The 57523-nt window shown below is 36.0% G+C and overlaps 1 protein-coding gene, 1 long non-coding RNA gene and 1 other non-coding gene across 10 annotated transcripts; 1 reads left to right on the top strand and 2 right to left on the bottom strand.

Moving 5' to 3' along the window:
• The first annotated feature begins 24341 nt into the window (after positions 1 to 24341).
• Positions 24342 to 50203, top strand: LOC148869811 (protein-S-isoprenylcysteine O-methyltransferase A-like). 8 transcript variants are annotated; one of them, XR_016107855.1, is made up of 5 exons: positions 24342 to 24948; positions 29623 to 29866; positions 40715 to 40814; positions 47740 to 47868; positions 49770 to 50203. XR_016107855.1 is itself a non-coding variant. In XM_088972594.1 (5 exons), exons 1-5 carry the CDS (start codon positions 24693 to 24695, stop codon positions 49858 to 49860), a joined length of 789 nt encoding a protein of 262 aa, XP_088828720.1. In that variant the 5' UTR covers positions 24342 to 24692; the 3' UTR covers positions 49861 to 50203. The 8 variants fall into 8 exon arrangements, 6 of the variants coding, with proteins under 6 accessions (XP_088828720.1, XP_088828719.1, XP_088828718.1 ...); XM_088972594.1 differs by having other exon boundaries at positions 40715 to 40800; positions 47757 to 47868; XM_088972593.1 differs by having other exon boundaries at positions 40715 to 40818; positions 47757 to 47868.
• A 1951-nt stretch (positions 50204 to 52154) lies between these two features.
• TRNAK-CUU (transfer RNA lysine (anticodon CUU)) lies at positions 52155 to 52227 on the bottom strand. The gene has a single exon. It is a non-coding gene; the product is annotated as a tRNA-Lys (tRNA).
• Positions 52228 to 52407: 180 nt separating this feature from the next.
• Positions 52408 to 53706, bottom strand: LOC148869809 (uncharacterized). Its single transcript, XR_016107914.1, has 2 exons — positions 53356 to 53706; positions 52408 to 53177 (listed from the first exon to the last, which is right to left on the bottom strand). It is a non-coding gene; the product is annotated as an uncharacterized LOC148869809 (long non-coding RNA).
• Positions 53707 to 57523: the final 3817 nt, after the last annotated feature.

Raw genomic sequence — 57523 nt, 5'->3', positions numbered from 1 at the left:
TCAGACCAATAGACAAGTTTTGATCGGCATCCAACCCCACCCATTCTAGTGTTGGACCGTGTAAGCACTTCAGCAATCATCGTGCACAGAGAGGAGTCTACCTTACAGCATCGAGACACTCCCACAATGGCCCTAATCTCTCATGGATCAAGGAACCACCTGTGGCCGAGGCCCTTTAGGGGGACCATGATAGAAGGACCGATGACTTAGCGGCATAACTCACTGTTATTCAAGCTAAGATCAAGGAAGTAAAGGAGGGTAAGGTAGGTGCCTCCTCTATTCACTACAACTTGGTGAACAAGATGGAAGTCTTCGCTGATGAGATCATTTCAAAGCCTCTCTCTCCCCAAACTTCAAGTTCCCAACTTGGAGACTTATGATGGCACCACTGACTTAGAGTACCATTTCAAGAATTTTCACCCAAACAGGAAGGACCTTATAGGGTATCTAAGGCATTAGGACCCATGACATATCAACTTGAGTACCTCATTGGTATAAGACACAAAGAAATATTTACTCTTACAATGATGCACAGAAGATGGGGACCTATGCAAGATCTTCATCCTAGTCCGATCCATGAAATACTTCCACCCTTTGCCCGATAGGTGGGCTCTAAGGAAAAGAAACTTATAAATAGGTCCAAAGTAAGTTGGATGCCTCGTTGGCAAGCAGTAGAAATGGCTCTAATCATAAGCCTAACAACATTTGGGACCAATTGACTGACGAATCCTTCAGTAGTTAAATATCTTGGGAATCAGGGATGCAAAGGCAAATGGAGCTCAACCTAAAGCTAACGTTCATGAACACAAATATCCTCCTCATCGGTTGTCCATGGCCTTTCATCGACCTTAGGAACCGTGGTCACAATGTGATCCAAAATAACACACTACCAATGCAACCTTTCTACATCGGCAAGACTGGTGATGCATACCAACTCAAACCTTATCCCCTTCCAAGGAACAGGCGTGGTTGTCACAAGAACGGCCTCTAGCTCCTTAATCACCTCTAGTTCTTCTAAATCCTGGCTAGAAGCTCCATCACACTCAGTCATTGTCTCCTTGCCTACCTCTACGACATCAATTGAACTAGAAGATTCATTCTATTCAGGCTAAGTTATCTTAGACCTACTTCACAAGACCTTGACCTCCAAAGCCCAAGCTAAGCTCTCGATATCGAACCCAGTCTCACGAGAGGTGGACCAGGTGACACTAAGGATATCCCAGTCTAGGATTTTGTAGACCTCCGAGTCTAAATTTGAAGACATAATGACAAGGATGGAGACCTACCAAAGATTGAAGAAAACGGATATTTTAGAAAGAAAGCATTGAGATCAAGCCAAGGTATATTTGACGAGCACTTGACTAATGCACAATAGCAAATGGTGAGACTTTCAACCTCTTAGCCTCCCCTTTTATAGAAAATCAATAGCTAGGATTGATTTTTCTCAATGGCCATGATTGCACCAGTTCGGCTTCCCGCACCGACGTGCACTACATGGTGCATGTATCGGGAGCCAAAACGATGCCTTGCTAGAGACTATGCATGGTTCCTGAGTTAGCATTTCACTTGGTGAACTCAACACCTTCATCAATGGACAAAACCACATAGAACTTCACACTAAAGCGATGAGGCCTAATCAAATAAACCACAACTACTTCCTTTGTCCAAAATCGAACTCAGGCCATGTTAACGACTTTCATCTCGTGCCTCGTCCTTACAAGCGAGGGACATGTGATATTATTATAAGTCCTATCCCAAGGGACATGTGGCACACTGGGAGGGCAAGCTCGTCACTTCGTAGACCTCAAGGGGCATCCCTGATATTTTGTCCCCAACCTTGGAGATGTTATGACCTCGATCAAGCTCTTAAGCTCGTTAATGCCAGAGTAACACTCGGTCACGTGGTCACCATCTTGATAATGTGGAACCATTATAAGGAGCTAAAACATAGCCAATAATAAAGGGATCCTCACCCCGAGACATATGATGATGTCTTTTTGCGTTGACAAGTTTGATTATCTAATTTGAATTGAGGTTTAAAGTATCACAAAATTAGGTGCATACATTATGTATATGATGCATATATCAATTTTCATGGTCACTGATACATTCAATACTTTGAGATTGGGTGTTTGGCACCGGTACGTTTTACAAGGGGTTCATTTCTTAGAAAATAACCTAATGGTCGAACATGAAACACACATTTGGTTATGTTTCATGCCACATTAACAAGAAAAAATGTTTTTCCCAAATATGCATTTGGCAATGTGGCATTTCTCCTTGGTGATTTATTGTCTCTGACATTATCCCATGCAACGCATGTGGATTTGATGCACAATATTATTCTAACCCAACAACATAGATTTAAGGCATAGAATAGAAAATTAGAAAAAAGGCACAATTTGTTTACCCATGTTTTGTACTATGTTTTCCTATAAAGTACTTCACTGGTGCGGTACTTGTAATCAACTTCAAAACAGATCATTGCTTCAAAATGAGAGATGTTTTTTCAAAGCATAGGAATCGATCAATTTGGTGATAAAAGGGTTTGGGCATGTGTTACTGCACCAGTAATGCAATTTGATTGGTTTAAAAGCTAGGAGACCAGAAATTAGTTCTCTTTTAGAGTACAAATTTGATCAAGGCACATCGGCTCTACCCAGAAATATGTTTTCTGTAAATTTCTAACCACCAAAACTCCTTTAACCTATGTTTGGTTTGAAGGAAAAGGTAAGGAAACTTTTACAAACCTTAATACATAGAGACAACATTCTTGGATAAAAATGGTAACACGCAACTCAAAGGGATAAATATCAAAGTGGGTAGTCTCTGAATACCCACAAACATTTTAAATCATCACAAAAAGGAAGGACCAATGCCCACAAACATTTGGAATTTTCCCAAATGCCTCATGTACAAAAATCAAAACATTTCAATTTTTACCGTTTATGAAACAGTTGTTTCATTTTGTTTCATGTACGATAAACGCCAATACTTATGTGGCGCTGATGTAACATCATTTTTTCAATAAACTCCAATAAAACCAAACACATACAAGAGAACCATGTGCGTTTTTTGGCCTGAATTAATTCCATAACAAAGAAAATGTCTCGACAATGAAACAAGCAATCTGGTTTACAGATAAAACTTACAATGTGATGCTGAAGAAATAAGTGCCTTAAGATTGTTTTACATGTTCGAGAATAATTGTTTGACGGGAATGATCCATGATCATAGATTATACAAGAGAATCAACTCAAAATAATTTCTATTTATTACCCAATAATCTAATTTTTGATAAATCACTTATATCTTCTCTTAGGTTCGAGTCAAATACTAACATATTCTGGGGTTAATTACTTCCACCCCTCCACTAACATCCGGTCAGTGTTCTGGGGTTAAGTTTATCCTATAAACTATTCAAAAGTCCATGCACCGTTTATTTTGTATAAGATAAATCTATTATGCAAAGACATAATACAAGAAGAGCTTTAATCAATGAAAACGCTGTAAATTTTGATGAATATCATTAGAGGTTGAGGTTATCGTTTTTGTGATACTAATTGATTGGTTACAAGTTTTTTTTGATAATATAATCAAACCCTTGTGTATATTATGTGAAAAAAATATCACCATTTCTAATTAGACCTGTTCATTACTTGGGCTTAGGTTTGGCTTTTTCCAAAATTTGAATGGGCTCCGTTTGAAGACCGAGCCTGAAGTAAAGTTAGGCCCAAAACCTGGCCCATAAATAGGTCTATTTCTAATTCTTACTACTTTTCAAAGGAACAAACTTCTTCACCATAGCAATTGTTATGTTTGTGCCTTGAATTCTTTGTAACGACCCATTTCATGAATCCGCTTCAAATTAATTAAGAAAAATCCGAAGGCAAAATTTCATAGTGGTTTGTGGTGATTGCGTAGGGCAGTATAGACCCAATTCATATTCATCTTATAGGTCCGAACTGAATATGAAGAGTTATGTATTTCATGGGTTTTTTCTCTTGTATACAGAAGTCTGAGTCTTATAAGAGAGGAGTGAGACATTGGGTGTATTTGGGGCTTAGGGTTTTTTTTTTTTGTGAGAGCACAACTCTGTATTTCTTCTCCATTACCTATGACATAGTGGATTTCTGTTTCCCCTTAGCCCATGGACATAGGCTATAAGCCGAATCACATAAATCTATGTGTTTTTTGTGCTTGTTTTCTCTTTATCTCTGTTTTATTTTCGCTTCAGTGCCATTTCAAATCTGTTTTCTTAGGGTTTTTTCTGCAACAGCAATAAATTGGAAATGAAAATTTTTAACACAGGTTTGAAAATATAAAATAAAAATTGCAATGGAAAAATCATAATGAGGGTCCTTTTATCAACTTTGGATTAAAATATTTTGTGGTCAAAACTAATACTTTTATTTTAAGAGCACCTTGGTAAAATACCTATTTCCATCTTCGTTCCATCTGTTTGTTAGCGATCCCTTATTGTTTCATGGCCGTCAAGGGGCAAATGACTCAGTAGCCGAGATGCTCACTCAGCGTTCCTCAAATGGAGGATCAAATCCACATAAGTGCAGGCTCTCCCTAACAGCACTGCAACTCACATGCATGCACCCCCTGCTCTGTCCCCACACTCCACCCCTTAATCCCATTGTGATGTGATGGTCAAGAGAGTATAACAATTTACCATTCTATCTTCTGGCTGTTTCTTTATGTTTCTACTTCATTGAAGGACAATTTTACCAGAGGATGAATACAAGAGACAGACAGTCTAAAAGAGAAAAAGCCATTACCCAATGTTTGGTCCCAACTAAGAGTCTTGGGAGAGGTGGACAAAATAACCTCACCTTTTCATAAGATTACAGTGGCCGAGATTTCGATACCCCTTTCAAGTATTAGAATTAACTGTGGATCTTTTGTTTTTTTTTAATTGATGTTAGCATGGTCTGTTAGTGCACGGTAGGTGTGGCTGTGTTGGGAGGGAAAGGACGAGACAAAGCAGGTACATTGGATTCACTCACATCAGCGCTCTATATGCACATCTCATTGAAAACATTTTCCGTACTTGTCATTAAAAGATATTACCAATATATGGTTGGGATGTGCTATGGGGCACTGATGTAAAGTTGCAAATTACACAGAGAGCCTGGAATTCAGTGGACTGAACCGTGTTTCTGCTCGGAGATAGATATTTGACAGTAGCTGGATTGGACCTAGGTTCAATTACTAATCTCTTTTCTTTTTTTTTTTTTTCTGGTCTAAATTACTTTAGAACAGCAAGAGCCGGTTCTGGTCCAATTATTAATCAGGACAAAACCACATAACTAGAACTAAAATAACTGGTTCGGTTTGGTCGGATGGATCCAACCCATTGACATCCCTAATGCTGGAGAGTCAATTTGGCAACGGAGCTAGCCAAGTTAAAGGCTGTCCTTTGGTTGATACATAAAAACAAATGATTTTGTTAGAAAATGATGTTCAATAGGAAAGTTATGAATGTAGAGGACCAACCTCTGTTACAGAAAATGATTTATGAAAAGAAGAAATGTCACTCTCCAGTAACTTTTACTTTCTTTTCTGGGATAACGTTTGTTTCTTACAGCCATTTATTCATATGCAATAATACACTGTAAAATGTTTGAGAAATCATTTATTTTTCTTCATTTTACATGCAACCAAACTAATAAGTTTAAGTGAGCTGCTAACATAGACTCTTTTTGGATAAGCCTTTTCTTAGCTTTGAGCTATGGGAAAAAAAAAAAAAAAAAGCCAAAAATCATTTTGAAGGTTTCTAAGCAACTTTAAAACATTATAATCCGAAGCTAAAACATTTTTAAGCCCCAAAACTGGACTTTTAGGCTTTAAAAGTACAAATACTGAAGCTTATGCAAAGGCAACTATAGTTGCTCAATTTTGTAACTAACTTTTTCATGGAAGTCAGTGTTGCAAGATTAATGAATGAATTTTTATATATATGCCCATACAAGGCATGGTTTTTAAAATCGAACCGGTCAGGGGTCTGATTATTGGTTTGAACGGTCAGATCGTTCGGTGTTCTGACAAAAAAAATTAAAATTTTGAAAATTGGTCAAAATCATTCGAACGATTAACTGGCCAGGGGGGAAAATGAAACCGATCAAATGACCAATTCCTGGTTTTTTCAATCCAATCATTCGGTCCAATCCAATCCGATTTTGAAAACCATGATACAAGGTGTGACTGTGAATGAAATTCCATATTTATTTTTTGGGAGTTTAAATGAAAACATTTCTCATTTTATATTATACTTTACTCAACAAATATTAGTAGAGTTCAGTTGCCAGTGTGGGCTCTTATAATGATTGCTTTCATGGGCATTATTTAAGCTCATTTGGCCAAGAACCAAGCTATATGTTAGCCCCATTATAACCCCCATCTCAAAGAGCAGATCAATCAAATCTAGGGTTAGCCCGCTTACAATGGTGGATCTATGTAAAAGTTAATGTAGGCAATTGGCCTCACTGAGGTTTGGAAAAGTTCTCTATAGTTATGAAGAAATTTAATTTTCTTTCTTTTTAGCATTGCCCAATCCCCATAAAATAGTGAGGACTTAAATAAAATTTGACTTGTTAAATAGGGTCCTTTTTTAAAGGTGAATAAATAAAAAGTTATACAATAATGACACCATGTCTCTATTACATTTTTCAGTTTTTTCGCTTAATAGATCAATCTTGCCCATCCACTTCATCTCCTCGTACCTCACCACCATTCCACACCAATCGGTGGTAATAGGCTAATATCTGCTAGAGCAGTGGTGGCCAATGACCAAAATAGCAGCCATCAGGCTAGTGACCACCAACTGAGCGGAGATTTGAAATCGATAACCAAAATGCTAAAAACAATAAGGCTTTCTATGATTCTACTCTTTTCTTATTTTTCTTTCTTTCATGGTTTTCATTGATCAATTTTTATGTGGTTAGATACTTATATTCATTATTTTATTGTTATTATTAATTTTGTTTAAGAAAACAAAATAATTTCCTTCTACAAATTATCATTCTTATATAATATTGCTCACCTTTATTTCTCACCCTTGATCGGAACTTGTTAGGATTAATATTATTCGTGTAAGTTCTTATTTGTTACGGCTTTTTTCTCATATGATTGTACATGTATTTTACTATATTTATTTAATATTTTATCTAATTTTTAATTTTCTTTCTCAAATAAGTTAATCATAGAGATGATATGCGAAATTGTTCAAAACAATATCAAGCTGAAATTAATTTACAAAAGAAAACTTGTCATTATAATTTTCTACAAAGAATATTTGGAAAAGTGTTAAGAAGATTCCGTTTTTCTTGGTTTAATGAATTTGGCAATTAGTTGGAGTGTATGGCAAATGAAGCCATATTTTGCTTGTTTTGCTATATTTTTAAGTTAAACTTTGGAAGACATGGGGAGGGGAATTCATTTATTACCGATATATTTATCTCAATTATATTTTTTTTTATATACTCAAAATGTTATAACTAAGTTGATGTTATGATAATGCGTGTCCCCATTGATTAAGGTCATAGATCCACCACTACCTACACAAATCTATTTACTAGCAGCTCTAGCTGAGGTATGGTTCTTTAATGGGAAATAGAAAGCGAACAATTCCGCGAGTTTAAAGTTGTGCCATTGGCTACATGCTACTAATCTCAAAACCCAATACATATTGAAGTGTATTAACCAATTTACATTCATTCTTTAGACTAAGGGTGTCAATTGGACTAGATTTGGTCCAATCTGATCGAGTCCAATGTGAGTCCATTACAAATGGAGTAAGTCCAATCCAATCTAATGAATATTTTGGACTATTTTGAACCAGTCCAAATCAATGTCTAGGCCATCCAATCTATTCAAATTCATTTTAATTTAAAGAGTTTTCAACCCGAACCCGGTCCATTGACACCTATGTTCTTATGGATCAGATATTGGCTTGATCCAATCCAATCCAATATAACTTTATCACAGATGGACCAGGTCCAATCCAATATGTCATGTTGGTCCATCCAATTCGTCCAAATTAATTTTAGACTGGACAGGGTCCAGTCCAAAACCGCTCCATGACACCCATACTGTAGAGTGTAGACCTTGCCTTTATACCCTATCTTCTGTGGTGCCAAATTTTTTGCATAAATTGTTAGTGGACACTACTACCATTGCCCCCCTCGTGTCCAAGGATCATTAGGATTTGAGGCAGTTTATTACATGATCATGGGATCTCATCTTCTGCAACTGCAAATTGATCACATAGAACAGTTTAAAGCTTTGTTTTTTCAATGAAATTACAAGTGAAAACTATTAGATCAAACCCTATTTTGCCATGAGAGAGATGCCAACCTCTTGACTCCTACTAAAATAAATTAAAGGACAACTTCAGGACTACTATTGTCCTCGGTCCTGGCTTCACCAAACATTCTTTCTGAGAAGACAAAGATTCTCCCATGCATGCTTGTATAACATAAAAATAAAAAGTTACCAAGAAAGGCTACATTTGTCCTTCCAAATAGGCCTTTTTTTAACTATTAGCAAGAAAAGTGAGAGAGATGAAATATCATGTGGGACCCAAAGAATGGTCAGGTCCCATCTCCTCCTGTAGACGAGACACTGGTGTATTTTGGGTGTGACCCAACTAGTGAAAACCAGATTTCTATGGACCCGTGAATAACAGTGGCTTCTTGGACATTGCAGGTGCTATCAACAAAAATAATTGTCCTTGAGAGGCCCGAACAACCTCAAGAAGCTCTATTATTATGGGCACTGTCTTAATCTTGTTGAGGTTTGCCAAGTCAGACAAGTTCAAGTTGCCCATCTACATGCAAAAAGCTTCCCACTGTTTCTTGAACCAGTTCCCCGTTAGACCCACCTAGCCTCATACATCCACTTTCCACCCACCAAAAGCAAAAAGGTTTTCACAAGTTCAAGAAAAGAACAAACTAATAGAGCAATTACCTAACTAATTAACTAATTGTTTTCTCTTCTTAATCTAGTGCAGCCAGTGAATGAGAAGATACTACAAAACTTAATTAGCAAAACCCAGATGCAAATCCACAAATTTTTATGATAAATATATAAATTATTCAACAAAAGAATAAGCAAAACAGAAAGAAGACTTTTTAACTTTTTTTTCTTCACTTTTCGGCTTCCCTCAAAGGCCAAATGTGAAATGCTTTTAGTAAGTGTCTGAAGACTGAACACTGAAGTACCAGCTTAACAAAATATTCAGAAAGAAATGTTTTATTACTAACCGTGCTGAATCAGTCTTTCACATGGCTTCCTTCTAAAAACTAAGGTGGTAACCCTAATTTAAACTCAATGAATTCTACAGATCTGTCTTTGTTTTTAAGGGTATGTATATGGCCGGTTTATTTGGTCTTCCCCAATTAAGATGAGTCTTCTTTAATTTGTTCCCCCTTTTAACTCTCCTCCTCAACAACTCGGTTCATCTCAAAAATAGTTTTAACAAATAATTAAACACAAGATTCGAGCATAACAAAAGACCAAGTCAGTCTAAAAAAAAAAAAAATTTGAAGGATGAAGAATGGGCCAACTCTCTTGGAGAAGGCTACCTGCTATTGTATAAATCCACATGCCCATTAGCTACAAGAATAGAAAAACAAAAAGAAACAAAGAAAAGATTGAGCCGGTCCCGCCAATATCACACCAGATTCTACCTTAACATAACCACCATTACAATTTCAAGAAACAGAAGATGAACAAGAAGAAGAGCTGGATGATATTTACAGGGTGAATGGGATATCTGCCACCAACCCACCTCTGAGAAAAGCCAAAGAAAAGCATTTGCTTCAAAACCACTTCCATATCAAACCTTGATGCAGTAGGAGTAGCACTGGGAGCAGCAGCAGTAACAGCTTCAGCCTCCTCCATGTTTCTCTCCACTTCTGGCGTCTCTCCCTCTGCTACAACATCACATATTCACAAACCCAATACACAGACAATGCATGAGAGAATGTCTGAGGTCTCCTCAATTTTCCCTCTCTACAGCTCGTGATGAAAAGAAAGCCAAACAACTCTCTCTCTCTCTCTCTATCTCAAGTGGCCGGGTGTAGGTGGTTTTATTGGGGCGATGGTCAAATTTTTTATTAACCAAACAAGAAACAAGGGAAGATATGTTTTACTTCTTCTTTGTTGGTTTGTTTTTTGCTTTGATTGCCTTTTTGCTGGGTGTTTTTGTCCTGTTTTGAACCAAAAAAAGTGATTGAGGAAAAAAAAAAAAATGAACCTTTTGTGTGCAGCACACTGGGAAAGTGACTCAGGCAAAAAGAGAGTTTGCCGTGCAGTTCCCGCATGGAAGGCCTTCTCCCTACCGTACCGAGCCAGAGTCCAGAGTCCAGAGTCCAGTGCATCGTTTAGCTAGATTTTTTCAAGCAACCCCATCTTTTTCCTAACGTAGCCTTCAAAATTATTATCAACTTTTTGCTTTCTTTACTGCTTTGTTGTTTGACGTATTAATTAGAAAACCAGCTACTGATTATTGACTGAAAGTTGGGTGGGTTTCAAAATAACCCAATGGTTTATCATAAACTCGCCAAGGTTTTAAAAATTGATTCGGAACCGAAACCGTTTTGGCCATCGGTTTTTGGGTCAATGGTTCAATCATTCGGTTTGAATGAATGGTCTGTTCTAATTTAAAAAAAATTAAAAATAATTAAAATAAAAAACCACCAAAATCCATTGTCTAAGTCAAATAAATTGATAAATTGACTGATTGAATCAACAGATCACTAATTAAGTCAATGGTTTTTAGTCAAAACCAGGTTAAGGGTGAAAGAGAACTCATTGCCTAGATAGTTCCCAGGCCTAACAGTCTAATCGTCCAAATCAACGACAATTTGAAAACACTGTAAAAACCCATTTAAGAATTGTGACTTGACAGAAAGAAACAAATTGAAAGGTTCAGTTTCTCATAATTTCTAAGAATCATTTTTCATTGCCAATTCACCAAAATCGTGTTTGGATAGGAGAATAAATGAGATTTATTCCATTTACAAAAGTTTTCTTGGAAAGCTATTAAGTGGGGTTGACGATAGGCGGGGCTGGGCTTAGCACCCCTAGCCTGAGTTTAGGGCCTGATTTCAAGTTAGAATGGCAATGGATCAGGTTTGGGGCAAGGACCATATCCCCCAGTACCCAATAACTTCTCACCCCCAATCTAGATCCTTATTGGGGATGAAAATGAAGCCCTATTCCCAATCCTAATCCCTAATGGAGATGGGTTCTCCATCAAGGACATAATTCCCCTAATAAAAGTTCCCTTTAGAAAAAAAAAATATTTAAAAAAGGAAAAAATAATAATTAATTAAAAAATTATTTAATTATGCATATGTGTTTTCAAATTTAAAATATAAATAATATCTTAAAAGTATTTAAAGCTAGGACTTCACTCCCCACCCCATTCCCATCCCTGATCAGGTATCTGAATTAACTCCCATCCCCATCCCTACCAAAGTAGCCTCTCATCTCCATGTCCAACCCAATCAGGTTCGGAGACCAAGGCCCTATTTGCTTTTTGGTAAGCTATTTAATCGAGCAAATGATGTTACCTAGGTAACTTTTTTCTGGGAAATACTTATCCAGGTAAGTGTATTTACCCATGTTCTTTTATTTCTCATGTAAATAAGGCAATGACCATTTTAGCCATAAAAAGTTATTATTAAAAAGGGCATTTTTGTTACATTGAAGTGTTGGTAACTTCCCCCCTAGATGGGAAAGTTATTGGGATAATAGCAACTTTTGGGGTTTAATATCAATAAAAGTAATATTTAAAAAAAATTCAAAAATAGGTTAACTTTTTAAAAATAATATCAATAAAGGGCAAAAATATTGTTCATTATCTTCTTGCCATTTGTTCACCAACACCCGCCACCGCCGCTTACTGCCGCCCGCCTCTGCCTTCGGCAACATTACCGGAGGTGGCCAGAGGCAAAGGTGGTGGCGATGACGCTAGTGGTCATTTGTTTGCCCAATGCCACCACCCCCGCCCACCTCTGCCTCTGCCTCCGGAAACGTGTCCGGAGGTGTGTGGAGACAGAGGTGGCGGCAGTGGCGCTAGGCAGAGGAATGACCACCAGTGCTGCTGCCGCCACCTCTACCTCCGACCATCTCTAGCAATGTTGTCAGAGGTGAAGGAAGAGATGGGCGGAGGCGGCGACAAACGGCGGTGCTGATGAACAAATGGCAAGAAGAAGATGATGAACATTGTTTTTACCCTTTATTGATATTATTTTTAAAAAGTTAATCTATTTTTTATTTTTTTTAAATATTACTTTTATTGATATTAAACTTCAAAAGTTTCCCTTATATGCTATTACCCCAAAGTTATTTACCCATCTTGGAGATGGGTATAAGTGATACCTAGGAAAATAAACTTTCCTTGGTCCCCACATAAATCTGAAAAAAGAACATAGGATTCTTGGTCATTGGGATTTTTCCCATTGACCAACTTTCTCCCCTCTCAAAATTCGAAAAAAGAATACCCCCCAAGTATCAAACAGGGATAGGGAAAATTATCATCCCTAATTATAGTCCTATATTTTTATCTTATATGTCATATAATATATGTACAATATTTATTTTATATTATATATCAAATAATATGTCACATTTTCTTGGCTGGACCGGACTAGGCTTCCTAAGCGGATTGAAAATGATCACCCCTAGCCGATTCCCTAGTGTGTAAAAAATCCCATTTGGTAAGAGGCGTAAGACTAGACCTAGCAATTGGGTTGGGTGGGTTGGGTTCGGGTTGGGTCAAGACACTTCGGGTTGACTTTCAAGTCGGGTTGAATTTTGGGTTGGGTCAAAAAACTGTTGGACCCTAACCCTAAATGTTTAGGTTAGGGTTGACCCATGAGTCAATTCGGGTCATCCTAAAAAAAGTAACTAACATTTTAAAAAATAAAGAAAAAATACATGAAGAATGTCAAAACTAAAGGAATTAACCTTATGATTCCAAAAATAAAATAAAAAACTTGAACATTTAACATTTCAAAGAATAAACAATAAAGAGTAAAGACTAAATAGTAAAGATTAAAGAGAGGGAAACTTCTAGCAATACATAAATAGTCCCAATTAGACCTGACAATTAGGTTAATAGGTTGACCCATGACCCAACCCAATCTAACCCAATTTTTCTTGGTTGGGTCGGGTCGGGTCATTCTGTGCCTCATTCTCTTAATTCTTGTTCATTCTAGGCAAAAATGGGCAAGAATGAATAGCATTAGAGTGTTTGGTTACAAAATTCTTGCCCAGGGCCACATTCTTTTTAGAATGAAAAATCAGCCCCATAACACAAAATTTGACTAGCCTGCAACATGAAAACTAATCATGCCCCATCTTGTTCATTTCATTCTCTGGGAAACTCTACCTACACAACTTTTGCAATAGATGTTTACTTTTCCAAAAGCACTTTTACAAAAGTACTTTTATGAAAGCACTTTTGTAAAAGTACTTTTATGAAAACACTTTTATGGAAGTACTTTTATAGAAGTACTTTTATGAAAGCACTATTATGGAAGTACTTTTAAGAAAGCATTTTTATAAAATCACTTTTACAAAAGTATTTTTATAAAAGCACTTCCATGGAAGCACTTTTACAGAATTACTTTTATAAAAGCACTTTTATGAAAGCACTTTTACAATGGTACTTTTATGAATGTGCTTTCACGAAAGTACAAAAGCACTTTTAGGAAAGTACTTTTACAAAACATCTATGCCAATTGGTAAATATTGACTATTGGAGACCTAGGCTAGTGGTTTGTGAATAATGGTTCAATTTTTTTTGTAAGAATGAAAATGAGCAACATAAAACACTTGTGAATCTGAAAAGAATTCATTTTTAGGGAAAAAGTGTTTGGTTCATAGCAATTTTTTCTCATTCTGCCTATTTTTACCCATTCTTTTCCATTTTAGAATCTCATCTTAGATAAGAATGAGAAAGAATGAAAGTTGAACCAAACATGGCCTAAATATGAGATCCTAATCCTTTCATGGGTCATGTAGCCCGATGGCCCAACCCGCACCCCAGTCGGGCTTGGTCATGTAATTAGGCCCGCGGGCCTGACCTCGGGCCTAACACAGTAAGCTCGACTGTGTTTCGGGCCAGGCTTGGGATTTGTCAAAAAAGCCCAGCCCGGCCCGACTTAGCATTATATATTTTATAAAATATATAATATGTATTTTATATATTATATAATATTTATTAAAATATATATTTATAATTTAATATATAAATTTTTTATTCTTTTCTTTATAATCTCTCTCTCTCTCTCTCTCTCTCTCTCTCTCTCTCTCTCTCTCTCTCTCTCTCTCTCTCATTCATTCGCTAACAATATGGGCTAAATTTTGGGCTCGGGCCCAAGCCTGGGCTTCGGGCTTTTTATGAGGGTCGGGCTCGGGCCCAAGTTGTAGGCTCGATGGTTGGGTTGGGCTCAGGCTCGGGCCTTAGAAATTTCTATTAATAAAGAGCGAAGCCCGACCGGACCCATGAACAGGTCTAGTTGGGTCAGGTTTGCGAGTTTGGTCAACTTTTTGCCATGTTTGCATAAGATTGATTCCTCAACAATCAATACATGAATCAATCAGTCCTTTCCATGGGTGATTTTCAAGTGATTTCTAATATGTCCATGACAATAATGTTGTCATAGTTGCATTTTCTTTTTGAGAAATTGTCTCATCAACATTATTTTTACCAAATATGTTTCCTCGGAGAAATCAATAATACCCTAAACCCCTCAAAACTAGTGACTCTTGAGGAATTTTGAGAAACAAGATTCCTCCAATGCTACATGAGTTTGGATCTGCTTCTCATCCTCACAGGGACATTACAGCACGTCCCAACTGCACATTGAGAACATCTCCTATATTTATATGTTATTATTCATGGGAAGATGTTTGCCATACACATGGTGAAATGCACTATGAAGTCGGTATTATTCACAAAACACCTACATAAAGCTTTGTCGATATTTATATACCCTCTACACCAAACAGTCTTCCATCCTACTAATATATTTAACTTTTGCATATAGAAACCATCCAAATTAAAGACAACATTTGATCCAAGAGAAGTATTTCTGACCACATACATGATCTTTTTCTTTCTTCAATTTTCTTTCACCATCGGCTCAACATATGAATTGTTGTATTTCCATGAGCTTGTGCTTCCTCCAACTCTTGAATGATCACTTAGAGTTCGGCATCTCAACTTCTAATTGCTTTGCAATGCTGCTTTCTTGCTACAAGAAATTTGTTGTAGCTTGTAAATATCAATATACCCATGCCTGCATTGTGTTGGGATCATAGGATCCGTTGACAGATATATGTTTGAATACGTTTCAACCTCTTGGTTCTCTTTTATGCCCTCCCATGTTCTAATTAATTATATTGAATGTCTTCTTTTGGCATATTATGAGATTTTCCCCCATCATAATGTAGGGTCCATGTTGTTTGCTCTCACGTATGTTTTGCTATTTAGTACCACAAAAATAAATGTATGATGACAATGAAATTAAGCCCACATGAAAATTGTCTCTATTTGTGTATTGATGTGCTAACCCTTTCCTCTGTAACTGAATATATGGCGACCATACTCAATCTACCCCTCCCAAGACCTTAGATAATTGGAACCAATATTGAATAATGGCCTTTTTAAATATATGAGGACTGAGTTGATTCATTCAGAACTCAAAGTCCAAATCCACCTGAGCTTGAATACCTTCAATAAACATGCAGTGGAAGAATAAATATAGCAAAAAACTTTGGGTGCTTGATTGCATAGAATTAACACACATTTGTTCTTTATTTTGGATAGTTTTCATCTTGGCCATCATTAGAATCCCATCCCCAAATGCTTTCTATGTAAACAGTTGGAATCTACATGAGAAACTCAGTTTTACAGGGTGCAACTTGGGTGGGTCCAACCCAACCTACAATTTTACATAGGTTGGGTTTGGATTTTCTGTCCCCAAGATGGGCCCAAAAGTTCAGGTTTTTTTAATTTTTTCAAATTGGACTATGGCCTAGTCCTTAGGTTGTTTGAGCCCAGCCCAACCTTATCCCAAATTGAGCCCAACCCAATTATATATTCACATATTTGCATACAGACATGCATATATGTAAAATTTTTCTTAATAAACCAACCCAAGTAAATCAAATTAAGTGCATGTTGGGCTCAGGTTGGGTAGTCCAAGCTTGACCTTGGGCTCAGGCCAAGCTCAAGCTTTAGGTCCAATTCATAGGGTTGGCTTGTGTTGAGCTAAAACCTGGTATGGCCTGCCTAACTTGCACAGTTGCACCCCCCTACTTGCTTTCAAATTCAAGATCATTTTATATTGGTGTTTGAGATGTAGTTTCAAGAAATTAGAGGTGAAGCTATGGGCCATATCTAAAAACATTGCATTTAAAATACTATCTACCCCCACTCAAGTAGTTGAGTTTGTTGTTAGGTTGCAAAAAAATTGTTTGCAATATACAATAAAGTTTCTAGTGAGAAACTACAATCAACAAGGTTGAAAAATCTTCAAAGAAACCTTATGTGGGACATTAGTAATTTGGATTGAGAAAGACAACAAATTCTGTGTTGTGAATTGTATTTAAAATGACTTACATCTAATTTACAGATTCTGGAGTGTCACCATGAAAAGTTTCCAAGTTTGTATGAAGAGACCTTCTATACAATCACAAATTTGAATTAAGTGGTCATTTATAGTTAGTTTAATTAATAGTTAATAATTGTTAATCTTTTAAATGGTGTCTTTTGACCACACCCGATCAAGTCATGACCATTGGATTAAAATCAAAACATCAATGAGCATTGTTATAAGACTTTTATAGAAACAGCTAGAGCATAAAACCATTGCTATAAGACTTTTATAGAACTTTTACAGAAACAGTTGAAGTATAAAACCATTGTAATAAGACTTTTATAGAATTTTTATAGAAATAGTTAGAGCATAAAATCATTGTTATAGGAATTTTTTGTGTCAACTATTGTTATAGGAGTTTTATAGAAATAGTTAAGAGTATGAAACCATTGCTATAGGACTTTTATAGCAACGTACAGGAGCATCTTCAAGGGGTTGAGTCCATTACTATAGGATTCTTATAACAATGATTAAACCATTATCACAATTTTATAAAAATGTTGCTAAAAGTTTGCCCTTTAATTTAAGAATCCCTATGTATTATTCCTTTAGCAATGGATTTTTAAATAAATGTCACTACAATGTTAGAGAAGGTTTGCTTTCACAGGTACCTATATGATGAAAAAAAGAGATTTTTAAATAATTAATATTTTTTTCAAATTAAAATCATCTTATATTAAATACAAAATATCCATATTTAGTCTTGGTTCAATAATCATCATTATACAACTCTTTTCATTACAAAAAATATAAAAGAGAATTAATAAAAATATTCTCATTGCATCTGATTGTCCACTCATATACAACATGTACATCATGCATAAGACCTTCACTTTGAATCATAAACTTCAATTTATCAAGTTCAACAAAAATGAATACATAATATCGATACCAATAACTAGTCATATTAATTAATTAATGTAAGGGTTCATTTGATTCGTAAGAATAGGGGTTAAGAATTGGAATCAGAATGGTCCATTTTGATTCCAAGCATTTGGTTGGGTAAAATCAGATTCTGATTCCCATTTCAGGCAGAATGGCAATCCCCCATTTGAGGGAATGGCCATTCTCAGCCCCCTCCTGAGGAATTAGAATCTCATTCCTGCTCATTAAAATAAAGAAAAAAAATGAAATGACACAAAACCCCTCGAACCCTTCTCTCTGCCCAATTCCAACTTTCTAACCCTTCCTCCCTCATCTCTTGTCACCCCCTCCTTTGATAGTTAAAGTTTGAAGAACCAATCTAAACTAAAACTCCGGCAATGGCGAGGTAAGTCACCGTTGATTTCTCTCTCCCCTTTCCTCTTCTCTCTCTCTCTCTCTCTCTCTCTCTCTCACACACACACACACACACACACACAATTTTTCATTCCTCTCTTGTTTTTTCGTTACAACAAACCAGAACACATAGGAACCATTTTCGAGTGTACAATACCATCCTTGCAATCAAGATATGATTTGATTAGATCATTTGTATAAAGCAAGACCTAACCAAAATTTCTCTTATCTGTAGACTTGGACTTCTAATTGGGAAGGGGACAATTTTCCTTGATTTTCCTTTTGGAAAAAGGCATTTCTTATATACATAAGTACAAGGTGTCTCTACCATGCGAAAAATCAGTGAAACCATTCTTTGTATCATTTCTTTTCTTTATCCATACTTGGACATCACTATAAGCCTAGCCACTTGGATGCTGATTTTATACTAAAATTCTATCTGTTGTGTTGTATATATGTGTTCTTTCAATTTCTAAGCATGCCTTTCTTCAATCACTTAGGCAATATAGAGCCAGTTTCTATCTCTCTAGTATTTTATTTTGGTGGGTTATAGGTTGATTTTTGTAATGTTAGATGATTCTAATAGATGATTGTCTTTAATCATGTTGTTCCTTAGGGAATAATATGCGAGAAAGAAAAAAATGGTTATAGGGTTCCACAAAGCCTTCCTTTTATCATTTATTTGTAAGGAACCAAATTGAATCATTAGGAAGTATATTAATCTTTTTTTAATCAAGTTATGCTATTTTCTAAGTATAAATTATCTGACACTCTACAATTTTTTATTGGTAATTGTTCATTTTACCACTAATAGATACTTTCATGGTTGTTAGTAGGTTGTTGTTCTTCGCCATGGTAAGACCTGCTTTACAAGATTATGGTCATCAAAGTGTTTATTTTTCAACTTCATAGAAGAAAAAGAAAAGTAGTGGGAAATGGGAGAAGTAAGACATATCTTCAATTTTTATCCAAATAAAAATATAACAAGAAGGATTCAATATAAAGGGTAACAACCTACTTTACTTTTAGCTAGGTGCATTTTAAAATATTTAATCACTCACAAACAAACCAAATAGCCAATTGCTGTAAATATAATAGCAGGGATTATTGACAAAGAATCTTTTCCTCATAATGAAATGCATCTAGTCAAGGAACTAAACCTAAGTTCTGGAATTGAATCAAAATTTCAGTGTGTGTGTGTCCATTAACTAGCTTAGTTTGCCATTAGAAATTCCATATTCTGAAAAATTAGTCACTTATTTTATCTCCTAAACTACCTCCCCTACTTTAACTAAATTATTTCTAATTCCTATTTATCTCGTAAATTATCATAAATTCCTATTTATTCTCTCCCTCATTTTTATCTATATCTATTTAAAGAAAGTTAGAATTAAAAAGTTTAAGAATTATTTAAATATCCTAATGAAATTATATAATAACTTTAAAATATTTATTAAAAATACAAAAATAATTATAATAGATGTAATAATATTCATATTATTAATAATTTTATATTTTTACAAAAATCATCACGAAATTATGTAGTAACAACATATATTATTATTTTATGATTTTCCAAATTATTCAATTTAAATGCTATTCGAATAATAAAAAATTAACATTAAAAAATAAAATATTATTTTAATATTTTAATAAATAAATATCTTAAATAATAAAATATTAAAATTTGCTAAATAATTATATAAAAATATTTAATATTATGTAATAACTTTAAAATCAATAAAATTCAAATAATGAAAATTAATTATGACATAATAATCAAATTAATAATAGTTTAATATTTTTCAAAATTAATAACAATATTATGTAATAATAGTATAAATTTCAATTTTATGGATTATTAAATTCAATAAATAATTAATATTTTAAATTAAAATATTATTATTATTTAAATAACTAAATAATATTGTAAATAAAAAATTTCACTTAAATCAATTAATAATTCTAGAAATTAACTTTCAAAAAAATAATATTGATTAATAATAATTTTAAAATCTTAATCTTTATTATTATATTTATATATACTAAAATTAATATTTATTGTATTTTTAGTAATTATTTATTGTTTTTGTGATAAATATAATAATAATAATAACATAAATCTACTTTTTTTTGTTGTTTAATAGAAATTTTTCAATAATTATTGGAGATTAAATTACTGTTATTTAACTTTTTAAATTTAATTTATTGTGCTTATTGTATTTGTTGTATTTTTGTTATAATTTATTGATCAATATTTATTAGAGATTAAACTATTTATTAACTAATTTAATATTTTTAGCATTTATTATGTTTTTGTAATTATTGTATTTTTATTAGTTATTTATTATATTTTCATTATCAATATATTTTCAATAATTGTGTATTTTTGCTATAAATTTTCAATAGTTATTTGAGATTAAAATATTGTTATTTATTAGAGAATAGACTATTAATTTAGCTAAAATTATGAGTATTCACGAGTTGGTTCGGTTTGGTTTTAGGTTGTTTAGCCAACCAAATCAACCTAGTTAGGTTGGGATGTTGGTCACCCGAAACCGACTGACCATTAGTGAAAGCCAATCAACTCGGGTTATACCGGTTTGGGTCGATTTTCTGTTTGGTTGGTTGGTTCAAAAGATTTAAATTCAAATTAAAATTTTATAGTGGCATTATTAAAAAATAAATAACCTTATCCTCCACCAATTCTCATACTCTCTTATACTATCTCAAATCTCAATCCCTTCCCATACATCATACTTTCACATATACTCTCATACTCTCTACTCTCCAATTCTCAACTTGATTCAAGTTCCAACAAGAAGAAGGCTTGCTTGGGTATCTCAAGTTAGCAATTTGGGAGACTTGGAGTCTTCAACTATTGAAATCAAGTTGAAATTCTGAACCAGCAATTCGGGTAAGTGCAATTAAATTAATTTTTGTTTTTATAATTAAAAAATGGTTGGCTCCTCCTCTTGCTCTCGACACTAGTTCCTCAATGTAGTCAATGTCAACGATGTCGATGCTCAATCACAATATGATAGTGTTAGTGCTGATATGGATGTTGTTGATATTGTTGACATTCCCACCCTAGTACTGTTACTAGAGGTAGGGGAAAGAAAATGGAAAACACTATGTTGATTAACTCAGTTTGGATAATATTTAAAATAGAGGAGATTGAGAGGAAGGGAAAGAGAGCTGTTTGTCAAAAATGTAGGAGTGACTTTAGCTATAATAGTAGTGGTGGTACTAGCCACTTGGGCAGACATTTGAAACACTATTTGATGAAAGAATAAGAAAAAATAAGGGAGAGAAACATCACAAGCACAAATAGAAAGTGAGATATTTGGTACTTTTAAATATTCACAAGAAAAAATGAGGCAAGAATTAGGAAAATATATTGTGCATGCTAAACATCCATTTTTATTAATTGAATATACTAAACTTGAAAATTTTTACGTAGATCTGTACATCCACAATTTAAAAAACTTTCTAGAAATATTATTAGAATGATAAATGCTTTAAAATTTTTTTATTCATATAAACAAAACTTAATTTCTATGTTATCAAATCTTAATTCTAAAATTTCAATTACTTCTCATATTTGGACATCTAGATTTAACATAAGTTATATTTGTATTACCAATCATTTTATTAATGAAAAATGGCTTTTACATAAAAGAATTTTGAGTTTTACTAGGCTTGAATGGCCACATACTGGCCCAATTATTACTACAAGTATTTTAAATACTTCATATATTTATGGAATTGAAAATAAACTTTTTTCTATTAGTTTTGATAATGCTAGTAATAATGATTTAGCAATAAATATTTTAAAATCTCAATTAAAACCATATTTAGATGATAAATTATTTCATATTAGATGTTCATGTCACATTTTAAATTTATGTATTCAAGGTGCTTTAAATATTATTTTCATCATATTTCTAAAATTAGAAATTGTATAATATATATTAAAATTTCTTGCAAGAAAATAAGAATTTAAATATTTGTGTCAAAATTATGGTTTAAAATATAAACATTTTGCATTAGATGTTCAACATATAGGAATTATACCTATTCTATGTTAGAAAACTGTATTTCTTACAAACAAATTCTTAATGATTTTTATAATGCAAAAATGCCACGCAATCCTATACTTGAGGAAGATTGGGAAATGGCAATTTGTATAAAAGATCTTTTACAATTTTTTTTATGATGCAATTAATGAATTATTAGGTATTTATTATTCAACTAGTTGTCTTTTAGTTAATCAATTATTTATAATTAGTGAATGATTTGCAAAATATAGGAAAAATCCATAATTTCAAAGTATTATTGAAATAATGGAAAATAAATTTAAAAAATATTGGGAAAATTTTGTTCCCCTTTTGTTGCTTAACTATAATATTAGATCTTAGGATTATGAAAAAGGATTTAAAAATTTTACTTGAATCATATTGTGAAAATATGAATGGTGAAATTGGAAATAAAATAAAAGAATTTAATAGTTTATTATTTGAAATGTATAGCTTATATGAATCCCAAGTGGGTGGGCATAAGAAATCTTGTATAGGTGCAAGTTCCATTTCTGAAACAATTAATTCCAGTGGTGGATTAGACAAAATTCGGTCTTTACTACACAAGATGTAGAAATCTACTACCAGTTCATCAGCAAGTTTATTTATTGAACTTAATTTTTATTTACAAGCAAGTATTTCTACTTTAACTAATTCCTGTGACAATGAGGGATGGGATAATTTTGATATTTTAGCTTTGTGGAGAGGACATGAAAACAATTATTCAGTCTTTGCCACCATGACACATGATTTACTAACCCCTCCAATGTTTACAGTTCCATCAGGGTTTTGTTTTAGTGTAAGTACTAGGGTGCTGGATGATTAGAAAAGTTGTATGAATTATGAAAGTCTAGAAATGTGCATCTGTCTTAAAGATTGATTGGATGTTGAGGGTAAATTATAAGACAAATGAGGGCATGACATTACACCAGATGTTTCACCTGAAGTAGATGATGATAATCAAAGAGATGATTAGATGAAGATGCAAGTGAAGATGGAACATGAAGAAAAATGATGAAGTCAATAATTTTTTTTTAATTCTTTTGTATACTCGATATTTCAATTATTGTAATTTTTTTAATTTTTAAAATGATTGTAATTTTTTCAATTTTTAAAATTATTGTAATTTTTTTCAATTTTATTTATATTAGTTGTTATTTTTTCAACAATGTAATTTTTCATTTTTGATTTATAATTGTATTATATTTTATTTCATTCATCAATTGTCCATCGACCATTGTATTCTGTAAATTCAAGAAAATTCCTATTTTTTCCAATTTGTTGTCCATTTTGTATTTTGTTAAGTATTTAAGTATTTTTTTAATTTCTTTGTTAGATTTTTTATTTTTCCAATTTGTTCATAAAACTTAAAGGAATTATTGAATTAAGGAAAGTGAAATATTTTAGCAAAAAAATAAAAAACAAAATGTAAAAAAAAAAACAATTTGGCCCAGTTCAGCCTAGGCCCAAGGCCTAGCTCGTAACCCAGCTTGACATGGGCCAGGCCCACTACACGGCCTGTAGCCTACCCGACATAGGCTTGTGGCACGACCCGGCTCGGCATGGGCCCGCACGGGCTTGAGCCATGGGTTGTGCTGGGCCAACCCCCAGTAGTATCCTAGGGGAGGAAAGCACGGCTTGGCCCGGCCCGCACTTTGCATGGGTCGTGCGGTGCTGGCCCAGCATGGTCCGATTAAGTCGTTATTGCCTCTAAGCCTACCATTCTCCAGTTTGCTAGTTCGCCGCCATCCAATTCAAGCAAAACAACAACCACTCCAACACTAGTGCACCTATTCTGGCATCAAGATATTTTTAGATTGTAGATCTGGGTTTTTAATCTGAAACTATGGTGCAAAGAGTAGGATTCTTTCCACTTCCCCTTTCTCGGGTAATCTGAAACTCAAAAACCTAATTTAGCGATCTGTTTTGGGGTTTTATTTCATAAAAAGCTTGAAAATGCTTCCATCTTTACTAATCAATCGAATTTGAATCGAATGAATATTGGACTTAATAATCGAAATCGAATTCTAACCTACATTTTAGATATCCGTCAGATATCGAATCGAATTCGAATATCATATAATAGATTTCCAATTTGAATCTAACTGGATTCAGTTCGAATTCGATCCATTTACGAAGCTACTGCACATCCGAAGCCAAAATGAAAAATTGTCACATAATCAACTTTGGACTTTTTTGGTTTTTCCAAACCAATGTAACCAAACATTACTTATAAGCTGTCCACGTAGGTAAAGCAAGCGGCTCATAAAAGCCTATTAAGATCCATTTGTCTCATATTGATAATATGGGATGCTAATGTGAGGAATCCCATATGAATAATATGGCATGATATTGTGGGGTATACGTGTTTGGAAATTAGAGTGTTTGGCCGTGACCAGGTGGATTAGTGCAAAGTCACATGCAAATGTGAAGAATTTCACATCGGTGGTATGGGATGCTGTTGTGGGGTATATAAGTGTTTGGGTTCCCTCTCTACAATTTCTTCAATTTATAGTCTTAGCTCACAGTCCATTTCTAACTGAATTTACTAAGCTTTTCTATTTTCATCATTTTGCGTTAGCCCTTTGTGATGTAATTTGGGAGAAATAGAAGATTCGGTGCCCATTGATTGATATTTTGTCTTTTCATGCTGGTGAAAGAAACCCTAGAATTAGCTCGTAAGAATCTTGTTGGGGTTTCTTTCAGAACCCAAGAATTTCAATTAGGGCTGCATAGCGTAGATAAGTTAGTAGCTTTCGTACAGTTAAAAATGGTGACGGCCTTCGTCAGTCACACGGCTTTGAGGCAATTGTCCCAGTTCTTTGCGGCAGTTGTTTTCTTTCACACTACAGAGTATATTCTGGCGATTTTCTTTCACGGGAGATCAAGTGTAACCCTTTCCTGTACGTACTATTCATTTTTGCATCTCTCGAATCAGTTTTTGTTGTTCTAATTTTTTTTGCTTAAATCTTTAGTACTCTGAGGCTTTGCTTGAATTTGTTGTTGTTAAACTGCTGAGTGTTGAGCAGTCAATAAACAACGTGTTAGAAAATGAATGTTGGAAAAATGTGAATGTTAAGATGGATAAGTGGATAAACCATAAAGCATAGGATTTGGAATGAAGTTACAGTAGGAAATAAGTTGCCTAACATGATAACATTTGTTTTCTAGTAAATTTGCTAATTTTCTAAATGGAATAATCAAAATAGAAAGTGAATATATAAACCGTATAGAGGGCATATCATTCCATCCCTTGGAAGCACCGTAATATGATAAGATGCATATCCTAAGATTTTGGTGCAGTCCTTAACCCTCAGCAGGGCTTTCCTGTTAAGGAAGTTTGGCGCAGACCTGTTCCCCCTAAGATTTTGGTGAGGACTGTTACCATTTGCTAATTTCTTGTTCCTTTATTCCAGAGTTATGGAATTGGCTTCTTTCTTTGTTTGGGAGCAATTGGAACTTGCCAGCATATTTAAGATTGCTTTTTGATCCCTCTACTTTTGTTTGGCAGCAAAAAAAGGGGTAAAATCATGTGGAGGTGTGCAAGAGCTGCATTAATATGGACAATTTGGGAAGAAAGGAATTTTAGAACTTTCTTGGAGAATGAAAGGAAGAACCTTTAAGAGATTAAGGACTGTGTCTTGGTTAGGGTGATTCATTGGCTGAAATCTTTTGGACTTGTTCCACCAATTCTCCTTCAATGACATTTGGAGGAATTGGGCAGCAGTGGCAAGTTGTTTCTCTTCCAAGATTAAAGTGAGAACAAGCTGGTCATCACCTCCTATAGGCTTCTTGAAGTTGAATTTTGACAGAAGCAGTCTAGGAAACCCAAGCCCTTTTGGGTTAGGTGGGGTATTGAAGAATGAAGTTGGGAATGCGATACTTATCTTCTCAGGTCCTTTAGGAGTGGGAGACTCTACTAGAGCGGAATTGTTTGCTGCCCTGCAAGGTGTACCGTTTTCTGCTCAATTAGGGGTGGAACAACTAATAGTTGGAGGTGACTCAAAGGTTGTAATAAGCTGGTTGCAGGACCCAAAGTCAGTAGTTTGGTGCTTCAGGAATGAAATTAAAAAGTTTAAGGTCCTGACAAGAAACATGGACCTAAGAATATAATGGGTGGGAAGATCAGCAAATGCTATGGCAAACTGTCTAGCCAAGCAAGGGGCAGATAGGGAAGTTTTGTATTGGGCACAACTGTAACTTATTGCTTTTGTTTTCTTCTTTAGTGGAGATATTGCAGCTCGCGCCTTTCCGAGGGCTGCTTGTATGTGGTAATATTTCCAAATTAATAAAAGGTTTTATCTATTTATCAAAAAAAAAAAGATGCATATCCTAATAAATTCTCTTCTTTTCTAACTAGAGCAATGAAATAGAAATTGGATATAGTAACTAGATATAAAGCATATCATTTCACTCCCTTTGGAAGCACCCTTGCCTTGAAGAGTGATTATGGTGAATCCATTGACCATGTTCCACCTTTATCAAATTGTTCTAGTGAAACATGAAAATTTCCTAAAGTATCATTAAGATTCTTTAATTAAAAGCCTTCTAAAGGAGCCAATTATGCCTTCCATTGATGTTTGGTCTTGAACTTTTCATTGCAGTTATAGAATAGTGCCCTGAGGTGCTACTCCATTTCTGCAAATGTTAATTTCTTGGTTGGTAGAGATACATCCAAAGTTGCATGTGAATTTTATACTATAAGTAACTCTTCTTTCTATCTTGCAAGCTCAAAACTCTGAATAACTGTAGATGGCTGGTGCATTTTCCCCCCACCTCAAACTTTATCTGCAAGGCTAGAAATAAAACAACTTACTAAAAATGATCAGAAAGACTGTGATGGTCCTAGTACCAATCTTTCAAACTTGGCTTTGTCTTCAAACTTTTCTCCTGATTTGTTGAAGATGGTGGAGCGTGGTATTTCCAAACTTGGAGAGGCGTTTGAGAGAAATATGTGCTTTTGTAAATTTGGCTGGTAGAGAACTTGATTATAGCTAGTAGAGGACTTGTGCATGGCCCCTGTGCAAGGATGACATGCACAAATTGAGAAATGGTCCAAATTTTCTTGATCAAAAACTTGATTATGGAATAAGAATTTGAATTATAATTTTCCTCCCAGATCTGAAAGGTGTGATCTATTCTTCTATATTTCAGATCTGAAACTCTTCTACTTTTTTGTTCTTTATCCCATCTCAGATCTGATTTTCCTCTTCTTTCCTTAATGTGAAGATTATAGGATTTCTCCTTCCTATCCTTTCTTGTTCTATATACTAATTTGTTCTTGTCAATACTTTCCCGAAAAAAAAAAGAAACAACGTTTTTTTCATTGGATTGTTTTGATGGCTAGAAACTGGGTGAAGAATTTACTGTTATAATCTGTATATAATGATTAACAAGTAGTTTTGCTCCCGAAATTTGTTGAACTTGTTATGCTTTTCTAATGCTAAATATCCTGTGCAATTAAAATTTGTCTTAATATTGAGTAAAATTTCTCTGAACATTCTATTTCTTATTTTTTTGATAGTTATAACAAAATACTTTATTAATAAAATCATCAAGGCTCATTTATCAAAAAAAAAAAAAAGAAAATCAAGGTTACAAGGATCCACAGAGAGGTGCAAGGTGCAACCTCTCAAAAAAAGCAACAACAGATTACAACATTGCTCCCTAGAAACCCCTTCCTTGGCTAGAGTATCTGCCATTCTGTTAGCCGATCCTCTTTGCCATTGTAGTCTTAAAGTCATATTTACTGGCAAGCCATTTGAATCTCTTTATCTCCTCCCTATAAGCGCAGATTACTAACTCCACGTTCCTCAGCCAGCCAGTCACCAACTTGCCATCTCCTTCAATGACTATTTATCAAAATTCATCTGCCTTGTTTGCTATACTCCTTGAAGAGCAGCAAGGCACTTAGCGCTGATCAAGTTCCCCACATCTGCTGGACCTGAGAACAGAGCCACTACGCTTCCTTCTTTATCTCTAAAAGCACCCCGTATACCTGAAGGGCCTGGGTTGCCCTGACTGCTTCCATCAAAATTAAGTGTAATAAAATCATCCTCAGGAGGTGACCAATTGGAGATGATCCTCTCCTCTTTTTTGATCAATAACTGAATGGGATTCATTAAATATGATTCAAGAAACTACAAAGAGAAGAGGGGAGATAAACTTTCTTAGCTCCCCTCAAAAGGTAAAACAAAAATTACAACATACTAACATATCCCGAAAAAAATTGCTTCTTCCCACCCCTTGCTTGGTCAGAATATCAGCCAAACAATTAGCATCTCTCTTAGTTCAATGCAGCTGAATTTCCATGCCTTGTGTCAGGTACTTGAACTCCCTTTTTTCATTTATGTAATCCCACCAGCCTATCTCCACCTTTTTTGAAGCCATCCAATAACAAGCTTTTAGTCCCCTTCAATTGTTAGCTTAGAAATATTTAATTCCTTGGCCTTCTGAGTTCCTTCCATCACAGCATAAATTTTTGCTCTCAACGAGTTACCCACTCCAATAGGGCCTGAGAAAAGAGCCTTAATGAAACCATCCTCATCTTTGAAAACACCTCTAATACTTGAAGGTTCAGGATTGCCCTCGCTACTGCCATCAAAATTCGGCTTGATAAATCCATTGGTAGGAGGGGGTCCAGGAAGGTCTAACAACAACTCTTAATGGAGCAGAGTCAGCCACTTTCCTCTACTTTCTCATCAGATGATCCTCTCATTTGAAGATCTATTAGCCATTGATGCCCAATTTCTCCAAATATCATCAAAATGAAAATTGTGAGAATAAATTCACTGTTTTACCCAATATATCTCACTCTTGTTGCAATTTTGCCCCTCCTTTTTGTCCATCTGAAAGTAGAAGGGTCAAAAACCTATGTAACTTCAAAGGTAAAGTCCACCTACATCCAAATAAAGAGATTTGTAGTAAAAGGACAGGAGATTAGAAGGTGTTAACAACTCTCCCCATTAGCTTTGGAGAGAACACACCAGTTTGGAGACAAACAAAGAAGAGGCCACTTCTTTTATAGATTATCCAAGGTATTAATTTTACTTTTACCATAATAAACTTCCTAATATTCTATTTCTTCTCAATTATTTCCTTGATATTTTATCTCAAAATTGGTCAATTTTATACCATTTCAGGATTTACTTACAACTTTTAGGCATTATTTTTTGGACTGAGGCTTACTGCAAAAAATCTTAAATTGTGAACCTCAAGGGGGACAAACCATCTAAATAGGCTTAACATTGTTGAAGATTTTATTTTTTTATGTCTTTATATGTTTTGTTGAATTTCTCAAGGGCTGTTTAATAACGGCTGAAGTAGATGAACTGAGAAGCTTATTCCTTAACGACTGATGCTAAATTTGGATAGATTACTATGCCCTTGAATATTTTATTACTTAGTTATTTTGTCCACTATAAGACAAAGCAATAACTTGTTCAGTTCAGCAACTTCAGCTGTTATTAAACAGTCCTTCAGATTATATTGTTGCACTTTCATTCAACTATGTTTAATAGTGGGGTTTCTGGCTACTTACTATTTGAGTAAGAAAATATTTCTTGATCTAATTGCAGCACTTCTGATCAGCAAAAAATATGTTATAGCATTGAGCTTCTCATTGTTGGAATACATGCTTGAGATTGCTTTCTTCCCTGGACTCAAGGAACTTTGGTGGATAAGCAACTTGGGCCTTGTGATGGTGCTATTAGGAGAGATAATACGAAAAACTGCAATTATAACAGCTGGACATGCCTTTACACATATGATCAGGAAATATCATGAAGAACATCATATGCTGGTTACTCATGGAATTTACAGGCAAGTATTATACAAAATGGGTTAGGTAACTGCATATTGATCATGGAACTCTGTTTTACTGCAACAGCTTAAAAGAGTTTTATAGAGCTCAGTGATTATGTTGTCTTCTTGAAAGGATCCTCCTCATCATCAATAATCTAGCCTTAGAACTAGATAAGGAACACAGACTGAAATAGGCACTGATAGAATCCATGCTCATTGCCTATACTGTACACATTTTGCACATGCAGCCATAGTTTTCAAGGTGCCAACGCTAGGCTAGGTCATAGGGGGCACTGGGCACCTTATTGCCTAGTTGACTAGGCAATTACCTAGGTTCCATAGCAACCAGCAATCATCTTTCACTAGTAATTATCAATAACCTTCATAAAAAAATGAACTTCATATTAAACATAGAAAATCAACTATTTTTTGATTGGTAACAGGTAACTTCATTGGTTTGAAAAAAATGAAATATATATACAAGAATGACAAAGTGCCATACATCCCATTACCCAAAGTGGCGAATGTGCTGATTGGACAAAATTTTAAGTTCATCATTGCTTATCGGTTTAAGTTTTGAAGTGTTCAAGCGTTCAAGAGTTCAAGACAGCATGCACCAACACATGTCTTGATTGAAAACCTAACAAATAAGAAAGTAATGAAAAGAAACTAGTATATAAACCTACAAAACGAATAACTTAGTGTAATAATGTCTATTTTATTTGACTTTGATGGTAGATATCTAGGCAACCCAAGACCGGCAGATATTGGAGGTGTAATTAGAGATTCAACGGGTACTATCAAATCTCTGTTTTCAATTCAGGCCCCATTGGAATTAATGATTCTGTTAAAGCGGAAGTATTGGTGCTTCTGCAAGGACTGAGGATAGCTAAGAAACTTGGAATCAAACTTTGGAGGTAGAGGGACATGCTAAGGTTGTTATTTCTTGGTTGAACTGCAGTATTCCAGGAGCATGGGCTTATAGGCAGACAATAAAGGAAATTCAGTTTTTATCCAAGGAAGTGGGGACTACCTTCAACTGGGTTAGGAGATCAAGTAATCAACAAACAGAATGAGAGATTATATGACTAAACAGGGAATGTATTGAGACAATTGTTTTGCGCTGAACTGTAATTGCTGTTATTGAAAATATGGGTGTCTGGGCACCTATCCAGTACCTTTGCAATCTTACTTATCTTTAACCAATAAAATTTGTTGCTTATCAAAAAAATATCTATTTTATTATTATAATCTCAATAACTAAAAAATATAAGAATATAGTTGTGGAAAATAGCTAGGCACTCAAGTGAGGTGACCCTCCATAGGCATCTTTTCACCTAGGTTCCCACTTAGGCATTGCCTTGACAGTTATGCATGCAACATGGTTCCACCATGGAGATGGGTGTAGAGAAGTGTACTGGTTCTTCCCAATTGTGAGATCTACACTCTTTTGGGTGGCCAAGCATTGCAAAACCTGGGCGGCCTAGATGGTGCCTATTTGTAGATTGGAATGCATTTAGTACTTGGTCTTGTTTGAAATAATTGGTTCTTGACCTGTTTAATGGGGCATCACAAGCTTCCTGCACATGTTTACTTTTGTAACACTGGTGTGGAGAGTAGCTTCTTTTGTCTTTACACAATAACTCAACTTTGTCATTAAGTTGCGGCTCAAAGTTAGTGTATGAGTAAAGTGCATTGGTGTTTTAATTTGAGGATCCCAGAAGCTGATCTATTGGGTTTTAGAAGTTTTGACTGGGCGATAAAGATTTCATTGAAAATTTATTGGGGTTTTCTGGGCATTAAAGGTTTGCACAAAGATTTCATTGTCACATATTGACATGGTAATAATGAAATTCAGTTTCAACGTTCGATGAAAAAGCCCAACATGGACGGATCAAATGTCACATTTATCACTTCGATTCCAAAGAAGAGGGAGGCCAAAACTCCTAAAGACTTTAGACTAATAAGTCTCATTGGGAGTGTTTACAAAATTCTGTCAAAGGTCTTAGCAGAAAGACTAAAAAGGTGTTACCCTTGATCATCTCTCCTTTCCAAGGAGCTTTTGTAGAAGGAAGGCAAATTGTGGGTTAAATCTTAGTGGCTAATGAATGCGTTGGGGAAAGAAAAAAGGGTAGAGAAAAGGGGCTGGTTTGTAAGGTAGATCTAGAAAAAGCCTACAACCAAGTTAATTGGGAAGTCCTTCTAAAAGTATTAGAAAGACTGGGGTTTGGAGATAAATGGAGGGCTTGGATCAAAGGATGTTTAAGTTCAACTCATTACTAAATTCTAATTAATGGTACAACAAAGGATTTCTTCCCGGCCAGGAGAGGAATTAGGCAAGGTGACCCTCTATCCCCATTCTTGTTTACCCTAGTGGCAGAAGTGTTAAGTAGAATGGTGGCAAAAGCTAATGCTCAAGGCCTTATCAGAGATTGGAGGGTAGGTAGAAATTGAGTGATTGTTACCCATCTCCAATTTGCAGATGACACCATATTTTTTTGTGAAGGAAACAATGAGGAAGTGGTGGAAAATTTTAGGGGGCTGCTGAATAATTTTATGGGAGTAACAGGGCTAAGGATAAATTGGACCAAAAGTGGAATTGTAGGGGTCAATATCAATTTGGAGGAAGGAGAACTAATAAGATTTGCAGAGATCTTGGGGTGTGAGATCAGAAGCTGGCCTATTAGTTACCTAGGTCAGTTGGGTTTTGGAAACCAGTTTTAGAAAGGTTTGATAGGAAGTTAGCCCTTGGAAGAGGAATTACATTTCTTTGGGTGGAAGAATAACCTTGATTAGAGCCTCTCTAGCAAACCTCCCCACCTATTTCCTTTCAGAATCCCTTCCAAGGTAGCAAGGTGCCTAGAGAAGTATATGAGAGATTTCCTTTGGGACCCAAGAGAGGAAGGGAAGGATCACTTGATCAAGTGGGAGCAGGTTAGTAAACCTAAGGAACAAGGGGGTTTAGGAATTGGGAACATCCTTTTAAGGAACACAACTCTACTAGGTAAGTGGCTTTGGAGGTTTCCCTTTAAGGGTAACAAATTGTGGCACAAAGTGGTTGAGAGCATTCATGGGGTGCCTGGAAATGGTTGGGATGCAAAAGTTTTCCTCACAGTTCTTCAGCTTCTCCTAGGAAAGCAATTCATGAAATCTACCCTACTTTCCTTAATTCCATCCGGTTCGATGTGGGACAAGGTACTAGAATTTCGTTTCGGGAAGGTATTTGGGTAGGGGAAACCTCACTGAAAGACCAATTCCCTGATCTCTTTGCGCTATCTAACCTTAAGGGGGAAGCTATATCCATGTTAGGATCATTGTTTCCAAACAGTGTGAATTGGAATTTGGGCTTTAGAAGGGGATTAAGGGAAAATGAGTGTAAATCTTTATCCGATTGCTGGACCCCCTAGTGCAAATCCACTTGGACCCTTCGTTGGAAGTCTTTAGAATCTGGGTAGGCTCTTTAGACGGCCTCTTTTCTTGCTCCTCTTTCTTCAAAGTACTTGTTTCCCCCAACCTTCTAGGTGGGATTTTCCCTGTGAAAGAAATTTGGTGTAAGCCTATTCCCCCGAAGATCCAAACCTTCTGTTGGGAAATATTCTTTGGTAAGGTAAACACTTGTGATATGCTGCAGAAAAGAAGGCCACATATTTGTCTATCTCCTCATGTGTGTTCATTGTGTAAGGAAAGTGGTGAAACCCTTTCATTTAATGATATCCTATTCTTTTGTGTGTCGAATTTGGGAATTCTTTTGTACTCTCTTTGGCTGCAGGTGGGTTCCCCCTCAAAATGTGGTAGGACTCTTCAACCATGATTTCTTGAGACAACGAAAGAAAGGAGGGATGGTAATGTGGAAAGCAACAAAGGCAGCAATTTGTTGGGTAACATGGGAAGAGAGGAACAACAGAATTTTCTTGGAAAAAAGTAGAACAATAGAGGAAGTGATTGATAGTATCAAGGTGAAAGTAGCCCATTGGGTAAAACCCTTGGATAGCACAATTTTTGATGTAGCACCCATCAAAATTCAGCTTTACTTTATTGCCTTCTGGTGGCTTCCACTCCAGCCTTACTATATCTCTTACTCTCAAAAATTGTGCTACTTCAGACCATGTTCTCAGGACCGATTGGCAACGGAAACTTGCTGAAGGCTGAACTATTGGCATTATTATAAGGGTTAAAGCTAGCCAAACAACTAGGATGTAGACATGTTGAAGTGGGGAAGGAGACTCAAAAGTAATAATTTCATGGGCAACAAATAGCAGCCATACCCCATGGACGTTTAAACATGTGATTAGGGAAGTGGAGAAGATTACAAAGGAGGTTGAGGCTGAATTTAAATGGGTCCAAAGAAGTGCAAATGGGCTAGCTGATGGATTAGCAAAACAGGGGGCATTGTGACAGCAATTATTTTGGGCTGCATTGTAATGAGGGGTAGAATAGAGTGGTTAAAAGGGATCAACTGTCCCATCACCAAGTTGTATAAACTGCTTACAATCTGAATTTTAATAAAATACATTTTTACTGATAAAAAAAAATAAAGCCCAACATGGACAAACATTAGTCTTTTATTACAGAGGCACTAGTCTATAACAAGTATATCAGGAATTATATAGTTTTTCGGCTAATATAGAGCAAGCTGTTGTAGGGATCATACTTTAAGGAACCAAACCCCACTGGCAGGAGCTGGACTAAGCTGGATGAACTGGACTTGGCTGGCCTCAGGATACCTAGGTGCTATGTCCTGTGTAGGTGAAAGAATCAGGTTTCATTTCTTTAAGTTCTGAACCATGCTTTCTTTAAATGTAAGAATGTAAAAATATCAATTATGTATTGCCAGAATTGAGACAGACCCTAGAATGGGGAAATCATAAGATAACCTAGTAACATTGAAAATTTATTGGGGTTTTCTGGGCATTAAAGGTTTGCACAAAGATTTCATTGTCACATATTGACATGGTAATAATGAAATTCAGTTTCAACGTTCGATGAAAAAGCCCAACATGGACGGATCAAATGTCACATTTATCACTTCGATTCCAAAGAAGAGGGAGGCCAAAATTCCTAAAGACTTTAGACTAATAAGTCTCATTGGGAGTGTTTACAAAATTCTGTCAAAGGTCTTAGCAGAAAGACTAAAAAGGTGTTACCCTTGATCATCTCTCCTTTCCAAGGAGCTTTTGTAGAAGGAAGGCAAATTGTGGGTTAAATCTTAGTGGCTAATGAATGCGTTGGGGAAAGAAAAAAGGGTAGAGAAAAGGGGCTGGTTTGTAAGGTAGATCTAGAAAAAGCCTACAACCAAGTTAATTGGGAAGTCCTTCTAAAAGTATTAGAAAGACTGGGGTTTGGAGATAAATGGAGGGCTTGGATCAAAGGATGTTTAAGTTCAACTCATTACTAAATTCTAATTAATGGTACAACAAAGGATTTCTTCCCGGCCAGGAGAGGAATTAGGCAAGGTGACCCTCTATCCCCATTCTTGTTTACCCTAGTGGCAGAAGTGTTAAGTAGAATGGTGGCAAAAGCTAATGCTCAAGGCCTTATCAGAGATTGGAGGGTAGGTAGAAATTGAGTGATTGTTACCCATCTCCAATTTGCAGATGACACCATATTTTTTTGTGAAGGAAACAATGAGGAAGTGGTGGAAAATTTTAGGGGGCTGCTGAATAATTTTATGGGAGTAACAGGGCTAAGGATAAATTGGACCAAAAGTGGAATTGTAGGGGTCAATATCAATTTGGAGGAAGGAGAACTAATAAGATTTGCAGAGATCTTGGGGTGTGAGATCAGAAGCTGGCCTATTAGTTACCTAGGTCAGTTGGGTTTTGGAAACCAGTTTTAGAAAGGTTTGATAGGAAGTTAGCCCTTGGAAGAGGAATTACATTTCTTTGGGTGGAAGAATAACCTTGATTAGAGCCTCTCTAGCAAACCTCCCCACCTATTTCCTTTCAGAATCCCTTCCAAGGTAGCAAGGTGCCTAGAGAAGTATATGAGAGATTTCCTTTGGGACCCAAGAGAGGAAGGGAAGGATCACTTGATCAAGTGGGAGCAGGTTAGTAAACCTAAGGAACAAGGGGGTTTAGGAATTGGGAACATCCTTTTAAGGAACACAACTCTACTAGGTAAGTGGCTTTGGAGGTTTCCCTTTAAGGGTAACAAATTGTGGCACAAAGTGGTTGAGAGCATTCATGGGGTGCCTGGAAATGGTTGGGATGCAAAAGTTTTCCTCACAGTTCTTCAGCTTCTCCTAGGAAAGCAATTCATGAAATCTACCCTACTTTCCTTAATTCCATCCGGTTCGATGTGGGACAAGGTACTAGAATTTCGTTTCGGGAAGGTATTTGGGTAGGGGAAACCTCACTGAAAGACCAATTCCCTGATCTCTTTGCGCTATCTAACCTTAAGGGGGAAGCTATATCCATGTTAGGATCATTGTTTCCAAACAGTGTGAATTGGAATTTGGGCTTTAGAAGGGGATTAAGGGAAAATGAGTGTAAATCTTTATCCGATTGCTGGACCCCCTAGTGCAAATCCACTTGGACCCTTCGTTGGAAGTCTTTAGAATCTGGGTAGGCTCTTTAGACGGCCTCTTTTCTTGCTCCTCTTTCTTCAAAGTACTTGTTTCCCCCAACCTTCTAGGTGGGATTTTCCCTGTGAAAGAAATTTGGTGTAAGCCTATTCCCCCGAAGATCCAAACCTTCTGTTGGGAAATATTCTTTGGTAAGGTAAACACTTGTGATATGCTGCAGAAAAGAAGGCCACATATTTGTCTATCTCCTCATGTGTGTTCATTGTGTAAGGAAAGTGGTGAAACCCTTTCATTTAATGATATCCTATTCTTTTGTGTGTCGAATTTGGGAATTCTTTTGTACTCTCTTTGGCTGCAGGTGGGTTCCCCCTCAAAATGTGGTAGGACTCTTCAACCATGATTTCTTGAGACAACGAAAGAAAGGAGGGATGGTAATGTGGAAAGCAACAAAGGCAGCAATTTGTTGGGTAACATGGGAAGAGAGGAACAACAGAATTTTCTTGGAAAAAAGTAGAACAATAGAGGAAGTGATTGATAGTATCAAGGTGAAAGTAGCCCATTGGGTAAAACCCTTGGATAGCACAATTTTTGATGTAGCACCCATCAAAATTCAGCTTTACTTTATTGCCTTCTGGTGGCTTCCACTCCAGCCTTACTATATCTCTTACTCTCAAAAATTGTACTACTTCAGACCATGTTCTCAGGACCGATTGGCAACGGAAACTTGCTGAAGGCTGAACTATTGGCATTATTATAAGGGTTAAAGCTAGCCAAACAACTAGGATGTAGACATGTTGAAGTGGGGAAGGAGACTCAAAAGTAATAATTTCATGGGCAACAAATAGCAGCCATACCCCATGGACGTTTAAACATGTGATTAGGGAAGTGGAGAAGATTACAAAGGAGGTTGAGGCTGAATTTAAATGGGTCCAAAGAAGTGCAAATGGGCTAGCTGATGGATTAGCAAAACAGGGGGCATTGTGACAGCAATTATTTTGGGCTGCATTGTAATGAGGGGTAGAATAGAGTGGTTAAAAGGGATCAACTGTCCCATCACCAAGTTGTATAAACTGCTTACAATCTGAATTTTAATAAAATACATTTTTACTGATAAAAAAAAATAAAGCCCAACATGGACAAACATTAGTCTTTTATTACAGAGGCACTAGTCTATAACAAGTATATCAGGAATTATATAGTTTTTCGGCTAATATAGAGCAAGCTGTTGTAGGGATCATACTTTAAGGAACCAAACCCCACTGGCAGGAGCTGGACTAAGCTGGATGAACTGGACTTGGCTGGCCTCAGGATACCTAGGTGCTATGTCCTGTGTAGGTGAAAGAATCAGGTTTCATTTCTTTAAGTTCTGAACCATGCTTTCTTTAAATGTAAGAATGTAAAAATATCAATTATGTATTGCCAGAATTGAGACAGACCCTAGAATGGGGAAATCATAAGATAACCTAGTAACATTGAAAATTTATTGGGGTTTTCTGGGCATTAAAGGTTTGCACAAAGATTTCATTGTCACATATTGACATGGTAATAATGAAATTCAGTTTCAACGTTCGATGAAAAAGCCCAACATGGACGGATCAAATGTCACATTTATCACTTCGATTCCAAAGAAGAGGGAGGCCAAAACTCCTAAAGACTTTAGACTAATAAGTCTCATTGGGAGTGTTTACAAAATTCTGTCAAAGGTCTTAGCAGAAAGACTAAAAAGGTGTTACCCTTGATCATCTCTCCTTTCCAAGGAGCTTTTGTAGAAGGAAGGCAAATTGTGGGTTAAATCTTAGTGGCTAATGAATGCGTTGGGGAAAGAAAAAAGGGTAGAGAAAAGGGGCTGGTTTGTAAGGTAGATCTAGAAAAAGCCTACAACCAAGTTAATTGGGAAGTCCTTCTAAAAGTATTAGAAAGACTGGGGTTTGGAGATAAATGGAGGGCTTGGATCAAAGGATGTTTAAGTTCAACTCATTACTAAATTCTAATTAATGGTACAACAAAGGATTTCTTCCCGGCCAGGAGAGGAATTAGGCAAGGTGACCCTCTATCCCCATTCTTGTTTACCCTAGTGGCAGAAGTGTTAAGTAGAATGGTGGCAAAAGCTAATGCTCAAGGCCTTATCAGAGATTGGAGGGTAGGTAGAAATTGAGTGATTGTTACCCATCTCCAATTTGCAGATGACACCATATTTTTTTGTGAAGGAAACAATGAGGAAGTGGTGGAAAATTTTAGGGGGCTGCTGAATAATTTTATGGGAGTAACAGGGCTAAGGATAAATTGGACCAAAAGTGGAATTGTAGGGGTCAATATCAATTTGGAGGAAGGAGAACTAATAAGATTTGCAGAGATCTTGGGGTGTGAGATCAGAAGCTGGCCTATTAGTTACCTAGGTCAGTTGGGTTTTGGAAACCAGTTTTAGAAAGGTTTGATAGGAAGTTAGCCCTTGGAAGAGGAATTACATTTCTTTGGGTGGAAGAATAACCTTGATTAGAGCCTCTCTAGCAAACCTCCCCACCTATTTCCTTTCAGAATCCCTTCCAAGGTAGCAAGGTGCCTAGAGAAGTATATGAGAGATTTCCTTTGGGACCCAAGAGAGGAAGGGAAGGATCACTTGATCAAGTGGGAGCAGGTTAGTAAACCTAAGGAACAAGGGGGTTTAGGAATTGGGAACATCCTTTTAAGGAACACAACTCTACTAGGTAAGTGGCTTTGGAGGTTTCCCTTTAAGGGTAACAAATTGTGGCACAAAGTGGTTGAGAGCATTCATGGGGTGCCTGGAAATGGTTGGGATGCAAAAGTTTTCCTCACAGTTCTTCAGCTTCTCCTAGGAAAGCAATTCATGAAATCTACCCTACTTTCCTTAATTCCATCCGGTTCGATGTGGGACAAGGTACTAGAATTTCGTTTCGGGAAGGTATTTGGGTAGGGGAAACCTCACTGAAAGACCAATTCCCTGATCTCTTTGCGCTATCTAACCTTAAGGGGGAAGCTATATCCATGTTAGGATCATTGTTTCCAAACAGTGTGAATTGGAATTTGGGCTTTAGAAGGGGATTAAGGGAAAATGAGTGTAAATCTTTATCCGATTGCTGGACCCCCTAGTGCAAATCCACTTGGACCCTTCGTTGGAAGTCTTTAGAATCTGGGTAGGCTCTTTAGACGGCCTCTTTTCTTGCTCCTCTTTCTTCAAAGTACTTGTTTCCCCCAACCTTCTAGGTGGGATTTTCCCTGTGAAAGAAATTTGGTGTAAGCCTATTCCCCCGAAGATCCAAACCTTCTGTTGGGAAATATTCTTTGGTAAGGTAAACACTTGTGATATGCTGCAGAAAAGAAGGCCACATATTTGTCTATCTCCTCATGTGTGTTCATTGTGTAAGGAAAGTGGTGAAACCCTTTCATTTAATGATATCCTATTCTTTTGTGTGTCGAATTTGGGAATTCTTTTGTACTCTCTTTGGCTGCAGGTGGGTTCCCCCTCAAAATGTGGTAGGACTCTTCAACCATGATTTCTTGAGACAACGAAAGAAAGGAGGGATGGTAATGTGGAAAGCAACAAAGGCAGCAATTTGTTGGGTAACATGGGAAGAGAGGAACAACAGAATTTTCTTGGAAAAAAGTAGAACAATAGAGGAAGTGATTGATAGTATCAAGGTGAAAGTAGCCCATTGGGTAAAACCCTTGGATAGCACAATTTTTGATGTAGCACCCATCAAAATTCAGCTTTACTTTATTGCCTTCTGGTGGCTTCCACTCCAGCCTTACTATATCTCTTACTCTCAAAAATTGTGCTACTTCAGACCATGTTCTCAGGACCGATTGGCAACGGAAACTTGCTGAAGGCTGAACTATTGGCATTATTATAAGGGTTAAAGCTAGCCAAACAACTAGGATGTAGACATGTTGAAGTGGGGAAGGAGACTCAAAAGTAATAATTTCATGGGCAACAAATAGCAGCCATACCCCATGGACGTTTAAACATGTGATTAGGGAAGTGGAGAAGATTACAAAGGAGGTTGAGGCTGAATTTAAATGGGTCCAAAGAAGTGCAAATGGGCTAGCTGATGGATTAGCAAAACAGGGGGCATTGTGACAGCAATTATTTTGGGCTGCATTGTAATGAGGGGTAGAATAGAGTGGTTAAAAGGGATCAACTGTCCCATCACCAAGTTGTATAAACTGCTTACAATCTGAATTTTAATAAAATACATTTTTACTGATAAAAAAAAATAAAGCCCAACATGGACAAACATTAGTCTTTTATTACAGAGGCACTAGTCTATAACAAGTATATCAGGAATTATATAGTTTTTCGGCTAATATAGAGCAAGCTGTTGTAGGGATCGTACTTTAAGGAACCAAACCCCACTGGCAGGAGCTGGACTAAGCTGGATGAACTGGACTTGGCTGGCCTCAGGATACCTAGGTGCTATGTCCTGTGTAGGTGAAAGAATCAGGTTTCATTTCTTTAAGTTCTGAACCATGCTTTCTTTAAATGTAAGAATGTAAAAATATCAATTATGTATTGCCAGAATTGAGACAGACCCTAGAATGGGGAAATCATAAGATAACCTAGTAACATTGATGCCCCCCCCCCCCCCCCCCCCCCCCCCCCCCCCCAAAAAAAAAAAAAAGAAGAGAAAAGAAAATAAAAAGTGACCTAGTACCATGGTTTTTTTTTGTGTTTATTTCTAGCAAATAAAAGCAATTTGTTCACAGAAGGGGAGCTACAAAAAGTTTTAAAACTAATAGGAAAGATCGATTAGAAATGAAGGGGTTGAATGAATGTGATGAAAATTTTCAACAAGAGTAGGGTTTTAAATGTCAGCTTTGGTGTGTAATTTTGTTTGTTGGGTATGGGGGACATTATTATAGGGAGAAAATGTGCAAACATGGAAACAAAGTAGATTAATAAATATTAGCCAATTGGAGTGTGGCTATAATAAGTTGACATGTGCATTTTAATAGGCTACTATGAAATATGAGTGTATGTTAAATATGTGAGAAGGAAAAGGAAGCAAAGAAAAAGTTGGAAGGGAAGTTCTCACCAACAAGGGGTTGGAGGAGCTTCATCAAGATGGAAACGAGGGAGTTTCTGTTGGAGGAGATGTATCATCAGGAGACTACAGTCAAGGTTCGAGAGGGCAGGAAAGGTACAGTTCTCCTAGTGGGGGAGGCAGCTTTCTGGTTTTGAAGTTTTCTGGATGATGCTGTGCATGTAAGTTGGGGAGTGGATTGGAAAGACACCTTCAGATACTTGACTAAGAAATATTGTGCAGTAAGGAGGGACTTAAAAGGTTGGTTTGTGTCGTTAGAAGAAAGATTCAAGAAAGGGAAGACGCAAATGATCATAATCCCAGAAGGCAAAAACCTGGAAGGGTGGATAAGAGTTGCAAATGAACTTCACAAAGTGGTTAGGAAAAGCTGGTTGAAAAAGAACAGCTCAATGAAGGAAACAGAAGTAGTAGAAGTTATTGGTAAGAAGGAGGATTTGATGGAAAGAAGGAAGATATTAGAGAGATTGGGGCTTGAAGAACAATGCGAGAACAGGGACTCTGTGACAGTTGCTGTCTGCATTGGAACTAAAAATCTTGTTAAATGGGGAGAAAGGAGATTGGGAGCAGAGGCTAGTTGTAACTGGATAAAAATGAAGGATTGGAAAAGAGCTTTAGAAGATGCAACAAAGAAGTTGGGGGCATCAAAGATACAGCAGTTCTCATACTGTTTAATGAAAGGAAAGCTATACTGGATGTGGGGAAGGAGCTGTGTTAATTGATAAATGGTCTTCATCATGCAACTTGATGAGGATTCATGGTGGATGCCTTCATCTGAATCTGCTGGGGCTGTCGTTCAATCTGTGGCAGAAATCTATACTAGAGAAGATTGTGGTGGCAAAAGAAGGTGGTTTGCTTTCCTACAACAAATGTAACTTGAGAGTGCTAAGCATGAGGATTGTTGGAGTCAAGCCAAAGGCTATTCCAAGATGCTTAGATCTATATGCTGATGGTCTTTGAAGCAAGGTGTGGGTGGCTTTGGAATTGGAAGTGGTGTTCTGGAATGGGAAGGTGAAGCAGGAGAAGACAATGACATTGCTAGAGTGAGGCTCGAAAACTTTGAGGGGAAAAAGGGTTTAGGGTTTGAATAGCTCGAAAGACGGATGGAAGGAGAGAGTTGGGAGAGGATGATGATTGAGGTTTGAAAATTTCATTTGTTTTTCTTCTTCACCACTAGCAGCTGGTGCAGTAACACTCCTTGCCACCAAAAGAGCTTGCCGCCTCTATCCTTTCCTCTGTTCTCTCAGGTGCTGGCAAACTGCTTCTATTTTCTTCTTTCATTCCCTTTGCTGCTGGTTCTATCTTGGGGCTGAGCATCACTAAGGCTTTGGTTGTATTCTACAACAATTGACATGGGTTTGGTTGTAGACTCACAACAAACGACACTTGTCATGGGATCCTTAGGGTATTTGCTGTTTCGAGGGTTTTGTTGCCAATGAAGGCCTTTGGGAAGGAAACCCTTGGATCAATGATGCTTTGGTAATGTAGGGTTAGGGCTCCACCTCCAGATCTCATTGACTCGTCCTAGTTTTCACCAAGAGATCCGATCACGGCTAGCTGTTACTGGCGTACACAAGACCAATTCAATTTTTTGCAATTGAACAGGTATGATAATATTTTTTATATTCTTTTAAAATTTATTTTTTCCTGTTTAATTTATACTGGTTGTTGGAATTTTGGTGCTTTTGGTTTTCCATTTTCTTTTAATTTCTTGCAATATTTATATTTTTTGTTTTTTTCCTATATATTTTTTTGCATTTTCATATTTTTCTAGAATTTCCAGTGTTTTAGTAATCTGTTATTTTTTTGAAATTTCTGTTTTTAACAATTTATTCATTTTCCTGTATTTTTTGTTATTTATTTGTAATTTTGTGTTATTCTATATTTTTATGTATTTTATAATTTCTTCTATTTTCTGCAATTTTTATTTTTCAATTTTTATATTTTTCTGAATTTCTGCATTTTGTGTATATTTTATTCTTCTGCAATTTTCTATGTTTTTTACAATTTCTGTTTTTATGTAAAATGATACTTTCATTTAAATTTTTTATTATATTTTATTTTTTCTGTAATTTCTGATGTTTTACATGAAATATATTTATCATTTTCAGTGTTTTTATGCATTTTTTGTTTATTCGAAAAATATTTTTTTAACATGTTTTATGTTTTCTTAGTTGAAATATGTATTTCTGTGTTTTTAAGCATTTGAGATGGAGAAAAAAAATATCGATAAAAAAATGTCCAATTTGGATTTGTGGGTATTATGGGTGAGTCAGGGAAGGTTGTCACCCACTAACATCAATAAATATGGGTGGCAAATGGGTAGGGTCATTATGAGTAGGTTGGTCAACCCATACCCGTCCCAACCCAATCCACCCATTTGCCACCCCTAAACATTTGTTTTGTGTTTGTTTTTTTCTTTTTATGAATGCGGAATAGATGACAACACCCCTAAACATTTGTTAGCACCCAGGTGAAGCCATCCTCCATATTTTTCAGTTTGACCGACACTGTGTACTAATAGCTAATTACTCTTATTCCCCTCTATCCTTTTACTAATAGTCTAATACCAATATTTTCTTGCTGAATCTTCAAGAAATGACTCCAATATTTTGTGCATCAATCCCACCCATCAATCTTGCAAATGTCTTGAGCAATGTTTTAAAATGTGGATGCGTGACGCTAGGCATTCCACTGTAAGCCTCCTGAACATACACCTCCTTAAGAGGAGGGGGGATGAGGAGGAAGAAGATGCAGAAGAATCTCATTTTTCTTTATTTTTAATAAAAATCTTTTATATTAAGAAGAATGAAGATGCATAGCACTAGTTAAAAGGGGAGCTAGGGGTGGCCAAGGGGTCTGGGGGCTTAGCCCCCGACCCATTTTCTTTACCCTTATCTTTTCCTTCTTTTTCTCTCTTTTTTTTTCTTCTCTTTTTTTTCTTTTTCTTTCCCTTCCCTTTCTTTTCCTTTCCTTTCCTTTCCTTTCCTTTTTTTTCTTTCTTTTTTCTTTTTTTTTTCCCGTCTTCTTACATGAGGTGTGCATGAGGCATACACCTCATGAAAAAAGCATATGAGCCTCGGGGCGTTTTGGGGGTGCCTCACTTGGAGTCGTGCCTCCTGGTGTATGCCTCCCACGCCTTTTAGAACACTGGTCTTGAGAATCCACTGTCTCCAATTTTTTTTTCCATGCGATCTAAATATATTACATCCCTTACTGTTCCCGCCCAAATCGTACTGGAATTTTGAGGTCTGCTCAGAAGTATCACTGCACAGGCAGCAACAACCAAATTATCAGCCACCTCTCTGGTATCACCAGATGACACCTCCCTTTTATCCCCATTGATAGATCCCTGTTAATTTTGTGGCTAATCAACAGAGTACCAATTGCCGACTCATGCTGATGAGGGCACCCCCCCCCCCCCCCCCCCAAATACGGTTGAGGTTTTATTGGCAAGAATAAAAGAATAGTATGTTCAGATATTATTTTGGACTAGACTAAGCTGTCCAACTCTGAAAAGTTTACTTTGTGTACATCACTGTGATATGTTTTCCCAAAACAATGGTGCCCTATTCACCTATCTATCAAAATAAAGGGTGTCCTATTCCCCCAATGATTTTGTCATTGAGTCAGCCCATTGAACTTTATTGTTAACAGATTGCTGTTCTTTGCACCCAATTGAACTTAAACACCCATTTCTGCAGATAGATGCATGATCTCCCACATGACGAGTCTGTAAAGCCAAGAAGCTTTTCTCTTGTCCCTTAGCCTGCTTATTACAAATTTGGAGTCCCCTTCCATAATCAGACTTCTGGAATCAAATGGGTGTTTGGTTGGAAGAATTGATTTATCAATACATTTCCTCAAGAATCTCTGATTTTTTGGGGTTTGCAGAATACTGATTTCTTCATGAAAATATATTTGGTAGAAATAATGCTGATGAAACAATTTCTCAAAAAAATATGGAACTGTCACAGCATTATTGGTTTGTAAATTATTGGCATGGAGATGTCAGTTCCATGTTAGGAATCAATTCAAAGCACCAAAAACTGGACTAACCAACTCCACTGATTTTTAAGGAATCAGTCTTACCAAATAGGGCTTTTCACGTGATTTGGGGAACCAGCTGATGTAGAAAATCTAAAAATTGGAATTAACAAATTGATTCCTCCAACCAAACATCCCTTGAGTAGTTTATGCAGCCTTAAACCTTGTAACACTGCTAGACTTAACGTTTGGTTTATTTTCAACTTGTGCATTTACTCTGGTTAGTATTTGTGATCCTGTCAGAGCTCAGACTATGGCATTGCTTTTAAAGATGTATTCATTGGTTTATAGAGCGTGGAGGTTTATGATGAGTCTTAGGTGGTCACTGGTTGGACTAAGAGATGGTTCTTGTAGCTTGAGTTGTATTCATGGACAAGATTTTAAAAGACTAAAGGCATAGTTGAGGCACTATGGCCCCAAAAGGTGATGTGTAAGCCTCAAGGCTTAGTGAGGCATAAGCCTCAAAGAATAAAAAGAAAAATTGTTACAGCTTATAAATGATAAAAGTAATATATGAAAACCAAGATAAAATAATGGAGAAGAGGATACAAACATCCAAAATCCATAAACCAGAAGTTGTGTCTTATATAACCAATAAGTCCATCACCTCATCAATAAAATCTTGATCAATCCCAACATCATGAAGTAGTGATTCAAAAGTATGAAGTTGCTCTTGAGCATTTGATGCATCATTTTCAGTTATCCACTCGTTATCAGATTCTATGTCATCTAAACAAAGTGGATCTTCTATAGTTTTTCTCGTGCTTCTCTTCGTCTCAACTTGAGATTGTACAAAATATATACTAATGAGTCTCTTTTGTTGCAGGCGGTTCCTTCTTTTACTGTGGGTCTATTCTTTTACAAGTCACAAAATCATAAATTAAAATTTATAAATTCATTAATATAGAATCAATCTTTAACATAGCATGAGTCTCACATATACTAACCACCAGTTACTTGGTTAAAAGAGTTCCAATTTTGTTCACAACCAGATGAACTACATGTGAGATTCAACACTTTCACAGCAAGCCTAGTCAACTCTCGAGTTTCATCATCATATGCTAACCACCAATCAACTGTGAAAAAATGATAAGTTAGAAAATGTAACTTACTAGAAAAAAAAACAAATATAATGGTCAAAACTCTCGGGACTTAAAGAATTATAACATGCCAGGGTCCCTATTCTTTCTTGTAGAAATTGCCACTTTTTTTTTTCAAAAATTTTAAATGCTTTTCAAAATGCATCTAATTGAAGACCAGCATTTTCCCTTTCCTTTGGATCTGGAATTAATTTCTCTATGTAGCTTAACAAGCCAAGTTTGATGTGTGGATGGTTAAGACGGTTGGATTCATATTGGAATTGTGGATTAAGAGAATAAGCTGCAACATGCAAATATCAGTGCATTTGATCATTCTACCTCCTATCAATTATCTTCCAAATAAGCTCATACTTTGTTACTTAATTGTTCAAATTTTTAGCAATTTCCTGTTTTGTCTTATTCATTGCATTGTCCTGATAACTCCAATCCTTGAAGGCCCAGGGTTGCCTTCACTACTGCCATCAGAATTCAGCTTAATGAAACCAGAACATGGTGGATTCCATTAAGGAAGAGAGCCATTTCTGCTTGGAGCTGAATCTGTCACTTCCTTCCAACTATTCAGCGGAACCACAGTAGGAACATCATCGAATAGGTCCACTGATTTTATCCAATGAACCACCATGTCAGTAATCACCTCAATTTAGTTCCAGCTGCCAACCTCTATCTAGGCTTGGGACTGGCAGTGTAAGACAAGCAAAGCTCACACTGGTGGAGTTCTGCGAAAGCACAAATCTTGAAACTTATCCATACATAATCTAAATTATTAATAGAGGAGAGGGATTTGGAGAGTTTTCTGAAACATGGAACATAAACAACAATATCCCATCAGACTTATTTGTATTTATCTAATTGGTTGTTACCTTCATTGTTGGCATTATCCTGCCTGGTATGATAATTGTTGTTGACTCACAAAATCATGAACAGATATGCAGAGAGATTTTCTTGATGCAAATACATGGTATTCTACTAGATTGAAACTAATTCTTGTCTTGTCAGTTTGGAGGATCTTTTTTTTTCCTGTTCTTTAATTTCATTTTAGTATATTTTTTCAACATTTTAGGATATGTTCAACTTTTTGCCAGTTATTGTTGAATGAATAATCTTATTTTACATTATTTTCAACAATGATTTTTATATATGTCTGCACATTTCATTTCTTACCAGATTTATCCGTCATCCAGGATATTGTGGCTTTTTCATCTGGGCAACTGGTAGTCAGATAATGCTTTGCAATCCCTTATGCATTGTTGCTTTTGCACTGGTTACGTGGCGCTTCTTCTCAACACGGATACCGTATCCACTGTTCATTATTTTTTTATAGTAAATGAAAAACAATTTATTGAAGAAATAAGGCCCCAGCCAATCAAGCAAGAAACCTAAACATCTGAGCAGTGAACAGCAAGCAAAAGGAGAAGAAAATGCTGACAACCCTATATATTGCTGCTATACAAAATGAAACCCCATGTGGCAATAAAACCCCATAGCCCACCACCAAACTCCCCTCCAAAGGATAAACCATTCCGCCTATTCCTCAACTGCAAAACATTGAGAGGACACGAAAGAACATTGAACCCAGCAGCCGATCAACCCAGTCACAAATTGAGATTTACTTCTTCCTCTTCTGTTTCTGTTTCTCCCTATGGTATTCTTCAAGAAAGCTAAATAAATCAATATGTTATGCTATAAGAAAAGAAGAAATCCATGAATAATTCCTGAGGCCCATACTAGCATCTCTGGAGGCTTTAAATCACAGTACAAGATATAACATTCCCATAGTCCATGTATTTTTTGCACATAAAATCCTATTTACATTTTGTCGATTTGTGATGGGTGTCTCTAGTGCTTCTTTTAGAAGTATAAATAAAAACCTAGAGAAAAACTATAGTGGTCTAACTGTCTAAGTGCATTGATTTCTTTCAAAATACATTCTAGTACCATTAGTTATCTATGTGGGCCTAGAATTTTTTTTTTTTGATATTTTAACAAACTGATATCTTTTATGACTTGCATTTTTCATTAGTAATAATATTGACAGAGCCTCTTTTTGCTTTGTTTAGTAAAAGGGATTATGACACTTCTGACAGGGTTAAGAGGGCCTAGGGTTCCTTTAATGTGAGTTCTCTTTGCTTCTATTATACTTTTACCTATTTGTTCTAAATCCGAAACCTCTCTGACTTCCTGCCAAGTAAGTATTTCAGGAAGTTATTTCTGGTTTCATTATTACAGACTGTATTGCCACTTGTTTTCTAAGCTTTTTCATTGTTTTGCTTGGATTTAAGGTTCTCTTGGTGGTTGTTACAATATATAGCAGCTTGACCTAGGGCTGTCAATGGGTTGGTTCTACCCGAAACTGACAGATCTGAACCAACTGAACCAATTATATTGATTCTGTCTCTTGTTTGTTCCAAACCGACTCAGATCCGAACCGGTTATTTTGTTAATAATATATAAAGATTTCCTATTTTTTTTGTAATTTTTATTCTATTTTATGTTTGTAAGTGTAAAAATGATAGATAATATATAAGATAATTTCGATTAAAAACATTTGATTTATTAATACATGAATAATTTGTTATTTTACCGTCAGTTTTATTAAGATTGTATTATCAAAAACCAAGTTTTAGGTAATTTATTTAAATAATTATAGCTGTCAGTATAATTGGGTCTAATAGGGTTAGACTCGATTACTTATCGGGACATTCTAGGTCTATGTTTTTGTCCTGATTAATAATTGGGACAGGACTGGTACAGGCTGTTCCGAACCAGATCCAACACGTTGACAGCCCTAGCTTGACCCAAGATCTGGATCTGGATCCATCCCCATACAGGTTTGGATTCTTAAAAGACTCGTACTCCAAAATAAACTCTGGTCTGAATTTGGCGGTGAGGATCAAGTCATAACGAGTCTGGTCAATGTGGTCATATATGCAGATTCCTTTTTAGGATCCAAATCCACATCCAGGTCTATTTCCCCATCTGGATACGAGTCTGAATTTGGATGGATCAGCGATCCAAGTATCCAACTCGTTTCATGCTTTACTTTGTGCCATTGAACCCCCATGGACTGTATTGACATTAGTGTTTGGTTGGAACTTGGAAGTAACTCATCTCCTTTACTTGAACACATAATGCAGTATTCCAGCAATTATACAAGTTTTTTACACCCCGAAGCTTCCTTATCTTAAAGAGAACAGATATGAGGAGTATTTCTTAAGGCAGTTTTTTGGATCTGAGTACGAGGAGTATGCTAAAAGGGTTCTATCTGGCGTTCCATTTATAAAGTGAAGGGCCTGCAAATAACATTGTGAGCAATTTCCTAACAGGGTTTAAACCTGTTCTAATGTTGTGTGGGGTTGGATGGGTACAAGTTGAGAGGTAATGGCAATTTTCAAATGGGTTTTTTATCTCGTGTTTGGAGGATGGTTGAGGAATCCTTGGATTTCACCGCACATTAAAGCTTTCTATTGTAACATAGTAGAATGATCTTTAAGAGATGGAAGAAATCCTGCTTTTCTTTAGCAGTTTGATGTAAAATTGCCTCATTATGCTTTCATAAGTTGATATCTGGTATCAGTTGGGATTTGTCTTGTGTACTATTTTATGACGGAAAAACACTTTTGTTCAGTTATCTCATGTTCCAACATATATGCATGTTCGCTCTCGATTGTGTTTTAATGGGCCATTGTACATATCTTGTTTCTAGCAAAAATCTGGAGTGATTTCATAATAGCCCTAAATCATCGTCCTCAACCCTGCCCACCCATTTCAAAAATAAGTAAATAACATGCAAATTTCTTCAGGGAATTTATCAAAAGACAAGGGGTGTTGCATTATAGGTGGAGATTTTGATAAATAAAATCAGAAAATTAATAAAATTTTGAGGTGGAACAAAATGAAAATTTACTTAAATAAAACCTTAGTTTTTTTTTTTCAAAGAAAAAATAAAAAATAAAACTTAAGGTTTTGGAGCAGAAATCTCTTTCTAATCTTTGCATTGATATATTTTAGGGGTCTGAGAAGCTTTTTCTAGATTGACCACTCTCATACTGGAGCTTCCGTTCTCATTATAATATGAGATATTATTTTTACCATTAGAGTTCACCAAGCAATGACTCCTTGGGCTATAGCCTATAGGCTTTTTAAGGAGACATCATCAAATGGCTTAGAGGATATTTATATCTAAACTGCTTGGTTTGCTTAGTTTGATTACTCCAGAAATGTTTGATTTTTCTGTTTTAATTTCCCTAGTTTGTTTTTGGTTGTTTTACTTGCCATTACCTAATTTCTGGTCCCAGGCTAAGCTATCCGGGATTTTGGGAGGGCGGTCTTGTTATGGAAAATTGGAAATTGAATATATCTTTATTTAAAGTGTCAAATTTCTACTTCTATATCGGATCTCTAGATGATGTTCAGTGCCTTTCTTGATTGTTGAACTCTATTTGCAGTGTAAATGAAATTGCATTAATACAAATGCATGAAATGTAAATCAGAAAAGTGCTAGTTCCGGTTAGCTTTTGCTTTAAATGTTTGTATAGTTTATTTTGCTTGATGCCTTCATCTACACTGAAACAAAACGTAACATTTCTATTAGTGGGCTTGCATGTTGATGGATTCAGTGGGAGAATCTTATATAACTGTGTAAGTCACTCTTTGGATCATCAACTGAATAAATTACTTGTTGCAATTTTGCAATCACAGGTCTTTTGTCCCCTTTGAAGTAGACGGACTACCGTTAACATCCTTTCAGGAGCTTTAAACAGGAGTAAACCAAAATTTGCACTCCTGTGTCTTTGCACTAGAGCAAATAATATTACAATGCAAACAAACATGGCCACAGTTATTTTTTGGCAGAGCTAATATCTTGAAGTTGGTCTAATTCGTTGTAGCAGCACATCAGCTGACCATTTGCACACCATCACCACTACAAATATTTAAATATCTTTGGCTGTTGGGGAGCTTCTTCAACCTCACTACACTTAAAACCCCACCCATTCAGTCCCCTGCTTGCCTTTTTTGTCAAACGAATATTTGAGGGAAATTACTCTTTTACCCCCACAACATGTTGGTCTTACTGGGCTGGGCCAGGTTGGGCTGATCATCCCTACCAATTAGCCTAATTGTTTTTTCATGGGTCTACACAAGGGGCCTGACCCACATACCCATTCCCCCAAACCGGGTGACAGTGAAATTTGATCCCCAGTCTTAAATTAATCTGCCAAATCCAGCCAAACAACTTGCCAACTCGATTTGTTATAGGGTTAATTTTGGTCTTGATAATTAAGACTGAGAAGAACTGGGTTTGTGAATTTTCTTATCGGACCAGGGACAACTCCATTGATAGCCCTACTCCCATGGGCCATAGAGCACTAAAGATCAGCTCTATTTCTAAATTTTTGGGCTCCTTCGTATTGCCTCGATGCTTTGGCAAAACAATAAATACCCACAAGAAGCATCAAAGATGCAGAGTCATTCTCCATTCATGATTAGCGTCGGGCCCAAGTTTGAAATTTAATGGGCCAAGGGCTTTGAGCCAAAAATAAAGTAAAAAACATCTGAGGGATAAGAGTAAATAACACATTCGCCCACCGTGGGGCTCGAACCCACGACCACAAGGTTAAGAGCCTTGCGCTCTACCGACTGAGCTAGACGGGCTCTTGTGAAACATCTTTCGCTCTCATTATCCAACTTCTTGAATCATACTGATTAAGGGATTAGGAATACAAATACATTATCCTGTAAATTATTCCTTGTCAGCATCATCCCATATTAATAAAAGAATATGCCATAAAGGAAATGACAATGAGAACATTTTCTACTGAAGTAGATCAAAGTTACTCAAACAACATGAGTATTCTTCATTAATCACCTCTTCTTAGCTTCCTTCCAATTTCAAAAATTCCTACTTTATCTACCTTCATAAAACTATTTCTATGCTATCTTTCTTACTTCTGTGACCCCAAAGGCCTACTCCTCATTTATCCAACTCCTAAGACAAGAGGGTTTCTCCTTATTTCTTACTATCAACCCCATGGCTTAATAGAAGTTAGGATTTGATTGATAAATTTGCCGGTTTGACGAGAGATTAAAATGGGAATTGGTTGTTGGCCCCATATACACACTGATCACGTTTGGGGGGATCAAGGTAAATTATACATTTCGCTTTTGTAGGTGTTTGGATAACACCCCATCCAGGTAAAATTCCAGCCGTTATTGGGCGGTCTTCCTCAGTGTCGTATGACCAAATTAAACAGGCAATTCAATCAGCACAACAAAATACCCACTCTAAACATCAACTAGCAGAAACAAAACAAATTTCGTCTTCGGATGGTTGCCGGTTCTGTTTCTATGAAAACCTTGAAACTTATTCAGGTATGCCGCAGAAACAACTCCTTCGCTCCATGGAACTGCCTCCGCCCTCCAATCGATTCCTCCGGCCGATAATGCCACCTCACCCGGAAAAGGAAGCCAGTGAATCCCAAGGCGTTCGATATATCAGATTGAACACAAAATGAGCTTGTGGCCGTACATGTGTCTCCTCCTCTCAAGGTCCGGGACAATGCCGTTCCCGCTGCGTCCGCCGACACTAGCAGGTAAGCGAAAACCTACGCAACGGCGAGCAAAGTTCAAACCCACACGCAATGGAAAATTTGCGTGAGAAAGGGATAAGAAATAACACAGAGAAAGAGGGCCCAATATACAATGACACAATCCCCTCCCAAAGCCCAAGCGAAGGAGATAAAAACAGGAAGGAAAAGCGAAATTAGGAAAAATGTCACTCACTCTCATTTTTCATCTATCAACATTAACTAGTTATGCGTTCTCAAGAAATAGCAAGCAGAGGTTCTGCCTCTGTTCCCAAACCGGATTCCTTCCATGGTCATCTTTCGAGGATCCTCCACGATTTGGCACGGATGCAATTGCCAAAAAGCAATCTTGAGCTCCTTTGCGGTCGCGGACGTGGTGGTGCTGTCTCCTTCGCCGGAAAGCCGCTTTCCATGGAGAGCGTAGGTGGGTTCAGATCTGCAGCTGCAACTGGTTGCAGCAGTAGTGACGGAGAGAGCGAGAGAGAGAGAGAGAGAGAGAGAGAAAGAGAAAGAGAGAGAGAGACAGCGAGGGAGAAGAGAGATATTACATCGATTATCGACGTAATTAAACGGTAAAATTACCAAATGCCTGAAAAATCGAACCGGGGTGTAAAGTTTACCCCGGTTCAATTTTATACCTCTACCAAACGCAGCCTAAGGGAAAATGAAGTAACAATGATTCGGTAAACTTTTTTTATATTGTTAGTTATTCACACATAAAATAGTAGAAAATATATTTCTTTTCTTCTTCAGTTATTTAGCTTCAAATTTAATCCTTTACTAGGTTCTTTGGCTAGTTGTTCCAAAAACCTGGGATCAAATCTCCTTGCTACCCCCCAAGCAAAAAAAAAAAAAAAGTGCTTAGAATGAGTTCAATGATCAAGTTCAAAAAAACAATTTCAAAATTGGGTCCAAGCTAGGGTTCATATTTAGAATTGACTCTTAACCTAACCCAATCCATCTAATTTACATCCCTACTTTATTAGAGAGACAAAAATGATGGAGGGATTTAAGAGGAAAAGAGGGATTTAATGGGGAGGGGAGATGTGATAACCATTGATTATTAAGAAGTGTGAGTGTGTGTGTGTGTGTGTGTGTGTGAGAGAGAGAGAGAGAGAGAGAGAGAGAGAGATTTAAGAATGTTCTTATTAGAGAGTAAATGTGGATTTTATGAGAGACAATGACGACCCGTGAGGGTTTTAATTTTGACTTATTATATTTTTAATGATTTAATTTAAAAATAAATATGCACATGTGTGAGAAAGGAAGAGAGGAGGAGGTACATGTGAGTTCTATGGTGAGTGGACTACTAACCTCACCTCTTTCATCTTTCTATTATGCATATAGGTTACACGCAACTAGCCTCCTAGTATTCAAAAGAGTGGTGAATAGATTTTAGTTAACAAGCTAGAGAATGACCCCCATACTAAGTATGGGGAACTATATCTATCTATTTATCTATCTATTTGTTTTTGTTTTTTCCTTTTTTGGCAATAATATCATTTTTTGATATTCCTTAATTATCTTATAATTATATCTGGTTTTAATTTTTATTTAATTTAAATAATTGAATCGGTTTTAATTTCTAATTTACAAGTCTTTATAATGACTTATTTGAATTAAAAATTACAAATATTAATATGGGCCCTGCATCATCTGGAGTGGATGCATATTATAGGTAGCCGTGTGTCTAATATTAATTTGGAGTGGATACTCTTTTTTCTATCGTTAACTATTTGTTTAAAGTTAGTACTTTTTTGTGAGACAAACTTAATTACTCTCACTTTTTTTAGAAAATATCCCCTTTTTGGAGACCATTTATTGAAAAAAAAAGATGCCACTTTTCTAAGGAAAATATCCATTTTAAAAGAGTCATTTAGGTAAATACCCCTATTGTTTCATGTATTTCTAAAACTTACCCCTTCTTTGCATTTTACTAAAACACCCCCTACATTTTGCAACTACTTTACTTAATCAACCTTCCCTTATGAACCTTTTGTACTTTTGTCTTGGAATGGTCATAAATCTTTTTAAAACCAGTAAAGGGCATGGATACGTGACTTTTTTTTTTTTTTTAATTAAAAGAAACCCTAGTAATTCCATGTCAACCTCCTAGGAAACAAAACAATCCCCCCAAATTATGGTTTGGTTGAGAGAAAGGCATGGAATGTGCATGATATGAGAACTATTGAGAGTATTTTTTAGAATAAACAATATTGGCCCCATGCCCTTTCACATTTTTCACTCGTTTTAAGTGGTCATGTGACGGAATATAAATGGTTCCTAATGGAAGGTCAGTCAAGTATAGGGGGTGTTTTTAGTAAAATGCGTATAGTAAATAGATGAAACCAAAAGGGGTGTCTAATTGTCTAACTAAATCACCTTTAAAAAAATAAATACATATAGTGGGTTGGGTTTTACTATAACTTTCAAATCTAGTGTTTACTAATTCTCTCGTTCTTTCAGTTTTATTTGTGAGAACAAAATCTCACAAATAAATCAATAAAACTAAATACATATAAAGAGTGGGTTGGGTTTAACATTGGATTTAGTTTTATTGATTTATTTGTGAGATTCATGGGAGTTTCCTGAATGTATTTAAATGCATCCATATCTTTCATCATATCCATGTATATCCAAGGCATATATTGATACCTATCAATTTAATATTGATTTAATTTCCAACCAATAAAATATGCAATGCTGATATTTTGAACTTTGGTATGCATGTTTATTGCTGAAAATAGACAATAGACATGAAGATCATCACATTACTAGTAGCAATTTCTGACCTAAACCATGTGCTCCACTCAACCCAATCATTTATAACTTGCACATTTACTTAGTGGGTTGGACATCGGTTGAATCACCTATTAGATGACCTGAATGGATTGGGGTATCCATTAGACCTGGAAATATAACACAACATTCCTATTTGGGAGATAAATCCATGATTTAACCATTTAAGTCAGATGAGTCTCTGATATCATAATTAAATAATAAAAATGTGAAAGTACATAAAATACAAAAAAATACATAATTTTTTCAATAAATTTATAAGAAAAAAATGAGAATATCTCTAATGTTATATACTCATCATATTAAGAGTCCACCTATAGTACATTTTGAATATTAGTTAGCTGTTAAAATCAAATTTTCAACCAATCATGTTAAAAACATCACAGAATCTATTTACTTTTCATTGTTTCATGTTACACAATCTATACATTCATGTTTCACAAAATGTACTTACTATTAAAGATTTTAACAATATTAAGGATGCCACTTTATCATTGGTTTATTCATGTCTACACATTATGTTTTAGCAATTTTCATAGAATGCACCATAGATTTTGCTTCATATATTAAACAAAAATTTGATAAAAAAGAATTATTTTTATTAATGATGGAAATGACAAAAATATGGGAAAAAATCAAATATCTAATAATTGAATCAAATGGATCAATGATTCAACCAGTCAGTTTATAAGCCAACTAATGGGGTTGATCAGTCCAACCGGATGGGTCAAATGGTTGGCATATGGATCAGTCCAACCCGCATATTTACTATGACTAAATCAGCTCAATAATTCCCATTGTCTCTCAATTTAAATTCAAATAATGTATTAACTACGGCCATTAGTTCTACTTAAATTATTAACCCAAATGCTTGTTTTTGTTTAAATTATGTGTCATTTATTAAGGCACCCCTTGTACTTTACACAATATTAACTAAAACACCCCTTGTAGTTTGCATTGTCTTACTTGATGATTTGACCCTCTATCTATAATTTCATCAAAGAATTGTAGGTACTCAAAATGGCATAGCCCCACATTTCTTTTAATCTCAAAACACCCCCTAACTATAGTTGAAATGTGTATGTAACAAGGCCCCGAGAGAAATGGAATCTAATAGTATTTTTTTCCCTTTTTTCTTAGAAATTATAAGAATGTCACTCTCTTTCAAATTACAAAAATGCCACTCTCCTACAAATTCTTTATTTCTTGCTTTTTTTTTTCTCTTTCAAATTACAAGAATGACACTCTCCTACAAATTCTCTCTTTTTCTTACAAATTACAAGAATGCCATCTCTCTCTCCTTATAAATTATAAGAATGCCACTCTCTCTTTCAAATTACAAAAATGCCACTCTCTCCTACCAATTTTCTTTCTTAGTTTTTTTTTTCTCTTTCAAATTACAAGAATGACACTCTCTCCTACAAATTCTCTCTTTTTCTTACAAATTACAAGAATGCCATCTCTCTCTCCTTATAAATTATAAGAATGCCACTCTCTTTCAAATTACAAGAATGCCACTCTCTCCTACCAACTCTCTTTCTTGCTTTTTTTTCTCTTTCAAATTA

This window comes from Nelumbo lutea, chromosome 2, assembly GCF_056320005.1.
Source record: "Nelumbo lutea isolate HS-2025 chromosome 2, American lotus-T2T, whole genome shotgun sequence".
Lineage (NCBI taxonomy): Eukaryota > Viridiplantae > Streptophyta > Magnoliopsida > Proteales > Nelumbonaceae > Nelumbo > Nelumbo lutea.
This window is presented reverse-complemented; position numbering and strand designations above follow the sequence as displayed.

What these genes read in the sequence shown, in the direction of transcription:
- LOC148869811 (XM_088972592.1), top strand. Translation starts at nt 24,693, where the DNA reads ATGCTGGTGAAAGAAACCCTAGAATTAGCTCGTAAGAATCTTGTTGGG. An exon ending in ATCAAGTGTAACCCTTTCCT is followed by an intron (nt 24,949 to 29,622) that starts GTACGTACTATT and finishes ATCTAATTGCAG; the next exon opens with CACTTCTGATCAGCAAAAAA. An exon ending in GTTACTCATGGAATTTACAG is followed by an intron (nt 29,867 to 40,714) that starts GCAAGTATTATA and finishes AAGCTGTTGTAG; the next exon opens with GGATCGTACTTTAAGGAACC.